Here is a 72,089-nt window from a genome sequence, read left to right as displayed (position 1 = left end):
CTGAAAAGTTGTTTTCTCGTTTTAGTATCATACCATATCCACTAAAGATTGTCCTAAGCATAAAATATGGAAGAAAAAAAACATTTACTCGTGTCGAAAAGACTTCACAACCTCAACCCTTACGAAAAGACCCTCGTGGAGGCACCCGAATGACTATGTGGAAAACCTTTGTTTCTTTCGATGTTTTTCGACGAATCTGTAAGGAAACGCTCAAGTTTAAGAGTCTTACACATATAAATGGTTAAAATACGAATTTTTTTCACATTCGCTTCCGGGCCATTTTTCACCCAAAATCCATAGGTGTTAACATAGGAACTTTTTGGCCCATTGGGACAGGGTCGTTAACTCGATCTGAAAAGTTGTTTTCTCGTTTTAGTATCATACCATATCCACTAAAGATTGTCCTAAGCTTAAAATATGGAAGAAAAAAAACATTTACTCGTGTCGAAAAGACTTCACAACCTCAACCCTTACGAAAAGACCCTCGTGGAGGCACCCGCATGACTATGTGGAAAACCTTTGTTTCTTTCGATGTTTTTCGACGAATCTGTAAGGAAACGCTCAAGTTTAAGAGTCTTACACATATAAATGGTTAAAATACGAATTTTTTTCACTTTCGCTTCCGGGCCATTTTTCACCCAAAATCCATAGGTGTTAACATAGGAACTTTTTGGCCCATTGGGACAGGGTCGTTAACTCGATCTGAAAAGTTGTTTTCTCGTTTTAGTATCATACCATATCCACTAAAGATTGTCCTAAGCATAAAATATGGAAGAAAAAAAACATTTACTCGTGTCGAAAAGACTTCACAACCTCAACCCTTACGAAAAGACCCTCGTGGAGGCACCCGAATGACTATGTGGAAAACCTTTGTTTCTTTCGATGTTTTTCGACGAATCTGTAAGGAAACGCTCAAGTTTAAGAGTCTTACACATATAAATGGTTAAAATACGAATTTTTTTCACATTCGCTTCCGGGCCATTTTTCACCCAAAATCCATAGGTGTTAACATAGGAACTTTTTGGCCCATTGGGACAGGGTCGTTAACTCGATCTGAAAAGTTGTTTTCTCGTTTTAGTATCATACCATATCCACTAAAGATTGTCCTAAGCATAAAATATGGAAGAAAAAAAACATTTACTCGTGTCGAAAAGACTTCACAACCTCAACCCTTACGAAAAGACCCTCGTGGAGGCACCCGAATGACTATGTGGAAAACCTTTGTTTCTTTCGATGTTTTTCGACGAATCTGTAAGGAAACGCTCAAGTTTAAGAGTCTTACACATATAAATGGTTAAAATACGAATTTTTTTCACATTCGCTTCCGGGCCATTTTTCACCCAAAATCCATAGGTGTTAACATAGGAACTTTTTGGCCCATTGGGACAGGCTCGTTAACTCGATCTGAAAAGTTGTTTTCTCGTTTTAGTATCATACCATATCCACTAAAGATTGTCCTAAGCATAAAATATGGAAGAAAAAAAACATTTACTCGTGTCGAAAAGACTTCACAACCTCAACCCTTACGAAAAGACCCTCGTGGAGGCACCCGAATGACTATGTGGAAAACCTTTGTTTCTTTCGATGTTTTTCGACGAATCTGTAAGGAAACGCTCAAGTTTAAGAGTCTTACACATATAAATGGTTAAAATACGAATTTTTTTCACATTCGCTTCCGGGCCATTTTTCACCCAAAATCCATAGGTGTTAACATAGGAACTTTTTGGCCCATTGGGACAGGCTCGTTAACTCGATCTGAAAAGTTGTTTTCTCGTTTTAGTATCATACCATATCCACTAAAGATTGTCCTAAGCATAAAATATGGAAGAAAAAAAACATTTACTCGTGTCGAAAAGACTTCACAACCTCAACCCTTACGAAAAGACCCTCGTGGAGGCACCCGCATGACTATGTGGAAAACCTTTGTTTCTTTCGATGTTTTTCGACGAATCTGTAAGGAAACGCTCAAGTTTAAGAGTCTTACACATATAAATGGTTAAAATACGAATTTTTTTCACATTCGCTTCCGGGCCATTTTTCACCCAAAATCCATAGGTGTTAACATAGGAACTTTTTGGCCCATTGGGACAGGCTCGTTAACTCGATCTGAAAAGTTGTTTTCTCGTTTTAGTATCATACCATATCCACTAAAGATTGTCCTAAGCATAAAATATGGAAGAAAAAAAACATTTACTCGTGTCGAAAAGACTTCACAACCTCAACCCTTACGAAAAGACCCTCGTGGAGGCACCCGAATGACTATGTGGAAAACCTTTGTTTCTTTCGATGTTTTTCGACGAATCTGTAAGGAAACGCTCAAGTTTAAGAGTCTTACACATATAAATGGTTAAAATACGAATTTTTTTCACATTCGCTTCCGGGCCATTTTTCACCCAAAATCCATAGGTGTTAACATAGGAACTTTTTGGCCCATTGGGACAGGCTCGTTAACTCGATCTGAAAAGTTGTTTTCTCGTTTTAGTATCATACCATATCCACTAAAGATTGTCCTAAGCATAAAATATGGAAGAAAAAAAACATTTACTCGTGTCGAAAAGACTTCACAACCTCAACCCTTACGAAAAGACCCTCGTGGAGGCACCCGCATGACTATGTGGAAAACCTTTGTTTCTTTCGATGTTTTTCGACGAATCTGTAAGGAAACGCTCAAGTTTAAGAGTCTTACACATATAAATGGTTAAAATACGAATTTTTTTCACTTTCGCTTCCGGGCCATTTTTCACCCAAAATCCATAGGTGTTAACATAGGAACTTTTTGGCCCATTGGGACAGGCTCGTTAACTCGATCTGAAAAGTTGTTTTCTCGTTTTAGTATCATACCATATCCACTAAAGATTGTCCTAAGCATAAAATATGGAAGAAAAAAAACATTTACTCGTGTCGAAAAGACTTCACAACCTCAACCCTTACGAAAAGACCCTCGTGGAGGCACCCGAATGACTATGTGGAAAACCTTTGTTTCTTTCGATGTTTTTCGACGAATCTGTAAGGAAACGCTCAAGTTTAAGAGTCTTACACATATAAATGGTTAAAATACGAATTTTTTTCACATTCGCTTCCGGGCCATTTTTCACCCAAAATCCATAGGTGTTAACATAGGAACTTTTTGGCCCATTGGGACAGGGTCGTTAACTCGATCTGAAAAGTTGTTTTCTCGTTTTAGTATCATACCATATCCACTAAAGATTGTCCTAAGCTTAAAATATGGAAGAAAAAAAACATTTACTCGTGTCGAAAAGACTTCACAACCTCAACCCTTACGAAAAGACCCTCGTGGAGGCACCCGCATGACTATGTGGAAAACCTTTGTTTCTTTCGATGTTTTTCGACGAATCTGTAAGGAAACGCTCAAGTTTAAGAGTCTTACACATATAAATGGTTAAAATACGAATTTTTTTCACTTTCGCTTCCGGGCCATTTTTCACCCAAAATCCATAGGTGTTAACATAGGAACTTTTTGGCCCATTGGGACAGGGTCCTTAACTCGATCTGAAAAGTTGTTTTCTCGTTTTAGTATCATACCATATCCACTAAAGATTGTCCTAAGCATAAAATATGGAAGAAAAAAAACATTTACTCGTGTCGAAAAGACTTCACAACCTCAACCCTTACGAAAAGACCCTCGTGGAGGCACCCGAATGACTATGTGGAAAACCTTTGTTTCTTTCGATGTTTTTCGACGAATCTGTAAGGAAACGCTCAAGTTTAAGAGTCTTACACATATAAATGGTTAAAATACGAATTTTTTTCACATTCGCTTCCGGGCCATTTTTCACCCAAAATCCATAGGTGTTAACATAGGAACTTTTTGGCCCATTGGGACAGGGTCGTTAACTCGATCTGAAAAGTTGTTTTCTCGTTTTAGTATCATACCATATCCACTAAAGATTGTCCTAAGCATAAAATATGGAAGAAAAAAAACATTTACTCGTGTCGAAAAGACTTCACAACCTCAACCCTTACGAAAAGACCCTCGTGGAGGCACCCGAATGACTATGTGGAAAACCTTTGTTTCTTTCGATGTTTTTCGACGAATCTGTAAGGAAACGCTCAAGTTTAAGAGTCTTACACATATAAATGGTTAAAATACGAATTTTTTTCACATTCGCTTCCGGGCCATTTTTCACCCAAAATCCATAGGTGTTAACATAGGAACTTTTTGGCCCATTGGGACAGGCTCGTTAACTCGATCTGAAAAGTTGTTTTCTCGTTTTAGTATCATACCATATCCACTAAAGATTGTCCTAAGCATAAAATATGGAAGAAAAAAAACATTTACTCGTGTCGAAAAGACTTCACAACCTCAACCCTTACGAAAAGACCCTCGTGGAGGCACCCGCATGACTATGTGGAAAACCTTTGTTTCTTTCGATGTTTTTCGACGAATCTGTAAGGAAACGCTCAAGTTTAAGAGTCTTACACATATAAATGGTTAAAATACGAATTTTTTTCACTTTCGCTTCCGGGCCATTTTTCACCCAAAATCCATAGGTGTTAACATAGGAACTTTTTGGCCCATTGGGACAGGGTCGTTAACTCGATCTGAAAAGTTGTTTTCTCGTTTTAGTATCATACCATATCCACTAAAGATTGTCCTAAGCTTAAAATATGGAAGAAAAAAAAACATTTACTCGTGTCGAAAAGACTTCACAACCTCAACCCTTACGAAAAGACCCTCGTGGAGGCACCCGAATGACTATGTGGAAAACCTTTGTTTCTTTCGATGTTTTTCGACGAATCTGTAAGGAAATGCTCAAGTTTAAGAGTCTTACACATATAAATGGTTAAAATACGAATTTTTTTCACATTCGCTTCCGGGCCATTTTTCACCCAAAATCCATAGGTGTTAACATAGGAACTTTTTGGCCCATTGGGACAGGGTCGTTAACTCGATCTGAAAAGTTGTTTTCTCGTTTTAGTATCATACCATATCCACTAAAGATTGTCCTAAGCATAAAATATGGAAGAAAAAAAACATTTACTCGTGTCGAAAAGACTTGACAACCTCAACCCTTACGAAAAGACCCTCGTGGAGGCACCCGCATGACTATGTGGAAAACCTTTGTTTCTTTCGATGTTTTTCGACGAATCTGTAAGGAAACGCTCAAGTTTAAGAGTCTTACAGATATAAATGGTTAAAATACGATTTTTTTTCACTTTCGCTTCCGGGCCATTTTTCACCCAAAATCCATAGGTGTTAACATAGGAACTTTTTGGCCCATTGGGACAGGGTCGTTAACTCGATCTGAAAAGTTGTTTTCTCGTTTTAGTATCATACCATATCCACTAAAGATTGTCCTAAGCATAAAATATGGAAGAAATAAAACATTTACTCGTGTCGAAAAGACTTCACAACCTCAACCCTTACGAAAAGACCCTCGTGGAGGCACCCGAATGACTATGTGGAAAACCTTTGTTTCTTTCGATGTTTTTCGACGAATCTGTAAGGAAACGCTCAAGTTTAAGAGTCTTACACATATAAATGGTTAAAATACGAATTTTTTTCACATTCGCTTCCGGGCCATTTTTCACCCAAAATCCATAGGTGTTAACATAGGAACTTTTTGGCCCATTGGGACAGGGTCGTTAACTCGATCTGAAAAGTTGTTTTCTCGTTTTAGTATCATACCATATCCACTAAAGATTGTCCTAAGCTTAAAATATGGAAGAAAAAAAACATTTACTCGTGTCGAAAAGACTTCACAACCTCAACCCTTACGAAAAGACCCTCGTGGAGGCACCCGAATGACTATGTGGAAAACCTTTGTTTCTTTCGATGTTTTTCGACGAATCTGTAAGGAAACGCTCAAGTTTAAGAGTCTTACACATATAAATGGTTAAAATACGAATTTTTTTCACTTTCGCTTCCGGGCCATTTTTCACCCAAAATCCATAGGTGTTAACATAGGAACTTTTTGGCCCATTGGGACAGGGTCGTTAACTCGATCTGAAAAGTTGTTTTCTCGTTTTAGTATCATACCATATCCACTAAAGATTGTCCTAAGCATAAAATATGGAAGAAAAAAAACATTTACTCGTGTCGAAAAGACTTCACAACCTCAACCCTTACGAAAAGACCCTCGTGGAGGCACCCGAATGACTATGTGGAAAACCTTTGTTTCTTTCGATGTTTTTCGACGAATCTGTAAGGAAACGCTCAAGTTTAAGAGTCTTACACATATAAATGGTTAAAATACGAATTTTTTTCACATTCGCTTCCGGGCCATTTTTCACCCAAAATCCATAGGTGTTAACATAGGAACTTTTTGGCCCATTGGGACAGGGTCGTTAACTCGATCTGAAAAGTTGTTTTCTCGTTTTAGTATCATACCATATCCACTAAAGATTGTCCTAAGCATAAAATATGGAAGAAATAAAACATTTACTCGTGTCGAAAAGACTTCACAACCTCAACCCTTACGAAAAGACCCTCGTGGAGGCACCCGAATGACTATGTGGAAAACCTTTGTTTCTTTCGATGTTTTTCGACGAATCTGTAAGGAAACGCTCAAGTTTAAGAGTCTTACACATATAAATGGTTAAAATACGAATTTTTTTCACATTCGCTTCCGGGCCATTTTTCACCCAAAATCCATAGGTGTTAACATAGGAACTTTTTGGCCCATTGGGACAGGGTCGTTAACTCGATCTGAAAAGTTGTTTTCTCGTTTTAGTATCATACCATATCCACTAAAGATTGTCCTAAGCTTAAAATATGGAAGAAAAAAAACATTTACTCGTGTCGAAAAGACTTCACAACCTCAACCCTTACGAAAAGACCCTCGTGGAGGCACCCGAATGACTATGTGGAAAACCTTTGTTTCTTTCGATGTTTTTCGATGAATCTGTAAGGAAACGCTCAAGTTTAAGAGTCTTACACATATAAATGGTTAAAATACGAATTTTTTTCACTTTCGCTTCCGGGCCATTTTTCACCCAAAATCCATAGGTGTTAACATAAGAACTTTTTGGCCCATTGGGACAGGGTCGTTAACTCGATCTGAAAAGTTGTTTTCTCGTTTTAGTATCATACCATATCCACTAAAGATTGTCCTAAGCATAAAATATGGAAGAAAAAAAACATTTACTCGTGTCGAAAAGACTTCACAACCTCAACCCTTACGAAAAGACCCTCGTGGAGGCACCCGCATGACTATGTGGAAAACCTTTGTTTCTTTCGATGTTTTTCGACGAATCTGTAAGGAAACGCTCAAGTTTAAGAGTCTTACACATATAAATGGTTAAAATACGAATTTTTTTCACTTTCGCTTCCGGGCCATTTTTCACCCAAAATCCATAGGTGTTAACATAGGAACTTTTTGGCCCATTGGGACAGGGTCGTTAACTCGATCTGAAAAGTTGTTTTCTCGTTTTAGTATCATACCATATCCACTAAAGATTGTCCTAAGCATAAAATATGGAAGAAAAAAAACATTTACTCGTGTCGAAAAGACTTCACAACCTCAACCCTTACGAAAAGACCCTCGTGGAGGCACCCGAATGACTATGTGGAAAACCTTTGTTTCTTTCGATGTTTTTCGACGAATCTGTAAGGAAACGCTCAAGTTTAAGAGTCTTACACATATAAATGGTTAAAATACGAATTTTTTTCACATTCGCTTCCGGGCCATTTTTCACCCAAAATCCATAGGTGTTAACATAGGAACTTTTTGGCCCATTGGGACAGGGTCGTTAACTCGATCTGAAAAGTTGTTTTCTCGTTTTAGTATCATACCATATCCACTAAAGATTGTCCTAAGCATAAAATATGGAAGAAAAAAAACATTTACTCGTGTCGAAAAGACTTCACAACCTCAACCCTTACGAAAAGACCCTCGTGGAGGCACCCGAATGACTATGTGGAAAACCTTTGTTTCTTTCGATGTTTTTCGACGAATCTGTAAGGAAACGCTCAAGTTTAAGAGTCTTACACATATAAATGGTTAAAATACGAATTTTTTTCACATTCGCTTCCGGGCCATTTTTCACCCAAAATCCATAGGTGTTAACATAGGAACTTTTTGGCCCATTGGGACAGGGTCGTTAACTCGATCTGAAAAGTTGTTTTCTCGTTTTAGTATCATACCATATCCACTAAAGATTGTCCTAAGCATAAAATATGGAAGAAAAAAAACATTTACTCGTGTCGAAAAGACTTCACAACCTCAACCCTTACGAAAAGACCCTCGTGGAGGCACCCGAATGACTATGTGGAAAACCTTTGTTTCTTTCGATGTTTTTCGACGAATCTGTAAGGAAACGCTCAAGTTTAAGAGTCTTACACATATAAATGGTTAAAATACGAATTTTTTTCACATTCGCTTCCGGGCCATTTTTCACCCAAAATCCATAGGTGTTAACATAGGAACTTTTTGGCCCATTGGGACAGGGTCGTTAACTCGATCTGAAAAGTTGTTTTCTCGTTTTAGTATCATACCATATCCACTAAAGATTGTCCTAAGCATAAAATATGGAAGAAAAAAAACATTTACTCGTGTCGAAAAGACTTCACAACCTCAACCCTTACGAAAAGACCCTCGTGGAGGCACCCGAATGACTATGTGGAAAACCTTTGTTTCTTTCGATGTTTTTCGACGAATCTGTAAGGAAACGCTCAAGTTTAAGAGTCTTACACATATAAATGGTTAAAATACGAATTTTTTTCACTTTCGCTTCCGGGCCATTTTTCACCCAAAATCCATAGGTGTTAACATAGGAACTTTTTGGCCCATTGGGACAGGGTCGTTAACTCGATCTGAAAAGTTGTTTTCTCGTTTTAGTATCATACCATATCCACTAAAGATTGTCCTAAGCATAAAATATGGAAGAAAAAAAACATTTACTCGTGTCGAAAAGACTTCACAACCTCAACCCTTACGAAAAGACCCTCGTGGAGGCACCCGAATGACTATGTGGAAAACCTTTGTTTCTTTCGATGTTTTTCGACGAATCTGTAAGGAAACGCTCAAGTTTAAGAGTCTTACACATATAAATGGTTAAAATACGAATTTTTTTCACTTTCGCTTCCGGGCCATTTTTCACCCAAAATCCATAGGTGTTAACATAGGAACTTTTTGGCCCATTGGGACAGGGTCGTTAACTCGATCTGAAAAGTTGTTTTCTCGTTTTAGTATCATACCATATCCACTAAAGATTGTCCTAAGCATAAAATATGGAAGAAAAAAAACATTTACTCGTGTCGAAAAGACTTCACAACCTCAACCCTTACGAAAAGACCCTCGTGGAGGCACCCGAATGACTATGTGGAAAACCTTTGTTTCTTTCGATGTTTTTCGACGAATCTGTAAGGAAACGCTCAAGTTTAAGAGTCTTACACATATAAATGGTTAAAATACGAATTTTTTTCACATTCGCTTCCGGGCCATTTTTCACCCAAAATCCATAGGTGTTAACATAGGAACTTTTTGGCCCATTGGGACAGGGTCGTTAACTCGATCTGAAAAGTTGTTTTCTCGTTTTAGTATCATACCATATCCACTAAAGATTGTCCTAAGCATAAAATATGGAAGAAAAAAAACATTTACTCGTGTCGAAAAGACTTCACAACCTCAACCCTTACGAAAAGACCCTCGTGGAGGCACCTGAATGACTATGTGGAAAACCTTTGTTTCTTTCGATGTTTTTCGACGAATCTGTAAGGAAACGCTCAAGTTTAAGAGTCTTACACATATAAATGGTTAAAATACGAATTTTTTTCACTTTCGCTTCCGGGCCATTTTTCACCCAAAATCCATAGGTGTTAACATAAGAACTTTTTGGCCCATTGGGACAGGGTTGTTAACTCGATCTGAAAAGTTGTTTTCTCGTTTTAGTATCATACCATATCCACTAAAGATTGTCCTAAGCATAAAATATGGAAGAAAAAAAACATTTACTCGTGTCGAAAAGACTTCACAACCTCAACCCTTACGAAAAGACCCTCGTGGAGGCACCCGAATGACTATGTGGAAAACCTTTGTTTCTTTCGATGTTTTTCGACGAATCTGTAAGGAAACGCTCAAGTTTAAGAGTCTTACACATATAAATGGTTAAAATACGAATTTTTTTCACATTCGCTTCCGGGCCATTTTTCACCCAAAATCCATAGGTGTTAACATAGGAACTTTTTGGCCCATTGGGACAGGGTCGTTAACTCGATCTGAAAAGTTGTTTTCTCGTTTTAGTATCATACCATATCCACTAAAGATTGTCCTAAGCATAAAATATGGAAGAAAAAAAACATTTACTCGTGTCGAAAAGACTTCACAACCTCAACCCTTACGAAAAGACCCTCGTGGAGGCACCCGCATGACTATGTGGAAAACCTTTGTTTCTTTCGATGTTTTTCGACGAATCTGTAAGGAAACGCTCAAGTTTAAGAGTCTTACACATATAAATGGTTAAAATACGAATTTTTTTCACATTCGCTTCCGGGCCATTTTTCACCCAAAATCCATAGGTGTTAACATAGGAACTTTTTGGCCCATTGGGACAGGGTCGTTAACTCGATCTGAAAAGTTGTTTTCTCGTTTTAGTATCATACCATATCCACTAAAGATTGTCCTAAGCATAAAATATGGAAGAAATAAAACATTTACTCGTGTCGAAAAGACTTCACAACCTCAACCCTTACGAAAAGACCCTCGTGGAGGCACCCGAATGACTATGTGGAAAACCTTTGTTTCTTTCGATGTTTTTCGACGAATCTGTAAGGAAACGCTCAAGTTTAAGAGTCTTACACATATAAATGGTTAAAATACGAATTTTTTTCACATTCGCTTCCGGGCCATTTTTCACCCAAAATCCATAGGTGTTAACATAGGAACTTTTTGGCCCATTGGGACAGGGTCGTTAACTCGATCTGAAAAGTTGTTTTCTCGTTTTAGTATCATACCATATCCACTAAAGATTGTCCTAAGCATAAAATATGGAAGAAAAAAAACATTTACTCGTGTCGAAAAGACTTCACAACCTCAACCCTTACGAAAAGACCCTCGTGGAGGCACCCGAATGACTATGTGGAAAACCTTTGTTTCTTTCGATGTTTTTCGACGAATCTGTAAGGAAACGCTCAAGTTTAAGAGTCTTACACATATAAATGGTTAAAATACGAATTTTTTTCACATTCGCTTCCGGGCCATTTTTCACCCAAAATCCATAGGTGTTAACATAGGAACTTTTTGGCCCATTGGGACAGGGTCGTTAACTCGATCTGAAAAGTTGTTTTCTCGTTTTAGTATCATACCATATCCACTAAAGATTGTCCTAAGCATAAAATATGGAAGAAAAAAAACATTTACTCGTGTCGAAAAGACTTCACAACCTCAACCCTTACGAAAAGACCCTCGTGGAGGCACCCGCATGACTATGTGGAAAACCTTTGTTTCTTTCGATGTTTTTCGACGAATCTGTAAGGAAACGCTCAAGTTTAAGAGTCTTACACATATAAATGGTTAAAATACGAATTTTTTTCACTTTCGCTTCCGGGCCATTTTTCACCCAAAATCCATAGGTGTTAACATAGGAACTTTTTGGCCCATTGGGACAGGGTCGTTAACTCGATCTGAAAAGTTGTTTTCTCGTTTTAGTATCATACCATATCCACTAAAGATTGTCCTAAGCATAAAATATGGAAGAAAAAAAACATTTACTCGTGTCGAAAAGACTTCACAACCTCAACCCTTACGAAAAGACCCTCGTGGAGGCACCCGAATGACTATGTGGAAAACCTTTGTTTCTTTCGATGTTTTTCGACGAATCTGTAAGGAAACGCTCAAGTTTAAGAGTCTTACACATATAAATGGTTAAAATACGAATTTTTTTCACATTCGCTTCCGGGCCATTTTTCACCCAAAATCCATAGGTGTTAACATAGGAACTTTTTGGCCCATTGGGACAGGGTCGTTAACTCGATCTGAAAAGTTGTTTTCTCGTTTTAGTATCATACCATATCCACTAAAGATTGTCCTAAGCATAAAATATGGAAGAAAAAAAACATTTACTCGTGTCGAAAAGACTTCACAACCTCAACCCTTACGAAAAGACCCTCGTGGAGGCACCCGAATGACTATGTGGAAAACCTTTGTTTCTTTCGATGTTTTTCGACGAATCTGTAAGGAAACGCTCAAGTTTAAGAGTCTTACACATATAAATGGTTAAAATACGAATTTTTTTCACATTCGCTTCCGGGCCATTTTTCACCCAAAATCCATAGGTGTTAACATAGGAACTTTTTGGCCCATTGGGACAGGGTCGTTAACTCGATCTGAAAAGTTGTTTTCTCGTTTTAGTATCATACCATATCCACTAAAGATTGTCCTAAGCATAAAATATGGAAGAAAAAAAACATTTACTCGTGTCGAAAAGACTTCACAACCTCAACCCTTACGAAAAGACCCTCGTGGAGGCACCCGCATGACTATGTGGAAAACCTTTGTTTCTTTCGATGTTTTTCGACGAATCTGTAAGGAAACGCTCAAGTTTAAGAGTCTTACACATATAAATGGTTAAAATACGAATTTTTTTCACTTTCGCTTCCGGGCCATTTTTCACCCAAAATCCATAGGTGTTAACATAGGAACTTTTTGGCCCATTGGGACAGGGTCGTTAACTCGATCTGAAAAGTTGTTTTCTCGTTTTAGTATCATACCATATCCACTAAAGATTGTCCTAAGCATAAAATATGGAAGAAATAAAACATTTACTCGTGTCGAAAAGACTTCACAACCTCAACCCTTACGAAAAGACCCTCGTGGAGGCACCTGAATGACTATGTGGAAAACCTTTGTTTCTTTCGATGTTTTTCGACGAATCTGTAAGGAAACGCTCAAGTTTAAGAGTCTTACACATATAAATGGTTAAAATACGAATTTTTTTCACTTTCGCTTCCGGGCCATTTTTCACCCAAAATCCATAGGTGTTAACATAGGAACTTTTTGGCCCATTGGGACAGGGTCGTTAACTCGATCTGAAAAGTTGTTTTCTCGTTTTAGTATCATACCATATCCACTAAAGATTGTCCTAAGCATAAAATATGGAAGAAAAAAAACATTTACTCGTGTCGAAAAGACTTCACAACCTCAACCCTTACGAAAAGACCCTCGTGGAGGCACCTGAATGACTATGTGGAAAACCTTTGTTTCTTTCGATGTTTTTCGACGAATCTGTAAGGAAACGCTCAAGTTTAAGAGTCTTACACATATAAATGGTTAAAATACGAATTTTTTTCACTTTCGCTTCCGGGCCATTTTTCACCCAAAATCCATAGGTGTTAACATAGGAACTTTTTGGCCCATTGGGACAGGGTCGTTAACTCGATCTGAAAAGTTGTTTTCTCGTTTTAGTATCATACCATATCCACTAAAGATTGTCCTAAGCATAAAATATGGAAGAAAAAAAACATTTACTCGTGTCGAAAAGACTTCACAACCTCAACCCTTACGAAAAGACCCTCGTGGAGGCACCCGCATGACTATGTGGAAAACCTTTGTTTCTTTCGATGTTTTTCGACGAATCTGTAAGGAAACGCTCAAGTTTAAGAGTCTTACACATATAAATGGTTAAAATACGAATTTTTTTCACTTTCGCTTCCGGGCCATTTTTCACCCAAAATCCATAGGTGTTAACATAGGAACTTTTTGGCCCATTGGGACAGGGTCGTTAACTCGATCTGAAAAGTTGTTTTCTCGTTTTAGTATCATACCATATCCACTAAAGATTGTCCTAAGCATAAAATATGGAAGAAAAAAAACATTTACTCGTGTCGAAAAGACTTCACAACCTCAACCCTTACGAAAAGACCCTCGTGGAGGCACCCGAATGACTATGTGGAAAACCTTTGTTTCTTTCGATGTTTTTCGACGAATCTGTAAGGAAACGCTCAAGTTTAAGAGTCTTACACATATAAATGGTTAAAATACGAATTTTTTTCACTTTCGCTTCCGGGCCATTTTTCACCCAAAATCCATAGGTGTTAACATAGGAACTTTTTGGCCCATTGGGACAGGGTCGTTAACTCGATCTGAAAAGTTGTTTTCTCGTTTTAGTATCATACCATATCCACTAAAGATTGTCCTAAGCATAAAATATGGAAGAAAAAAAACATTTACTCGTGTCGAAAAGACTTCACAACCTCAACCCTTACGAAAAGACCCTCGTGGAGGCACCCGAATGACTATGTGGAAAACCTTTGTTTCTTTCGATGTTTTTCGACGAATCTGTAAGGAAACGCTCAAGTTTAAGAGTCTTACACATATAAATGGTTAAAATACGAATTTTTTTCACATTCGCTTCCGGGCCATTTTTCACCCAAAATCCATAGGTGTTAACATAGGAACTTTTTGGCCCATTGGGACAGGGTCGTTAACTCGATCTGAAAAGTTGTTTTCTCGTTTTAGTATCATACCATATCCACTAAAGATTGTCCTAAGCATAAAATATGGAAGAAAAAAAACATTTACTCGTGTCGAAAAGACTTCACAACCTCAACCCTTACGAAAAGACCCTCGTGGAGGCACCCGAATGACTATGTGGAAAACCTTTGTTTCTTTCGATGTTTTTCGACGAATCTGTAAGGAAACGCTCAAGTTTAAGAGTCTTACACATATAAATGGTTAAAATACGAATTTTTTTCACATTCGCTTCCGGGCCATTTTTCACCCAAAATACATAGGTGTTAACATAGGAACTTTTTGGCCCATTGGGACAGGGTCGTTAACTCGATCTGAAAAGTTGTTTTCTCGTTTTAGTATCATACCATATCCACTAAAGATTGTCCTAAGCATAAAATATGGAAGAAAAAAAACATTTACTCGTGTCGAAAAGACTTCACAACCTCAACCCTTACGAAAAGACCCTCGTGGAGGCACCCGCATGACTATGTGGAAAACCTTTGTTTCTTTCGATGTTTTTCGACGAATCTGTAAGGAAACGCTCAAGTTTAAGAGTCTTACACATATAAATGGTTAAAATACGAATTTTTTTCACATTCGCTTCCGGGCCATTTTTCACCCAAAATCCATAGGTGTTAACATAGGAACTTTTTGGCCCATTGGGACAGGGTCGTTAACTCGATCTGAAAAGTTGTTTTCTCGTTTTAGTATCATACCATATCCACTAAAGATTGTCCTAAGCATAAAATATGGAAGAAATAAAACATTTACTCGTGTCGAAAAGACTTCACAACCTCAACCCTTACGAAAAGACCCTCGTGGAGGCACCTGAATGACTATGTGGAAAACCTTTGTTTCTTTCGATGTTTTTCGACGAATCTGTAAGGAAACGCTCAAGTTTAAGAGTCTTACACATATAAATGGTTAAAATACGAATTTTTTTCACTTTCGCTTCCGGGCCATTTTTCACCCAAAATCCATAGGTGTTAACATAAGAACTTTTTGGCCCATTGGGACAGGGTCGTTAACTCGATCTGAAAAGTTGTTTTCTCGTTTTAGTATCATACCATATCCACTAAAGATTGTCCTAAGCATAAAATATGGAAGAAAAAAAACATTTACTCGTGTCGAAAAGACTTCACAACCTCAACCCTTACGAAAAGACCCTCGTGGAGGCACCCGCATGACTATGTGGAAAACCTTTGTTTCTTTCGATGTTTTTCGACGAATCTGTAAGGAAACGCTCAAGTTTAAGAGTCTTACACATATAAATGGTTAAAATACGAATTTTTTTCACTTTCGCTTCCGGGCCATTTTTCACCCAAAATCCATAGGTGTTAACATAGGAACTTTTTGGCCCATTGGGACAGGGTCGTTAACTCGATCTGAAAAGTTGTTTTCTCGTTTTAGTATCATACCATATCCACTAAAGATTGTCCTAAGCATAAAATATGGAAGAAAAAAAACATTTACTCGTGTCGAAAAGACTTCACAACCTCAACCCTTACGAAAAGACCCTCGTGGAGGCACCCGCATGACTATGTGGAAAACCTTTGTTTCTTTCGATGTTTTTCGACGAATCTGTAAGGAAACGCTCAAGTTTAAGAGTCTTACACATATAAATGGTTAAAATACGAATTTTTTTCACATTCGCTTCCGGGCCATTTTTCACCCAAAATCCATAGGTGTTAACATAGGAACTTTTTGGCCCATTGGGACAGGGTCGTTAACTCGATCTGAAAAGTTGTTTTCTCGTTTTAGTATCATACCATATCCACTAAAGATTGTCCTAAGCATAAAATATGGAAGAAAAAAAACATTTACTCGTGTCGAAAAGACTTCACAACCTCAACCCTTACGAAAAGACCCTCGTGGAGGCACCCGAATGACTATGTGGAAAACCTTTGTTTCTTTCGATGTTTTTCGACGAATCTGTAAGGAAACGCTCAAGTTTAAGAGTCTTACACATATAAATGGTTAAAATACGAATTTTTTTCACATTCGCTTCCGGGCCATTTTTCACCCAAAATCCATAGGTGTTAACATAGGAACTTTTTGGCCCATTGGGACAGGGTCGTTAACTCGATCTGAAAAGTTGTTTTCTCGTTTTAGTATCATACCATATCCACTAAAGATTGTCCTAAGCATAAAATATGGAAGAAAAAAAACATTTACTCGTGTCGAAAAGACTTCACAACCTCAACCCTTACGAAAAGACCCTCGTGGAGGCACCCGCATGACTATGTGGAAAACCTTTGTTTCTTTCGATGTTTTTCGACGAATCTGTAAGGAAACGCTCAAGTTTAAGAGTCTTACACATATAAATGGTTAAAATACGAATTTTTTTCACATTCGCTTCCGGGCCATTTTTCACCCAAAATCCATAGGTGTTAACATAGGAACTTTTTGGCCCATTGGGACAGGGTCGTTAACTCGATCTGAAAAGTTGTTTTCTCGTTTTAGTATCATACCATATCCACTAAAGATTGTCCTAAGCATAAAATATGGAAGAAAAAAAACATTTACTCGTGTCGAAAAGACTTCACAACCTCAACCCTTACGAAAAGACCCTCGTGGAGGCACCCGAATGACTATGTGGAAAACCTTTGTTTCTTTCGATGTTTTTCGACGAATCTGTAAGGAAACGCTCAAGTTTAAGAGTCTTACACATATAAATGGTTAAAATACGAATTTTTTTCACATTCGCTTCCGGGCCATTTTTCACCCAAAATCCATAGGTGTTAACATAGGAACTTTTTGGCCCATTGGGACAGGGTCGTTAACTCGATCTGAAAAGTTGTTTTCTCGTTTTAGTATCATACCATATCCACTAAAGATTGTCCTAAGCATAAAATATGGAAGAAAAAAAACATTTACTCGTGTCGAAAAGACTTCACAACCTCAACCCTTACGAAAAGACCCTCGTGGAGGCACCCGAATGACTATGTGGAAAACCTTTGTTTCTTTCGATGTTTTTCGACGAATCTGTAAGGAAACGCTCAAGTTTAAGAGTCTTACACATATAAATGGTTAAAATACGAATTTTTTTCACATTCGCTTCCGGGCCATTTTTCACCCAAAATCCATAGGTGTTAACATAGGAACTTTTTGGCCCATTGGGACAGGGTCGTTAACTCGATCTGAAAAGTTGTTTTCTCGTTTTAGTATCATACCATATCCACTAAAGATTGTCCTAAGCATAAAATATGGAAGAAAAAAAACATTTACTCGTGTCGAAAAGACTTCACAACCTCAACCCTTACGAAAAGACCCTCGTGGAGGCACCCGAATGACTATGTGGAAAACCTTTGTTTCTTTCGATGTTTTTCGACGAATCTGTAAGGAAACGCTCAAGTTTAAGAGTCTTACACATATAAATGGTTAAAATACGAATTTTTTTCACATTCGCTTCCGGGCCATTTTTCACCCAAAATCCATAGGTGTTAACATAGGAACTTTTTGGCCCATTGGGACAGGGTCGTTAACTCGATCTGAAAAGTTGTTTTCTCGTTTTAGTATCATACCATATCCACTAAAGATTGTCCTAAGCATAAAATATGGAAGAAAAAAAACATTTACTCGTGTCGAAAAGACTTCACAACCTCAACCCTTACGAAAAGACCCTCGTGGAGGCACCCGAATGACTATGTGGAAAACCTTTGTTTCTTTCGATGTTTTTCGACGAATCTGTAAGGAAACGCTCAAGTTTAAGAGTCTTACACATATAAATGGTTAAAATACGAATTTTTTTCACATTCGCTTCCGGGCCATTTTTCACCCAAAATCCATAGGTGTTAACATAGGAACTTTTTGGCCCATTGGGACAGGGTCGTTAACTCGATCTGAAAAGTTGTTTTCTCGTTTTAGTATCATACCATATCCACTAAAGATTGTCCTAAGCATAAAATATGGAAGAAAAAAAACATTTACTCGTGTCGAAAAGACTTCACAACCTCAACCCTTACGAAAAGACCCTCGTGGAGGCACCCGAATGACTATGTGGAAAACCTTTGTTTCTTTCGATGTTTTTCGACGAATCTGTAAGGAAACGCTCAAGTTTAAGAGTCTTACACATATAAATGGTTAAAATACGAATTTTTTTCACATTCGCTTCCGGGCCATTTTTCACCCAAAATCCATAGGTGTTAACATAGGAACTTTTTGGCCCATTGGGACAGGGTCGTTAACTCGATCTGAAAAGTTGTTTTCTCGTTTTAGTATCATACCATATCCACTAAAGATTGTCCTAAGCATAAAATATGGAAGAAAAAAAACATTTACTCGTGTCGAAAAGACTTCACAACCTCAACCCTTACGAAAAGACCCTCGTGGAGGCACCCGAATGACTATGTGGAAAACCTTTGTTTCTTTCGATGTTTTTCGACGAATCTGTAAGGAAACGCTCAAGTTTAAGAGTCTTACACATATAAATGGTTAAAATACGAATTTTTTTCACATTCGCTTCCGGGCCATTTTTCACCCAAAATCCATAGGTGTTAACATAGGAACTTTTTGGCCCATTGGGACAGGGTCGTTAACTCGATCTGAAAAGTTGTTTTCTCGTTTTAGTATCATACCATATCCACTAAAGATTGTCCTAAGCATAAAATATGGAAGAAAAAAAACATTTACTCGTGTCGAAAAGACTTCACAACCTCAACCCTTACGAAAAGACCCTCGTGGAGGCACCCGAATGACTATGTGGAAAACCTTTGTTTCTTTCGATGTTTTTCGACGAATCTGTAAGGAAACGCTCAAGTTTAAGAGTCTTACACATATAAATGGTTAAAATACGAATTTTTTTCACATTCGCTTCCGGGCCATTTTTCACCCAAAATCCATAGGTGTTAACATAGGAACTTTTTGGCCCATTGGGACAGGGTCGTTAACTCGATCTGAAAAGTTGTTTTCTCGTTTTAGTATCATACCATATCCACTAAAGATTGTCCTAAGCATAAAATATGGAAGAAAAAAAACATTTACTCGTGTCGAAAAGACTTCACAACCTCAACCCTTACGAAAAGACCCTCGTGGAGGCACCCGCATGACTATGTGGAAAACCTTTGTTTCTTTCGATGTTTTTCGACGAATCTGTAAGGAAACGCTCAAGTTTAAGAGTCTTACACATATAAATGGTTAAAATACGAATTTTTTTCACTTTCGCTTCCGGGCCATTTTTCACCCAAAATCCATAGGTGTTAACATAGGAACTTTTTGGCCCATTGGGACAGGGTCGTTAACTCGATCTGAAAAGTTGTTTTCTCGTTTTAGTATCATACCATATCCACTAAAGATTGTCCTAAGCATAAAATATGGAAGAAAAAAAACATTTACTCGTGTCGAAAAGACTTCACAACCTCAACCCTTACGAAAAGACCCTCGTGGAGGCACCCGAATGACTATGTGGAAAACCTTTGTTTCTTTCGATGTTTTTCGACGAATCTGTAAGGAAACGCTCAAGTTTAAGAGTCTTACACATATAAATGGTTAAAATACGAATTTTTTTCACATTCGCTTCCGGGCCATTTTTCACCCAAAATCCATAGGTGTTAACATAGGAACTTTTTGGCCCATTGGGACAGGGTCGTTAACTCGATCTGAAAAGTTGTTTTCTCGTTTTAGTATCATACCATATCCACTAAAGATTGTCCTAAGCTTAAAATATGGAAGAAAAAAAACATTTACTCGTGTCGAAAAGACTTCACAACCTCAACCCTTACGAAAAGACCCTCGTGGAGGCACCCGAATGACTATGTGGAAAACCTTTGTTTCTTTCGATGTTTTTCGACGAATCTGTAAGGAAACGCTCAAGTTTAAGAGTCTTACACATATAAATGGTTAAAATACGAATTTTTTTCACTTTCGCTTCCGGGCCATTTTTCACCCAAAATCCATAGGTGTTAACATAGGAACTTTTTGGCCCATTGGGACAGGGTCGTTAACTCGATCTGAAAAGTTGTTTTCTCGTTTTAGTATCATACCATATCCACTAAAGATTGTCCTAAGCTTAAAATATGGAAGAAAAAAAACATTTACTCGTGTCGAAAAGACTTCACAACCTCAACCCTTACGAAAAGACCCTCGTGGAGGCACCCGAATGACTATGTGGAAAACCTTTGTTTCTTTCGATGTTTTTCGACGAATCTGTAAGGAAACGCTCAAGTTTAAGAGTCTTACACATATAAATGGTTAAAATACGAATTTTTTTCACATTCGCTTCCGGGCCATTTTTCACCCAAAATCCATAGGTGTTAACATAGGAACTTTTTGGCCCATTGGGACAGGGTCGTTAACTCGATCTGAAAAGTTGTTTTCTCGTTTTAGTATCATACCATATCCACTAAAGATTGTCCTAAGCATAAAATATGGAAGAAAAAAAACATTTACTCGTGTCGAAAAGACTTCACAACCTCAACCCTTACGAAAAGACCCTCGTGGAGGCACCCGAATGACTATGTGGAAAACCTTTGTTTCTTTCGATGTTTTTCGACGAATCTGTAAGGAAACGCTCAAGTTTAAGAGTCTTACACATATAAATGGTTAAAATACGAATTTTTTTCACATTCGCTTCCGGGCCATTTTTCACCCAAAATCCATAGGTGTTAACATAGGAACTTTTTGGCCCATTGGGACAGGCTCGTTAACTCGATCTGAAAAGTTGTTTTCTCGTTTTAGTATCATACCATATCCACTAAAGATTGTCCTAAGCTTAAAATATGGAAGAAAAAAAACATTTACTCGTGTCGAAAAGACTTCACAACCTCAACCCTTACGAAAAGACCCTCGTGGAGGCACCCGAATGACTATGTGGAAAACCTTTGTTTCTTTCGATGTTTTTCGACGAATCTGTAAGGAAACGCTCAAGTTTAAGAGTCTTACACATATAAATGGTTAAAATACGAATTTTTTTCACATTCGCTTCCGGGCCATTTTTCACCCAAAATCCATAGGTGTTAACATAGGAACTTTTTGGCCCATTGGGACAGGGTCGTTAACTCGATCTGAAAAGTTGTTTTCTCGTTTTAGTATCATACCATATCCACTAAAGATTGTCCTAAGCTTAAAATATGGAAGAAAAAAAACATTTACTCGTGTCGAAAAGACTTCACAACCTCAACCCTTACGAAAAGACCCTCGTGGAGGCACCCGAATGACTATGTGGAAAACCTTTGTTTCTTTCGATGTTTTTCGACGAATCTGTAAGGAAACGCTCAAGTTTAAGAGTCTTACACATATAAATGGTTAAAATACGAATTTTTTTCACATTCGCTTCCGGGCCATTTTTCACCCAAAATCCATAGGTGTTAACATAGGAACTTTTTGGCCCATTGGGACAGGCTCGTTAACTCGATCTGAAAAGTTGTTTTCTCGTTTTAGTATCATACCATATCCACTAAAGATTGTCCTAAGCTTAAAATATGGAAGAAAAAAAAACATTTACTCGTGTCGAAAAGACTTCACAACCTCAACCCTTACGAAAAGACCCTCGTGGAGGCACCCGAATGACTATGTGGAAAACCTTTGTTTCTTTCGATGTTTTTCGACGAATCTGTAAGGAAACGCTCAAGTTTAAGAGTCTTACACATATAAATGGTTAAAATACGAATTTTTTTCACTTTCGCTTCCGGGCCATTTTTCACCCAAAATCCATAGGTGTTAACATAGGAACTTTTTGGCCCATTGGGACAGGGTCGTTAACTCGATCTGAAAAGTTGTTTTCTCGTTTTAGTATCATACCATATCCACTAAAGATTGTCCTAAGCTTAAAATATGGAAGAAAAAAAACATTTACTCGTGTCGAAAAGACTTCACAACCTCAACCCTTACGAAAAGACCCTCGTGGAGGCACCCGAATGACTATGTGGAAAACCTTTGTTTCTTTCGATGTTTTTCGACGAATCTGTAAGGAAACGCTCAAGTTTAAGAGTCTTACACATATAAATGGTTAAAATACGAATTTTTTTCACATTCGCTTCCGGGCCATTTTTCACCCAAAATCCATAGGTGTTAACATAGGAACTTTTTGGCCCATTGGGACAGGGTCGTTAACTCGATCTGAAAAGTTGTTTTCTCGTTTTAGTATCATACCATATCCACTAAAGATTGTCCTAAGCTTAAAATATGGAAGAAAAAAAACATTTACTCGTGTCGAAAAGACTTCACAACCTCAACCCTTACGAAAAGACCCTCGTGGAGGCACCCGAATGACTATGTGGAAAACCTTTGTTTCTTTCGATGTTTTTCGACGAATCTGTAAGGAAACGCTCAAGTTTAAGAGTCTTACACATATAAATGGTTAAAATACGAATTTTTTTCACTTTCGCTTCCGGGCCATTTTTCACCCAAAATCCATAGGTGTTAACATAGGAACTTTTTGGCCCATTGGGACAGGCTCGTTAACTCGATCTGAAAAGTTGTTTTCTCGTTTTAGTATCATACCATATCCACTAAAGATTGTCCTAAGCTTAAAATATGGAAGAAAAAAAAACATTTACTCGTGTCGAAAAGACTTCACAACCTCAACCCTTACGAAAAGACCCTCGTGGAGGCACCCGAATGACTATGTGGAAAACCTTTGTTTCTTTCGATGTTTTTCGACGAATCTGTAAGGAAACGCTCAAGTTTAAGAGTCTTACACATATAAATGGTTAAAATACGAATTTTTTTCACATTCGCTTCCGGGCCATTTTTCACCCAAAATCCATAGGTGTTAACATAGGAACTTTTTGGCCCATTGGGACAGGGTCGTTAACTCGATCTGAAAAGTTGTTTTCTCGTTTTAGTATCATACCATATCCACTAAAGATTGTCCTAAGCTTAAAATATGGAAGAAAAAAAACATTTACTCGTGTCGAAAAGACTTCACAACCTCAACCCTTACGAAAAGACCCTCGTGGAGGCACCCGAATGACTATGTGGAAAACCTTTGTTTCTTTCGATGTTTTTCGACGAATCTGTAAGGAAACGCTCAAGTTTAAGAGTCTTACACATATAAATGGTTAAAATACGAATTTTTTTCACTTTCGCTTCCGGGCCATTTTTCACCCAAAATCCATAGGTGTTAACATAGGAACTTTTTGGCCCATTGGGACAGGCTCGTTAACTCGATCTGAAAAGTTGTTTTCTCGTTTTAGTATCATACCATATCCACTAAAGATTGTCCTAAGCTTAAAATATGGAAGAAAAAAAAACATTTACTCGTGTCGAAAAGACTTCACAACCTCAACCCTTACGAAAAGACCCTCGTGGAGGCACCCGAATGACTATGTGGAAAACCTTTGTTTCTTTCGATGTTTTTCGACGAATCTGTAAGGAAATGCTCAAGTTTAAGAGTCTTACACATATAAATGGTTAAAATACGAATTTTTTTCACATTCGCTTCCGGGCCATTTTTCACCCAAAATCCATAGGTGTTAACATAGGAACTTTTTGGCCCATTGGGACAGGGTCGTTAACTCGATCTGAAAAGTTGTTTTCTCGTTTTAGTATCATACCATATCCACTAAAGATTGTCCTAAGCTTAAAATATGGAAGAAAAAAAACATTTACTCGTGTCGAAAAGACTTCACAACCTCAACCCTTACGAAAAGACCCTCGTGGAGGCACCCGAATGACTATGTGGAAAACCTTTGTTTCTTTCGATGTTTTTCGACGAATCTGTAAGGAAACGCTCAAGTTTAAGAGTCTTACACATATCAATGGTTAAAATACGAATTTTTTTCACATTCGCTTCCGGGCCATTTTTCACCCAAAATCCATAGGTGTTAACATAGGAACTTTTTGGCCCATTGGGACAGGGTCGTTAACTCGATCTGAAAAGTTGTTTTCTCGTTTTAGTATCATACCATATCCACTAAAGATTGTCCTAAGCATAAAATATGGAAGAAAAAAAACATTTACTCGTGTCGAAAAGACTTCACAACCTCAACCCTTACGAAAAGACCCTCGTGGAGGCACCCGAATGACTATGTGGAAAACCTTTGTTTCTTTCGATGTTTTTCGACGAATCTGTAAGGAAACGCTCAAGTTTAAGAGTCTTACACATATAAATGGTTAAAATACGAATTTTTTTCACTTTCGCTTCCGGGCCATTTTTCACCCAAAATCCATAGGTGTTAACATAGGAACTTTTTGGCCCATTGGGACAGGGTCGTTAACTCGATCTGAAAAGTTGTTTTCTCGTTTTAGTATCATACCATATCCACTAAAGATTGTCCTAAGCATAAAATATGGAAGAAAAAAAACATTTACTCGTGTCGAAAAGACTTCACAACCTCAACCCTTACGAAAAGACCCTCGTGGAGGCACCCGCATGACTATGTGGAAAACCTTTGTTTCTTTCGATGTTTTTCGACGAATCTGTAAGGAAACGCTCAAGTTTAAGAGTCTTACACATATAAATGGTTAAAATACGAATTTTTTTCACTTTCGCTTCCGGGCCATTTTTCACCCAAAATCCATAGGTGTTAACATAGGAACTTTTTGGCCCATTGGGACAGGGTCGTTAACTCGATCTGAAAAGTTGTTTTCTCGTTTTAGTATCATACCATATCCACTAAAGATTGTCCTAAGCTTAAAATATGGAAGAAAAAAAAACATTTACTCGTGTCGAAAAGACTTCACAACCTCAACCCTTACGAAAAGACCCTCGTGGAGGCACCCGAATGACTATGTGGAAAACCTTTGTTTCTTTCGATGTTTTTCGACGAATCTGTAAGGAAATGCTCAAGTTTAAGAGTCTTACACATATAAATGGTTAAAATACGAATTTTTTTCACATTCGCTTCCGGGCCATTTTTCACCCAAAATCCATAGGTGTTAACATAGGAACTTTTTGGCCCATTGGGACAGGGTCGTTAACTCGATCTGAAAAGTTGTTTTCTCGTTTTAGTATCATACCATATCCACTAAAGATTGTCCTAAGCTTAAAATATGGAAGAAAAAAAACATTTACTCGTGTCGAAAAGACTTCACAACCTCAACCCTTACGAAAAGACCCTCGTGGAGGCACCCGAATGACTATGTGGAAAACCTTTGTTTCTTTCGATGTTTTTCGACGAATCTGTAAGGAAACGCTCAAGTTTAAGAGTCTTACACATATAAATGGTTAAAATACGAATTTTTTTCACTTTCGCTTCCGGGCCATTTTTCACCCAAAATCCATAGGTGTTAACATAGGAACTTTTTGGCCCATTGGGACAGGGTCGTTAACTCGATCTGAAAAGTTGTTTTCTCGTTTTAGTATCATACCATATCCACTAAAGATTGTCCTAAGCATAAAATATGGCAGAAAAAAAACATTTACTCGTGTCGAAAAGACTTCACAACCTCAACCCTTACGAAAAGACCCTCGTGGAGGCACCCGCATGACTATGTGGAAAACCTTTGTTTCTTTCGATGTTTTTCGACGAATCTGTAAGGAAACGCTCAAGTTTAAGAGTCTTACACATATAAATGGTTAAAATACGAATTTTTTTCACTTTCTCTTCCGGGCCATTTTTCACCCGAAATCCATAGGTGTTAACATAGGAACTTTTTGGCCCATTGGGACAGGGTCGTTAACTCGATCTGAAAAGTTGTTTTCTCGTTTTAGTATCATACCATATCCACTAAAGATTGTCCTAAGCATAAAATATGGAAGAAAAAAAACATTTACTCGTGTCGAAAAGACTTCACAACCTCAACCCTTACGAAAAGACCCTCGTGGAGGCACCCGAATGACTATGTGGAAAACCTTTGTTTCTTTCGATGTTTTTCGACGAATCTGTAAGGAAACGCTCAAGTTTAAGAGTCTTACACATATAAATGGTTAAAATACGAATTTTTTTCACATTCGCTTCCGGGCCATTTTTCACCCAAAATCCATAGGTGTTAACATAGGAACTTTTTGGCCCATTGGGACAGGGTCGTTAACTCGATCTGAAAAGTTGTTTTCTCGTTTTAGTATCATACCATATCCACTAAAGATTGTCCTAAGCATAAAATATGGAAGAAAAAAAACATTTACTCGTGTCGAAAAGACTTCACAACCTCAACCCTTACGAAAAGACCCTCGTGGAGGCACCCGAATGACTATGTGGAAAACCTTTGTTTCTTTCGATGTTTTTCGACGAATCTGTAAGGAAACGCTCAAGTTTAAGAGTCTTACACATATAAATGGTTAAAATACGAATTTTTTTCACTTTCGCTTCCGGGCCATTTTTCACCCAAAATCCATAGGTGTTAACATAGGAACTTTTTGGCCCATTGGGACAGGGTCGTTAACTCGATCTGAAAAGTTGTTTTCTCGTTTTAGTATCATACCATATCCACTAAAGATTGTCCTAAGCATAAAATATGGAAGAAAAAAAACATTTACTCGTGTCGAAAAGACTTCACAACCTCAACCCTTACGAAAAGACCCTCGTGGAGGCACCCGCATGACTATGTGGAAAACCTTTGTTTCTTTCGATGTTTTTCGACGAATCTGTAAGGAAACGCTCAAGTTTAAGAGTCTTACACATATAAATGGTTAAAATACGAATTTTTTTCACTTTCGCTTCCGGGCCATTTTTCACCCAAAATCCATAGGTGTTAACATAGGAACTTTTTGGCCCATTGGGACAGGGTCGTTAACTCGATCTGAAAAGTTGTTTTCTCGTTTTAGTATCATACCATATCCACTAAAGATTGTCCTAAGCTTAAAATATGGAAGAAAAAAAAACATTTACTCGTGTCGAAAAGACTTCACAACCTCAACCCTTACGAAAAGACCCTCGTGGAGGCACCCGAATGACTATGTGGAAAACCTTTGTTTCTTTCGATGTTTTTCGACGAATCTGTAAGGAAATGCTCAAGTTTAAGAGTCTTACACATATAAATGGTTAAAATACGAATTTTTTTCACATTCGCTTCCGGGCCATTTTTCACCCAAAATCCATAGGTGTTAACATAGGAACTTTTTGGCCCATTGGGACAGGGTCGTTAACTCGATCTGAAAAGTTGTTTTCTCGTTTTAGTATCATACCATATCCACTAAAGATTGTCCTAAGCTTAAAATATGGAAGAAAAAAAACATTTACTCGTGTCGAAAAGACTTCACAACCTCAACCCTTACGAAAAGACCCTCGTGGAGGCACCCGAATGACTATGTGGAAAACCTTTGTTTCTTTCGATGTTTTTCGACGAATCTGTAAGGAAACGCTCAAGTTTAAGAGTCTTACACATATAAATGGTTAAAATACGAATTTTTTTCACTTTCGCTTCCGGGCCATTTTTCACCCAAAATCCATAGGTGTTAACATAGGAACTTTTTGGCCCATTGGGACAGGGTCGTTAACTCGATCTGAAAAGTTGTTTTCTCGTTTTAGTATCATACCATATCCACTAAAGATTGTCCTAAGCATAAAATATGGCAGAAAAAAAACATTTACTCGTGTCGAAAAGACTTCACAACCTCAACCCTTACGAAAAGACCCTCGTGGAGGCACCCGCATGACTATGTGGAAAACCTTTGTTTCTTTCGATGTTTTTCGACGAATCTGTAAGGAAACGCTCAAGTTTAAGAGTCTTACACATATAAATGGTTAAAATACGAATTTTTTTCACTTTCTCTTCCGGGCCATTTTTCACCCAAAATCCATAGGTGTTAACATAGGAACTTTTTGGCCCATTGGGACAGGGTCGTTAACTCGATCTGAAAAGTTGTTTTCTCGTTTTAGTATCATACCATATCCACTAAAGATTGTCCTAAGCATAAAATATGGAAGAAAAAAAACATTTACTCGTGTCGAAAAGACTTCACAACCTCAACCCTTACGAAAAGACCCTCGTGGAGGCACCCGAATGACTATGTGGAAAACCTTTGTTTCTTTCGATGTTTTTCGACGAATCTGTAAGGAAACGCTCAAGTTTAAGAGTCTTACACATATAAATGGTTAAAATACGAATTTTTTTCACATTCGCTTCCGGGCCATTTTTCACCCAAAATCCATAGGTGTTAACATAGGAACTTTTTGGCCCATTGGGACAGGGTCGTTAACTCGATCTGAAAAGTTGTTTTCTCGTTTTAGTATCATACCATATCCACTAAAGATTGTCCTAAGCTTAAAATATGGAAGAAAAAAAACATTTACTCGTGTCGAAAAGACTTCACAACCTCAACCCTTACGAAAAGACCCTCGTGGAGGCACCCGAATGACTATGTGGAAAACCTTTGTTTCTTTCGATGTTTTTCGACGAATCTGTAAGGAAACGCTCAAGTTTAAGAGTCTTACACATATAAATGGTTAAAATACGAATTTTTTTCACATTCGCTTCCGGGCCATTTTTCACCCAAAATCCATAGGTGTTAACATAGGAACTTTTTGGCCCATTGGGACAGGGTCGTTAACTCGATCTGAAAAGTTGTTTTCTCGTTTTAGTATCATACCATATCCACTAAAGATTGTCCTAAGCATAAAATATGGAAGAAAAAAAACATTTACTCGTGTCGAAAAGACTTGACAACCTCAACCCTTACGAAAAGACCCTCGTGGAGGCACCCGCATGACTATGTGGAAAACCTTTGTTTCTTTCGATGTTTTTCGACGAATCTGTAAGGAAACGCTCAAGTTTAAGAGTCTTACAGATATAAATGGTTAAAATACGAATTTTTTTCACTTTCGCTTCCGGGCCATTTTTCACCCAAAATCCATAGGTGTTAACATAGGAACTTTTTGGCCCATTGGGACAGGGTCGTTAACTCGATCTGAAAAGTTGTTTTCTCGTTTTAGTATCATACCATATCCACTAAAGATTGTCCTAAGCATAAAATATGGCAGAAAAAAAACATTTACTCGTGTCGAAAAGACTTCACAACCTCAACCCTTACGAAAAGACCCTCGTGGAGGCACCCGCATGACTATGTGGAAAACCTTTGTTTCTTTCGATGTTTTTCGACGAATCTGTAAGGAAACGCTCAAGTTTAAGAGTCTTACACATATAAATGGTTAAAATACGAATTTTTTTCACTTTCGCTTCCGGGCCATTTTTCACCCAAAATCCATAGGTGTTAACATAGGAACTTTTTGGCCCATTGGGACAGGGTCGTTAACTCGATCTGAAAAGTTGTTTTCTCGTTTTAGTATCATACCATATCCACTAAAGATTGTCCTAAGCATAAAATATGGAAGAAAAAAAACATTTACTCGTGTCGAAAAGACTTCACAACCTCAACCCTTACGAAAAGACCCTCGTGGAGGCACCCGAATGACTATGTGGAAAACCTTTGTTTCTTTCGATGTTTTTCGACGAATCTGTAAGGAAACGCTCAAGTTTAAGAGTCTTACACATATAAATGGTTAAAATACGAATTTTTTTCACATTCGCTTCCGGGCCATTTTTCACCCAAAATCCATAGGTGTTAACATAGGAACTTTTTGGCCCATTGGGACAGGGTCGTTAACTCGATCTGAAAAGTTGTTTTCTCGTTTTAGTATCATACCATATCCACTAAAGATTGTCCTAAGCATAAAATATGGCAGAAAAAAAAACATTTACTCGTGTCGAAAAGACTTCACAACCTCAACCCTTACGAAAAGACCCTCGTGGAGGCACCCGCATGACTATGTGGAAAACCTTTGTTTCTTTCGATGTTTTTCGACGAATCTGTAAGGAAACGCTCAAGTTTAAGAGTCTTACACATATAAATGGTTAAAATACGAATTTTTTTCACTTTCGCTTCCGGGCCATTTTTCACCCAAAATCCATAGGTGTTAACATAGGAACTTTTTGGCCCATTGGGACAGGGTCGTTAACTCGATCTGAAAAGTTGTTTTCTCGTTTTAGTATCATACCATATCCACTAAAGATTGTCCTAAGCATAAAATATGGAAGAAAAAAAACATTTACTCGTGTCGAAAAGACTTCACAACCTCAACCCTTACGAAAAGACCCTCGTGGAGGCACCCGAATGACTATGTGGAAAACCTTTGTTTCTTTCGATGTTTTTCGACGAATCTGTAAGGAAACGCTCAAGTTTAAGAGTCTTACACATATAAATGGTTAAAATACGAATTTTTTTCACATTCGCTTCCGGGCCATTTTTCACCCAAAATCCATAGGTGTTAACATAGGAACTTTTTGGCCCATTGGGACAGGGTCGTTAACTCGATCTGAAAAGTTGTTTTCTCGTTTTAGTATCATACCATATCCACTAAAGATTGTCCTAAGCATAAAATATGGAAGAAAAAAAACATTTACTCGTGTCGAAAAGACTTCACAACCTCAACCCTTACGAAAAGACCCTCGTGGAGGCACCCGAATGACTATGTGGAAAACCTTTGTTTCTTTCGATGTTTTACGACGAATCTGTAAGGAAACGCTCAAGTTTAAGAGTCTTACACATATAAATGGTTAAAATACGAATTTTTTTCACATTCGCTTCCGGGCCATTTTTCACCCAAAATCCATAGGTGTTAACATAGGAACTTTTTGGCCCATTGGGACAGGGTCGTTAACTCGATCTGAAAAGTTGTTTTCTCGTTTTAGTATCATACCATATCCACTAAAGATTGTCCTAAGCATAAAATATGGCAGAAAAAAAAACATTTACTCGTGTCGAAAAGACTTCACAACCTCAACCCTTACGAAAAGACCCTCGTGGAGGCACCTGCATGACTATGTGGAAAACCTTTGTTTCTTTCGATGTTTTTCGACGAATCTGTAAGGAAACGCTCAAGTTTAAGAGTCTTACACATATAAATGGTTAAAATACGAATTTTTTTCACATTCGCTTCCGGGCCATTTTTCACCCAAAATCCATAGGTGTTAACATAGGAACTTTTTGGCCCATTGGGACAGGGTCGTTAACTCGATCTGAAAAGTTGTTTTCTCGTTTTAGTATCATACCATATCCACTAAAGATTGTCCTAAGCATAAAATATGGCAGAAAAAAAAACATTTACTCGTGTCGAAAAGACTTCACAACCTCAACCCTTACGAAAAGACCCTCGTGGAGGCACCCGCATGACTATGTGGAAAACCTTTGTTTCTTTCGATGTTTTTCGACGAATCTGTAAGGAAACGCTCAAGTTTAAGAGTCTTACACATATAAATGGTTAAAATACGAATTTTTTTCACTTTCGCTTCCGGGCCATTTTTCACCCAAAATCCATAGGTGTTAACATAGGAACTTTTTGGCCCATTGGGACAGGGTCGTTAACTCGATCTGAAAAGTTGTTTTCTCGTTTTAGTATCATACCATATCCACTAAAGATTGTCCTAAGCATAAAATATGGAAGAAAAAAAACATTTACTCGTGTCGAAAAGACTTCACAACCTCAACCCTTACGAAAAGACCCTCGTGGAGGCACCCGAATGACTATGTGGAAAACCTTTGTTTCTTTCGATGTTTTTCGACGAATCTGTAAGGAAACGCTCAAGTTTAAGAGTCTTACACATATAAATGGTTAAAATACGAATTTTTTTCACATTCGCTTCCGGGCCATTTTTCACCCAAAATCCATAGGTGTTAACATAGGAACTTTTTGGCCCATTGGGACAGGGTCGTTAACTCGATCTGAAAAGTTGTTTTCTCGTTTTAGTATCATACCATATCCACTAAAGATTGTCCTAAGCATAAAATATGGCAGAAAAAAAAACATTTACTCGTGTCGAAAAGACTTCACAACCTCAACCCTTACGAAAAGACCCTCGTGGAGGCACCCGCATGACTATGTGGAAAACCTTTGTTTCTTTCGATGTTTTTCGACGAATCTGTAAGGAAACGCTCAAGTTTAAGAGTCTTACACATATAAATGGTTAAAATACGAATTTTTTTCACTTTCGCTTCCGGGCCATTTTTCACCCAAAATCCATAGGTGTTAACATAGGAACTTTTTGGCCCATTGGGACAGGGTCGTTAACTCGATCTGAAAAGTTGTTTTCTCGTTTTAGTATCATACCATATCCACTAAAGATTGTCCTAAGCATAAAATATGGAAGAAAAAAAACATTTACTCGTGTCGAAAAGACTTCACAACCTCAACCCTTACGAAAAGACCCTCGTGGAGGCACCCGAATGACTATGTGGAAAACCTTTGTTTCTTTCGATGTTTTTCGACGAATCTGTAAGGAAACGCTCAAGTTTAAGAGTCTTACACATATAAATGGTTAAAATACGAATTTTTTTCACATTCGCTTCCGGGCCATTTTTCACCCAAAATCCATAGGTGTTAACATAGGAACTTTTTGGCCCATTGGGACAGGGTCGTTAACTCGATCTGAAAAGTTGTTTTCTCGTTTTAGTATCATACCATATCCACTAAAGATTGTCCTAAGCATAAAATATGGAAGAAAAAAAACATTTACTCGTGTCGAAAAGACTTCACAACCTCAACCCTTACGAAAAGACCCTCGTGGAGGCACCCGAATGACTATGTGGAAAACCTTTGTTTCTTTCGATGTTTTACGACGAATCTGTAAGGAAACGCTCAAGTTTAAGAGTCTTACACATATAAATGGTTAAAATACGAATTTTTTTCACTTTCGCTTCCGGGCCATTTTTCACCCAAAATCCATAGGTGTTAACATAGGAACTTTTTGGCCCATTGGGACAGGGTCGTTAACTCGATCTGAAAAGTTGTTTTCTCGTTTTAGTATCATACCATATCCACTAAAGATTGTCCTAAGCATAAAATATGGCAGAAAAAAAACATTTACTCGTGTCGAAAAGACTTCACAACCTCAACCCTTACGAAAAGACCCTCGTGGAGGCACCCGCATGACTATGTGGAAAACCTTTGTTTCTTTCGATGTTTTTCGACGAATCTGTAAGGAAACGCTCAAGTTTAAGAGTCTTACACATATAAATGGTTAAAATACGAATTTTTTTCACTTTCGCTTCCGGGCCATTTTTCACCCAAAATCCATAGGTGTTAACATAGGAACTTTTTGGCCCATTGGGACAGGGTCGTTAACTCGATCTGAAAAGTTGTTTTCTCGTTTTAGTATCATACCATATCCACTAAAGATTGTCCTAAGCATAAAATATGGAAGAAAAAAAACATTTACTCGTGTCGAAAAGACTTCACAACCTCAACCCTTACGAAAAGACCCTCGTGGAGGCACCCGAATGACTATGTGGAAAACCTTTGTTTCTTTCGATGTTTTTCGACGAATCTGTAAGGAAACGCTCAAGTTTAAGAGTCTTACACATATAAATGGTTAAAATACGAATTTTTTTCACATTCGCTTCCGGGCCATTTTTCACCCAAAATCCATAGGTGTTAACATAGGAACTTTTTGGCCCATTGGGACAGGGTCGTTAACTCGATCTGAAAAGTTGTTTTCTCGTTTTAGTATCATACCATATCCACTAAAGATTGTCCTAAGCATAAAATATGGCAGAAAAAAAAACATTTACTCGTGTCGAAAAGACTTCACAACCTCAACCCTTACGAAAAGACCCTCGTGGAGGCACCCGCATGACTATGTGGAAAACCTTTGTTTCTTTCGATGTTTTTCGACGAATCTGTAAGGAAACGCTCAAGTTTAAGAGTCTTACACATATAAATGGTTAAAATACGAATTTTTTTCACTTTCGCTTCCGGGCCATTTTTCACCCAAAATCCATAGGTGTTAACATAGGAACTTTTTGGCCCATTGGGACAGGGTCGTTAACTCGATCTGAAAAGTTGTTTTCTCGTTTTAGTATCATACCATATCCACTAAAGATTGTCCTAAGCATAAAATATGGAAGAAAAAAAACATTTACTCGTGTCGAAAAGACTTCACAACCTCAACCCTTACGAAAAGACCCTCGTGGAGGCACCCGAATGACTATGTGGAAAACCTTTGTTTCTTTCGATGTTTTTCGACGAATCTGTAAGGAAACGCTCAAGTTTAAGAGTCTTACACATATAAATGGTTAAAATACGAATTTTTTTCACATTCGCTTCCGGGCCATTTTTCACCCAAAATCCATAGGTGTTAACATAGGAACTTTTTGGCCCATTGGGACAGGGTCGTTAACTCGATCTGAAAAGTTGTTTTCTCGTTTTAGTATCATACCATATCCACTAAAGATTGTCCTAAGCATAAAATATGGAAGAAAAAAAACATTTACTCGTGTCGAAAAGACTTCACAACCTCAACCCTTACGAAAAGACCCTCGTGGAGGCACCCGAATGACTATGTGGAAAACCTTTGTTTCTTTCGATGTTTTACGACGAATCTGTAAGGAAACGCTCAAGTTTAAGAGTCTTACACATATAAATGGTTAAAATACGAATTTTTTTCACATTCGCTTCCGGGCCATTTTTCACCCAAAATCCATAGGTGTTAACATAGGAACTTTTTGGCCCATTGGGACAGGGTCGTTAACTCGATCTGAAAAGTTGTTTTCTCGTTTTAGTATCATACCATATCCACTAAAGATTGTCCTAAGCATAAAATATGGCAGAAAAAAAAACATTTACTCGTGTCGAAAAGACTTCACAACCTCAACCCTTACGAAAAGACCCTCGTGGAGGCACCCGCATGACTATGTGGAAAACCTTTGTTTCTTTCGATGTTTTTCGACGAATCTGTAAGGAAACGCTCAAGTTTAAGAGTCTTACACATATAAATGGTTAAAATACGAATTTTTTTCACATTCGCTTCCGGGCCATTTTTCACCCAAAATCCATAGGTGTTAACATAGGAACTTTTTGGCCCATTGGGACAGGGTCGTTAACTCGATCTGAAAAGTTGTTTTCTCGTTTTAGTATCATACCATATCCACTAAAGATTGTCCTAAGCATAAAATATGGCAGAAAAAAAAACATTTACTCGTGTCGAAAAGACTTCACAACCTCAACCCTTACGAAAAGACCCTCGTGGAGGCACCCGCATGACTATGTGGAAAACCTTTGTTTCTTTCGATGTTTTTCGACGAATCTGTAAGGAAACGCTCAAGTTTAAGAGTCTTACACATATAAATGGTTAAAATACGAATTTTTTTCACTTTCGCTTCCGGGCCATTTTTCACCCAAAATCCATAGGTGTTAACATAGGAACTTTTTGGCCCATTGGGACAGGGTCGTTAACTCGATCTGAAAAGTTGTTTTCTCGTTTTAGTATCATACCATATCCACTAAAGATTGTCCTAAGCATAAAATATGGAAGAAAAAAAACATTTACTCGTGTCGAAAAGACTTCACAACCTCAACCCTTACGAAAAGACCCTCGTGGAGGCACCCGAATGACTATGTGGAAAACCTTTGTTTCTTTCGATGTTTTACGACGAATCTGTAAGGAAACGCTCAAGTTTAAGAGTCTTACACATATAAATGGTTAAAATACGAATTTTTTTCACATTCGCTTCCGGGCCATTTTTCACCCAAAATCCATAGGTGTTAACATAGGAACTTTTTGGCCCATTGGGACAGGGTCGTTAACTCGATCTGAAAAGTTGTTTTCTCGTTTTAGTATCATACCATATCCACTAAAGATTGTCCTAAGCATAAAATATGGCAGAAAAAAAAACATTTACTCGTGTCGAAAAGACTTCACAACCTCAACCCTTACGAAAAGACCCTCGTGGAGGCACCCGCATGACTATGTGGAAAACCTTTGTTTCTTTCGATGTTTTTCGACGAATCTGTAAGGAAACGCTCAAGTTTAAGAGTCTTACACATATAAATGGTTAAAATACGAATTTTTTTCACATTCGCTTCCGGGCCATTTTTCACCCAAAATCCATAGGTGTTAACATAGGAACTTTTTGGCCCATTGGGACAGGGTCGTTAACTCGATCTGAAAAGTTGTTTTCTCGTTTTAGTATCATACCATATCCACTAAAGATTGTCCTAAGCATAAAATATGGAAGAAAAAAAACATTTACTCGTGTCGAAAAGACTTCACAACCTCAACCCTTACGAAAAGACCCTCGTGGAGGCACCCGCATGACTATGTGGAAAACCTTTGTTTCTTTCGATGTTTTACGACGAATCTGTAAGGAAACGCTCAAGTTTAAGAGTCTTACACATATAAATGGTTAAAATACGAATTTTTTTCACATTCGCTTCCGGGCCATTTTTCACCCAAAATCCATAGGTGTTAACATAGGAACTTTTTGGCCCATTGGGACAGGGTCGTTAACTCGATCTGAAAAGTTGTTTTCTCGTTTTAGTATCATACCATATCCACTAAAGATTGTCCTAAGCATAAAATATGGCAGAAAAAAAAACATTTACTCGTGTCGAAAAGACTTCACAACCTCAACCCTTACGAAAAGACCCTCGTGGAGGCACCCGCATGACTATGTGGAAAACCTTTGTTTCTTTCGATGTTTTTCGACGAATCTGTAAGGAAACGCTCAAGTTTAAGAGTCTTACACATATAAATGGTTAAAATACGAATTTTTTTCACTTTCGCTTCCGGGCCATTTTTCACCCAAAATCCATAGGTGTTAACATAGGAACTTTTTGGCCCATTGGGACAGGGTCGTTAACTCGATCTGAAAAGTTGTTTTCTCGTTTTAGTATCATACCATATCCACTAAAGATTGTCCTAAGCATAAAATATGGCAGAAAAAAAAACATTTACTCGTGTCGAAAAGACTTCACAACCTCAACCCTTACGAAAAGACCCTCGTGGAGGCACCCGCATGACTATGTGGAAAACCTTTGTTTCTTTCGATGTTTTTCGACGAATCTGTAAGGAAACGCTCAAGTTTAAGAGTCTTACACATATAAATGGTTAAAATACGAATTTTTTTCACTTTCGCTTCCGGGCCATTTTTCACCCAAAATCCATAGGTGTTAACATAGGAACTTTTTGGCCCATTGGGACAGGGTCGTTAACTCGATCTGAAAAGTTGTTTTCTCGTTTTAGTATCATACCATATCCACTAAAGATTGTCCTAAGCATAAAATATGGAAGAAAAAAAACATTTACTCGTGTCGAAAAGACTTCACAACCTCAACCCTTACGAAAAGACCCTCGTGGAGGCACCCGAATGACTATGTGGAAAACCTTTGTTTCTTTCGATGTTTTACGACGAATCTGTAAGGAAACGCTCAAGTTTAAGAGTCTTACACATATAAATGGTTAAAATACGAATTTTTTTCACATTCGCTTCCGGGCCATTTTTCACCCAAAATCCATAGGTGTTAACATAGGAACTTTTTGGCCCATTGGGACAGGGTCGTTAACTCGATCTGAAAAGTTGTTTTCTCGTTTTAGTATCATACCATATCCACTAAAGATTGTCCTAAGCATAAAATATGGCAGAAAAAAAAACATTTACTCGTGTCGAAAAGACTTCACAACCTCAACCCTTACGAAAAGACCCTCGTGGAGGCACCCGCATGACTATGTGGAAAACCTTTGTTTCTTTCGATGTTTTTCGACGAATCTGTAAGGAAACGCTCAAGTTTAAGAGTCTTACACATATAAATGGTTAAAATACGAATTTTTTTCACATTCGCTTCCGGGCCATTTTTCACCCAAAATCCATAGGTGTTAACATAGGAACTTTTTGGCCCATTGGGACAGGGTCGTTAACTCGATCTGAAAAGTTGTTTTCTCGTTTTAGTATCATACCATATCCACTAAAGATTGTCCTAAGCATAAAATATGGCAGAAAAAAAAACATTTACTCGTGTCGAAAAGACTTCACAACCTCAACCCTTACGAAAAGACCCTCGTGGAGGCACCCGCATGACTATGTGGAAAACCTTTGTTTCTTTCGATGTTTTTCGACGAATCTGTAAGGAAACGCTCAAGTTTAAGAGTCTTACACATATAAATGGTTAAAATACGAATTTTTTTCACTTTCGCTTCCGGGCCATTTTTCACCCAAAATCCATAGGTGTTAACATAGGAACTTTTTGGCCCATTGGGACAGGGTCGTTAACTCGATCTGAAAAGTTGTTTTCTCGTTTTAGTATCATACCATATCCACTAAAGATTGTCCTAAGCATAAAATATGGAAGAAAAAAAACATTTACTCGTGTCGAAAAGACTTCACAACCTCAACCCTTACGAAAAGACCCTCGTGGAGGCACCCGAATGACTATGTGGAAAACCTTTGTTTCTTTCGATGTTTTTCGACGAATCTGTAAGGAAACGCTCAAGTTTAAGAGTCTTACACATATAAATGGTTAAAATACGAATTTTTTTCACATTCGCTTCCGGGCCATTTTTCACCCAAAATCCATAGGTGTTAACATAGGAACTTTTTGGCCCATTGGGACAGGGTCGTTAACTCGATCTGAAAAGTTGTTTTCTCGTTTTAGTATCATACCATATCCACTAAAGATTGTCCTAAGCATAAAATATGGCAGAAAAAAAAAACATTTACTCGTGTCGAAAAGACTTCACAACCTCAACCCTTACGAAAAGACCCTCGTGGAGGCACCCGCATGACTATGTGGAAAACCTTTGTTTCTTTCGATGTTTTTCGACGAATCTGTAAGGAAACGCTCAAGTTTAAGAGTCTTACACATATAAATGGTTAAAATACGAATTTTTTTCACATTCGCTTCCGGGCCATTTTTCACCCAAAATCCATAGGTGTTAACATAGGAACTTTTTGGCCCATTGGGACAGGGTCGTTAACTCGATCTGAAAAGTTGTTTTCTCGTTTTAGTATCATACCATATCCACTAAAGATTGTCCTAAGCATAAAATATGGCAGAAAAAAAAACATTTACTCGTGTCGAAAAGACTTCACAACCTCAACCCTTACGAAAAGACCCTCGTGGAGGCACCCGCATGACTATGTGGAAAACCTTTGTTTCTTTCGATGTTTTTCGACGAATCTGTAAGGAAACGCTCAAGTTTAAGAGTCTTACACATATAAATGGTTAAAATACGAATTTTTTTCACTTTCGCTTCCGGGCCATTTTTCACCCAAAATCCATAGGTGTTAACATAGGAACTTTTTGGCCCATTGGGACAGGGTCGTTAACTCGATCTGAAAAGTTGTTTTCTCGTTTTAGTATCATACCATATCCACTAAAGATTGTCCTAAGCATAAAATATGGAAGAAAAAAAACATTTACTCGTGTCGAAAAGACTTCACAACCTCAACCCTTACGAAAAGACCCTCGTGGAGGCACCCGAATGACTATGTGGAAAACCTTTGTTTCTTTCGATGTTTTTCGACGAATCTGTAAGGAAACGCTCAAGTTTAAGAGTCTTACACATATAAATGGTTAAAATACGAATTTTTTTCACATTCGCTTCCGGGCCATTTTTCACCCAAAATCCATAGGTGTTAACATAGGAACTTTTTGGCCCATTGGGACAGGGTCGTTAACTCGATCTGAAAAGTTGTTTTCTCGTTTTAGTATCATACCATATCCACTAAAGATTGTCCTAAGCTTAAAATATGGAAGAAAAAAAACATTTACTCGTGTCGAAAAGACTTCACAACCTCAACCCTTACGAAAAGACCCTCGTGGAGGCACCCGAATGACTATGTGGAAAACCTTTGTTTCTTTCGATGTTTTTCGACGAATCTGTAAGGAAACGCTCAAGTTTAAGAGTCTTACACATATAAATGGTTAAAATACGAATTTTTTTCACATTCGCTTCCGGGCCATTTTTCACCAAAAATCCATAGGTGTTAACATAGGAACTTTTTGGCCCATTGGGACAGGGTCGTTAACTCGATCTGAAAAGTTGTTTTCTCGTTTTAGTATCATACCATATCCACTAAAGATTGTCCTAAGCATAAAATATGGAAGAAAAAAAACATTTACTCGTGTCGAAAAGACTTCACAACCTCAACCCTTACGAAAAGACCCTCGTGGAGGCACCCGAATGACTATGTGGAAAACCTTTGTTTCTTTCGATGTTTTTCGACGAATCTGTAAGGAAACGCTCAAGTTTAAGAGTCTTACAGATATAAATGGTTAAAATACGAATTTTTTTCACTTTCGCTTCCGGGCCATTTTTCACCCAAAATCCATAGGTGTTAACATAGGAACTTTTTGGCCCATTGGGACAGGGTCGTTAACTCGATCTGAAAAGTTGTTTTCTCGTTTTAGTATCATACCATATCCACTAAAGATTGTCCTAAGCATAAAATATGGAAGAAAAAAAACATTTACTCGTGTCGAAAAGACTTCACAACCTCAACCCTTACGAAAAGACCCTCGTGGAGGCACCCGAATGACTATGTGGAAAACCTTTGTTTCTTTCGATGTTTTTCGACGAATCTGTAAGGAAACGCTCAAGTTTAAGAGTCTTACACATATAAATGGTTAAAATACGAATTTTTTTCACATTCGCTTCCGGGCCATTTTTCACCCAAAATCCATAGGTGTTAACATAGGAACTTTTTGGCCCATTGGGACAGGGTCGTTAACTCGATCTGAAAAGTTGTTTTCTCGTTTTAGTATCATACCATATCCACTAAAGATTGTCCTAAGCTTAAAATATGGAAGAAAAAAAACATTTACTCGTGTCGAAAAGACTTCACAACCTCAACCCTTACGAAAAGACCCTCGTGGAGGCACCCGAATGACTATGTGGAAAACCTTTGTTTCTTTCGATGTTTTTCGACGAATCTGTAAGGAAACGCTCAAGTTTAAGAGTCTTACACATATAAATGGTTAAAATACGAATTTTTTTCACTTTCGCTTCCGGGCCATTTTTCACCCAAAATCCATAGGTGTTAACATAGGAACTTTTTGGCCCATTGGGACAGGGTCGTTAACTCGATCTGAAAAGTTGTTTTCTCGTTTTAGTATCATACCATATCCACTAAAGATTGTCCTAAGCTTAAAATATGGAAGAAAAAAAAACATTTACTCGTGTCGAAAAGACTTCACAACCTCAACCCTTACGAAAAGACCCTCGTGGAGGCACCCGAATGACTATGTGGAAAACCTTTGTTTCTTTCGATGTTTTTCGACGAATCTGTAAGGAAATGCTCAAGTTTAAGAGTCTTACACATAAATGGTTAAAATACGAATTTTTTTCACATTCGCTTCCGGGCCATTTTTCACCCAAAATCCATAGGTGTTAACATAGGAACTTTTTGGCCCATTGGGACAGGGTCGTTAACTCGATCTGAAAAGTTGTTTTCTCGTTTTAGTATCATACCATATCCACTAAAGATTGTCCTAAGCATAAAATATGGAAGAAAAAAAACATTTACTCGTGTCGAAAAGACTTCACAACCTCAACCCTTACGAAAAGACCCTCGTGGAGGCACCCGAATGACTATGTGGAAAACCTTTGTTTCTTTCGATGTTTTTCGACGAATCTGTAAGGAAACGCTCAAGTTTAAGAGTCTTACACATATAAATGGTTAAAATACGAATTTTTTTCACATTCGCTTCCGGGCCATTTTTCACCCAAAATCCATAGGTGTTAACATAGGAACTTTTTGGCCCATTGGGACAGGGTCGTTAACTCGATCTGAAAAGTTGTTTTCTCGTTTTAGTATCATACCATATCCACTAAAGATTGTCCTAAGCATAAAATATGGAAGAAAAAAAACATTTACTCGTGTCGAAAAGACTTCACAACCTCAACCCTTACGAAAAGACCCTCGTGGAGGCTCCCGAATGACTATGTGGAAAACCTTTGTTTCTTTCGATGTTTTTCGACGAATCTGTAAGGAAACGCTCAAGTTTAAGAGTCTTACACATATAAATGGTTAAAATACGAATTTTTTTCACATTCGCTTCCGGGCCATTTTTCACCCAAAATCCATAGGTGTTAACATAGGAACTTTTTGGCCCATTGGGACAGGGTCGTTAACTCGATCTGAAAAGTTGTTTTCTCGTTTTAGTATCATACCATATCCACTAAAGATTGTCCTAAGCATAAAATATGGAAGAAAAAAAACATTTACTCGTGTCGAAAAGACTTCACAACCTCAACCCTTACGAAAAGACCCTCGTGGAGGCACCCGAATGACTATGTGGAAAACCTTTGTTTCTTTCGATGTTTTTCGACGAATCTGTAAGGAAACACTCAAGTTTAAGAGTCTTACACATATAAATGGTTAAAATACGAATTTTTTTCACATTCGCTTCCGGGCCATTTTTCACCCAAAATCCATAGGTGTTAACATAGGAACTTTTTGGCCCATTGGGACAGGGTCGTTAACTCGATCTGAAAAGTTGTTTTCTCGTTTTAGTATCATACCATATCCACTAAAGATTGTCCTAAGCTTAAAATATGGAAGAAAAAAAAACATTTACTCGTGTCGAAAAGACTTCACAACCTCAACCCTTACGAAAAGACCCTCGTGGAGGCACCCGAATGACTATGTGGAAAACCTTTGTTTCTTTCGATGTTTTTCGACGAATCTGTAAGGAAATGCTCAAGTTTAAGAGTCTTACACATATAAATGGTTAAAATACGAATTTTTTTCACATTCGCTTCCGGGCCATTTTTCACCCAAAATCCATAGGTGTTAACATAGGAACTTTTTGGCCCATTGGGACAGGGTCGTTAACTCGATCTGAAAAGTTGTTTTCTCGTTTTAGTATCATACCATATCCACTAAAGATTGTCCTAAGCTTAAAATATGGAAGAAAAAAAACATTTACTCGTGTCGAAAAGACTTCACAACCTCAACCCTTACGAAAAGACCCTCGTGGAGGCACCCGAATGACTATGTGGAAAACCTTTGTTTCTTTCGATGTTTTTCGATGAATCTGTAAGGAAACGCTCAAGTTTAAGAGTCTTACACATATAAATGGTTAAAATACGAATTTTTTTCACTTTCGCTTCCGGGCCATTTTTCACCCAAAATCCATAGGTGTTAACATAAGAACTTTTTGGCCCATTGGGACAGGGTCGTTAACTCGATCTGAAAAGTTGTTTTCTCGTTTTAGTATCATACCATATCCACTAAAGATTGTCCTAAGCATAAAATATGGAAGAAAAAAAACATTTACTCGTGTCGAAAAGACTTCACAACCTCAACCCTTACGAAAAGACCCTCGTGGAGGCACCCGCATGACTATGTGGAAAACCTTTGTTTCTTTCGATGTTTTTCGACGAATCTGTAAGGAAACGCTCAAGTTTAAGAGTCTTACACATATAAATGGTTAAAATACGAATTTTTTTCACATTCGCTTCCGGGCCATTTTTCACCCAAAATCCATAGGTGTTAACATAGGAACTTTTTGGCCCATTGGGACAGGGTCGTTAACTCGATCTGAAAAGTTGTTTTCTCGTTTTAGTATCATACCATATCCACTAAAGATTGTCCTAAGCTTAAAATATGGAAGAAAAAAAACATTTACAAGTGTCGAAAAGACTTCACAACCTCAACCCTTACGAAAAGACCCTCGTGGAGGCACCCGCATGACTATGTGGAAAACCTTTGTTTCTTTCGATGTTTTTCGACGAATCTGTAAGGAAACGCTCAAGTTTAAGAGTCTTACACATATAAATGGTTAAAATACGAATTTTTTTCACTTTCGCTTCCGGGCCATTTTTCACCCAAAATCCATAGGTGTTAACATAGGAACTTTTTGGCCCATTGGGACAGGGTCGTTAACTCGATCTGAAAAGTTGTTTTCTCGTTTTAGTATCATACCATATCCACTAAAGATTGTCCTAAGCTTAAAATATGGAAGAAAAAAAAACATTTACTCGTGTCGAAAAGACTTCACAACCTCAACCCTTACGAAAAGACCCTCGTGGAGGCACCCGAATGACTATGTGGAAAACCTTTGTTTCTTTCGATGTTTTTCGACGAATCTGTAAGGAAATGCTCAAGTTTAAGAGTCTTACACATATAAATGGTTAAAATACGAATTTTTTTCACATTCGCTTCCGGGCCATTTTTCACCCAAAATCCATAGGTGTTAACATAGGAACTTTTTGGCCCATTGGGACAGGGTCGTTAACTCGATCTGAAAAGTTGTTTTCTCGTTTTAGTATCATACCATATCCACTAAAGATTGTCCTAAGCTTAAAATATGGAAGAAAAAAAACATTTACTCGTGTCGAAAAGACTTCACAACCTCAACCCTTACGAAAAGACCCTCGTGGAGGCACCCGAATGACTATGTGGAAAACCTTTGTTTCTTTCGATGTTTTTCGATGAATCTGTAAGGAAACGCTCAAGTTTAAGAGTCTTACACATATAAATGGTTAAAATACGAATTTTTTTCACTTTCGCTTCCGGGCCATTTTTCACCCAAAATCCATAGGTGTTAACATAAGAACTTTTTGGCCCATTGGGACAGGGTCGTTAACTCGATCTGAAAAGTTGTTTTCTCGTTTTAGTATCATACCATATCCACTAAAGATTGTCCTAAGCATAAAATATGGAAGAAAAAAAACATTTACTCGTGTCGAAAAGACTTCACAACCTCAACCCTTACGAAAAGACCCTCGTGGAGGCACCCGCATGACTATGTGGAAAACCTTTGTTTCTTTCGATGTTTTTCGACGAATCTGTAAGGAAACGCTCAAGTTTAAGAGTCTTACACATATAAATGGTTAAAATACGAATTTTTTTCACTTTCGCTTCCGGGCCATTTTTCACCCAAAATCCATAGGTGTTAACATAGGAACTTTTTGGCCCATTGGGACAGGGTCGTTAACTCGATCTGAAAAGTTGTTTTCTCGTTTTAGTATCATACCATATCCACTAAAGATTGTCCTAAGCATAAAATATGGAAGAAAAAAAACATTTACTCGTGTCGAAAAGACTTCACAACCTCAACCCTTACGAAAAGACCCTCGTGGAGGCACCCGAATGACTATGTGGAAAACCTTTGTTTCTTTCGATGTTTTTCGACGAATCTGTAAGGAAACGCTCAAGTTTAAGAGTCTTACACATATAAATGGTTAAAATACGAATTTTTTTCACTTTCGCTTCCGGGCCATTTTTCACCCAAAATCCATAGGTGTTAACATAGGAACTTTTTGGCCCATTGGGACAGGGTCGTTAACTCGATCTGAAAAGTTGTTTTCTCGTTTTAGTATCATACCATATCCACTAAAGATTGTCCTAAGCTTAAAATATGGAAGAAAAAAAAAACATTTACTCGTGTCGAAAAGACTTCACAACCTCAACCCTTACGAAAAGACCCTCGTGGAGGCACCCGAATGACTATGTGGAAAACCTTTGTTTCTTTCGATGTTTTTCGACGAATCTGTAAGGAAACGCTCAAGTTTAAGAGTCTTACACATATAAATGGTTAAAATACGAATTTTTTTCACATTCGCTTCCGGGCCATTTTTCACCCAAAATCCATAGGTGTTAACATAGGAACTTTTTGGGCCATTGGGACAGGGTCGTTAACTCGATCTGAAAAGTTGTTTTCTCGTTTTAGTATCATACCATATCCACTAAAGATTGTCCTAAGCTTAAAATATGGAAGAAAAAAAACATTTACTCGTGTCGAAAAGACTTCACAACCTCAACCCTTACGAAAAGACCCTCGTGGAGGCACCCGCATGACTATGTGGAAAACCTTTGTTTCTTTCGATGTTTTTCGACGAATCTGTAAGGAAACGCTCAAGTTTAAGAGTCTTACACATATAAATGGTTAAAATACGAATTTTTTTCACTTTCGCTTCAGGGCCATTTTTCACCCAAAATCCATAGGTGTTAACATAGGAACTTTTTGGCCCATTGGGACAGGGTCGTTAACTCGATCTGAAAAGTTGTTTTCTCGTTTTAGTATCATACCATATCCACTAAAGATTGTCCTAAGCTTAAAATATGGAAGAAAAAAAACATTTACTCGTGTCGAAAAGACTTCACAACCTCAACCCTTACGAAAAGACCCTCGTGGAGGCACCCGAATGACTATGTGGAAAACCTTTGTTTCTTTCGATGTTTTTCGACGAATCTGTAAGGAAACGCTCAAGTTTAAGAGTCTTACACATATAAATGGTTAAAATACGAATTTTTTTCACATTCGCTTCCGGGCCATTTTTCACCCAAAATCCATAGGTGTTAACATAGGAACTTTTTGGCCCATTGGGACAGGGTCGTTAACTCGATCTGAAAAGTTGTTTTCTCGTTTTAGTATCATACCATATCCACTAAAGATTGTCCTAAGCATAAAATATGGAAGAAAAAAAACATTTACTCGTGTCGAAAAGACTTCACAACCTCAACCCTTACGAAAAGACCCTCGTGGAGGCACCCGAATGACTATGTGGAAAACCTTTGTTTCTTTCGATGTTTTTCGACGAATCTGTAAGGAAACACTCAAGTTTAAGAGTCTTACACATATAAATGGTTAAAATACGAATTTTTTTCACATTCGCTTCCGGGCCATTTTTCACCCAAAATCCATAGGTGTTAACATAGGAACTTTTTGGCCCATTGGGACAGGGTCGTTAACTCGATCTGAAAAGTTGTTTTCTCGTTTTAGTATCATACCATATCCACTAAAGATTGTCCTAAGCTTAAAATATGGAAGAAAAAAAAACATTTACTCGTGTCGAAAAGACTTCACAACCTCAACCCTTACGAAAAGACCCTCGTGGAGGCACCCGAATGACTATGTGGAAAACCTTTGTTTCTTTCGATGTTTTTCGACGAATCTGTAAGGAAACGCTCAAGTTTAAGAGTCTTACACATATAAATGGTTAAAATACGAATTTTTTTCACATTCGCTTCCGGGCCATTTTTCACCCAAAATCCATAGGTGTTAACATAGGAACTTTTTGGCCCATTGGGACAGGGTCGTTAACTCGATCTGAAAAGTTGTTTTCTCGTTTTAGTATCATACCATATCCACTAAAGATTGTCCTAAGCTTAAAATATGGAAGAAAAAAAAACATTTACTCGTGTCGAAAAGACTTCACAACCTCAACCCTTACGAAAAGACCCTCGTGGAGGCACCCGAATGACTATGTGGAAAACCTTTGTTTCTTTCGATGTTTTTCGACGAATCTGTAAGGAAACGCTCAAGTTTAAGAGTCTTACACATATAAATGGTTAAAATACGAATTTTTTTCACATTCGCTTCCGGGCCATTTTTCACCCAAAATCCATAGGTGTTAACATAGGAACTTTTTGGCCCATTGGGACAGGGTCGTTAACTCGATCTGAAAAGTTGTTTTCTCGTTTTAGTATCATACCATATCCACTAAAGATTGTCCTAAGCATAAAATATGGAAGAAAAAAAACATTTACTCGTGTCGAAAAGACTTCACAACCTCAACCCTTACGAAAAGACCCTCGTGGAGGCACCCGAATGACTATGTGGAAAACCTTTGTTTCTTTCGATGTTTTTCGACGAATCTGTAAGGAAACACTCAAGTTTAAGAGTCTTACACATATAAATGGTTAAAATACGAATTTTTTTCACATTCGCTTCCGGGCCATTTTTCACCCAAAATCCATAGGTGTTAACATAGGAACTTTTTGGCCCATTGGGACAGGGTCGTTAACTCGATCTGAAAAGTTGTTTTCTCGTTTTAGTATCATACCATATCCACTAAAGATTGTCCTAAGCTTAAAATATGGAAGAAAAAAAAACATTTACTCGTGTCGAAAAGACTTCACAACCTCAACCCTTACGAAAAGACCCTCGTGGAGGCACCCGAATGACTATGTGGAAAACCTTTGTTTCTTTCGATGTTTTTCGACGAATCTGTAAGGAAATGCTCAAGTTTAAGAGTCTTACACATATAAATGGTTAAAATACGAATTTTTTTCACATTCGCTTCCGGGCCATTTTTCACCCAAAATCCATAGGTGTTAACATAGGAACTTTTTGGCCCATTGGGACAGGGTCGTTAACTCGATCTGAAAAGTTGTTTTCTCGTTTTAGTATCATACCATATCCACTAAAGATTGTCCTAAGCTTAAAATATGGAAGAAAAAAAACATTTACTCGTGTCGAAAAGACTTCACAACCTCAACCCTTACGAAAAGACCCTCGTGGAGGCACCCGAATGACTATGTGGAAAACCTTTGTTTCTTTCGATGTTTTTCGATGAATCTGTAAGGAAACGCTCAAGTTTAAGAGTCTTACACATATAAATGGTTAAAATACGAATTTTTTTCACTTTCGCTTCCGGGCCATTTTTCACCCAAAATCCATAGGTGTTAACATAAGAACTTTTTGGCCCATTGGGACAGGGTCGTTAACTCGATCTGAAAAGTTGTTTTCTCGTTTTAGTATCATACCATATCCACTAAAGATTGTCCTAAGCATAAAATATGGAAGAAAAAAAACATTTACTCGTGTCGAAAAGACTTCACAACCTCAACCCTTACGAAAAGACCCTCGTGGAGGCACCCGCATGACTATGTGGAAAACCTTTGTTTCTTTCGATGTTTTTCGACGAATCTGTAAGGAAACGCTCAAGTTTAAGAGTCTTACACATATAAATGGTTAAAATACGAATTTTTTTCACTTTCGCTTCCGGGCCATTTTTCACCCAAAATCCATAGGTGTTAACATAGGAACTTTTTGGCCCATTGGGACAGGGTCGTTAACTCGATCTGAAAAGTTGTTTTCTCGTTTTAGTATCATACCATATCCACTAAAGATTGTCCTAAGCATAAAATATGGAAGAAAAAAAACATTTACTCGTGTCGAAAAGACTTCACAACCTCAACCCTTACGAAAAGACCCTCGTGGAGGCACCCGAATGACTATGTGGAAAACCTTTGTTTCTTTCGATGTTTTTCGACGAATCTGTAAGGAAACGCTCAAGTTTAAGAGTCTTACACATATAAATGGTTAAAATACGAATTTTTTTCACATTCGCTTCCGGGCCATTTTTCACCCAAAATCCATAGGTGTTAACATAGGAACTTTTTGGCCCATTGGGACAGGGTCGTTAACTCGATCTGAAAAGTTGTTTTCTCATTTTAGTATCATACCATATCCACTAAAGATTGTCCTAAGCATAAAATATGGAAGAAAAAAAACATTTACTCGTGTCGAAAAGACTTCACAACCTCAACCCTTACGAAAAGACCCTCGTGGAGGCACCCGAATGACTATGTGGAAAACCTTTGTTTCTTTCGATGTTTTTCGACGAATCTGTAAGGAAACGCTCAAGTTTAAGAGTCTTACACATATAAATGGTTAAAATACGAATTTTTTTCACATTCGCTTCCGGGCCATTTTTCACCCAAAATCCATAGGTGTTAACATAGGAACTTTTTGGCCCATTGGGACAGGGTCGTTAACTCGATCTGAAAAGTTGTTTTCTCGTTTTAGTATCATACCATATCCACTAAAGATTGTCCTAAGCATAAAATATGGAAGAAAAAAAACATTTACTCGTGTCGAAAAGACTTCACAACCTCAACCCTTACGAAAAGACCCTCGTGGAGGCACCCGAATGACTATGTGGAAAACCTTTGTTTCTTTCGATGTTTTTCGACGAATCTGTAAGGAAACGCTCAAGTTTAAGAGTCTTACACATATAAATGGTTAAAATACGAATTTTTTTCACTTTCGCTTCCGGGCCATTTTTCACCCAAAATCCATAGGTGTTAACATAGGAACTTTTTGGCCCATTGGGACAGGGTCGTTAACTCGATCTGAAAAGTTGTTTTCTCGTTTTAGTATCATACCATATCCACTAAAGATTGTCCTAAGCTTAAAATATGGAAGAAAAAAAACATTTACTCGTGTCGAAAAGACTTCACAACCTCAACCCTTACGAAAAGACCCTCGTGGAGGCACCCGAATGACTATGTGGAAAACCTTTGTTTCTTTCGATGTTTTTCGACGAATCTGTAAGGAAACGCTCAAGTTTAAGAGTCTTACACATATAAATGGTTAAAATACGAATTTTTTTCACATTCGCTTCCGGGCCATTTTTCACCCAAAATCCATAGGTGTTAACATAGGAACTTTTTGGCCCATTGGGACAGGGTCGTTAACTCGATCTGAAAAGTTGTTTTCTCGTTTTAGTATCATACCATATCCACTAAAGATTGTCCTAAGCTTAAAATATGGAAGAAAAAAAACATTTACTCGTGTCGAAAAGACTTCACAACCTCAACCCTTACGAAAAGACCCTCGTGGAGGCACCCGAATGACTATGTGGAAACCTTTGTTTCTTTCGATGTTTTTCGACGAATCTGTAAGGAAACGCTCAAGTTTAAGAGTCTTACACATATAAATGGTTAAAATACGAATTTTTTTCACTTTCGCTTCCGGGCCATTTTTCACCCAAAATCCATAGGTGTTAACATAGGAACTTTTTGGCCCATTGGGACAGGGTCGTTAACTCGATCTGAAAAGTTGTTTTCTCGTTTTAGTATCATACCATATCCACTAAAGATTGTCCTAAGCATAAAATATGGAAGAAAAAAAACATTTACTCGTGTCGAAAAGACTTCACAACCTCAACCCTTACGAAAAGACCCTCGTGGAGGCACCCGCATGACTATGTGGAAAACCTTTGTTTCTTTCGATGTTTTTCGACGAATCTGTAAGGAAACGCTCAAGTTTAAGAGTCTTACACATATAAATGGTTAAAATACGAATTTTTTTCACTTTCGCTTCCGGGCCATTTTTCACCCAAAATCCATAGGTGTTAACATAGGAACTTTTTGGCCCATTGGGACAGGGTCGTTAACTCGATCTGAAAAGTTGTTTTCTCGTTTTAGTATCATACCATATCCACTAAAGATTGTCCTAAGCATAAAATATGTAAGAAAAAAAACATTTACTCGTGTCGAAAAGACTTCACAACCTCAACCCTTACGAAAAGACCCTCGTGGAGGCACCCGAATGACTATGTGGAAAACCTTTGTTTCTTTCGATGTTTTTCTACGAATCTGTAAGGAAACGCTCAAGTTTAAGAGTCTTACACATATAAATGGTTAAAATACGAATTTTTTTCACTTTCGCTTCCGGGCCATTTTTCACCCAAAATCCATAGGTGTTAACATAGGAACTTTTTGGCCCATTGGGACAGGGTCGTTAACTCGATCTGAAAAGTTGTTTTCTCGTTTTAGTATCATACCATATCCACTAAAGATTGTCCTAAGCTTAAAATATGGAAGAAAAAAAAACATTTACTCGTGTCGAAAAGACTTCACAACCTCAACCCTTACGAAAAGACCCTCGTGGAGGCACCCGAATGACTATGTGGAAAACCTTTGTTTCTTTCGATGTTTTTCGACGAATCTGTAAGGAAACGCTCAAGTTTAAGAGTCTTACACATATAAATGGTTAAAATACGAATTTTTTTCACTTTCGCTTCCGGGCCATTTTTCACCCAAAATCCATAGGTGTTAACATAGGAACTTTTTGGCCCATTGGGACAGGGTCGTTAACTCGATCTGAAAAGTTGTTTTCTCATTTTAGTATCATACCATATCCACTAAAGATTGTCCTAAGCATAAAATATGGAAGAAAAAAAACATTTACTCGTGTCGAAAAGACTTCACAACCTCAACCCTTACGAAAAGACCCTCGTGGAGGCACCCGAATGACTATGTGGAAAACCTTTGTTTCTTTCGATGTTTTTCGACGAATCTGTAAGGAAACACCCAAGTTTAAGAGTCTTACACATATAAATGGTTAAAATACGAATTTTTTTCACTTTCGCTTCCGGGCCATTTTTCACCCAAAATCCATAGGTGTTAACATAGGAACTTTTTGGCCCATTGGGACAGGGTCGTTAACTCGATCTGAAAAGTTGTTTTCTCGTTTTAGTATCATACCATATCCACTAAAGATTGTCCTAAGCTTAAAATATGGAAGAAAAAAAACATTTACTCGTGTCGAAAAGACTTCACAACCTCAACCCTTACGAAAAGACCCTCGTGGAGGCACCCGAATGACTATGTGGAAAACCTTTGTTTCTTTCGATGTTTTTCGACGAATCTGTAAGGAAACGCTCAAGTTTAAGAGTCTTACACATATAAATGGTTAAAATACGAATTTTTTTCACTTTCGCTTCCGGGCCATTTTTCACCCAAAATCCATAGGTGTTAACATAGGAACTTTTTGGCCCATTGGGACAGGGTCGTTAACTCGATCTGAAAAGTTGTTTTCTCGTTTTAGTATCATACCATATCCACTAAAGATTGTCCTAAGCTTAAAATATGGAAGAAAAAAAAACATTTACTCGTGTCGAAAAGACTTCACAACCTCAACCCTTACGAAAAGACCCTCGTGGAGGCACCCGAATGACTATGTGGAAAACCTTTGTTTCTTTCGATGTTTTTCGACGAATCTGTAAGGAAACGCTCAAGTTTAAGAGTCTTACACATATAAATGGTTAAAATACGAATTTTTTTCACATTCGCTTCCGGGCCATTTTTCACCCAAAATCCATAGGTGTTAACATAGGAACTTTTTGGCCCATTGGGACAGGGTCGTTAACTCGATCTGAAAAGTTGTTTTCTCGTTTTAGTATCATACCATATCCACTAAAGATTGTCCTAAGCTTAAAATATGGAAGAAAAAAAACATTTACTCGTGTCGAAAAGACTTCACAACCTCAACCCTTACGAAAAGACCTCGTGGAGGCACCCGAATGACTATGTGGAAACCTTTGTTTCTTTCGATGTTTTTCGACGAATCTGTAAGGAAACGCTCAAGTTTAAGAGTCTTACACATATAAATGGTTAAAATACGAATTTTTTTCACTTTCGCTTCCGGGCCATTTTTCACCCAAAATCCATAGGTGTTAACATAGGAACTTTTTGGCCCATTGGGACAGGGTCGTTAACTCGATCTGAAAAGTTGTTTTCTCGTTTTAGTATCATACCATATCCACTAAAGATTGTCCTAAGCATAAAATATGGAAGAAAAAAAACATTTACTCGTGTCGAAAAGACTTCACAACCTCAACCCTTACGAAAAGACCCTCGTGGAGGCACCCGCATGACTATGTGGAAAACCTTTGTTTCTTTCGATGTTTTTCGACGAATCTGTAAGGAAACGCTCAAGTTTAAGAGTCTTACACATATAAATGGTTAAAATACGAATTTTTTTCACTTTCGCTTCCGGGCCATTTTTCACCCAAAATCCATAGGTGTTAACATAGGAACTTTTTGGCCCATTGGGACAGGGTCGTTAACTCGATCTGAAAAGTTGTTTTCTCGTTTTAGTATCATACCATATCCACTAAAGATTGTCCTAAGCATAAAATATGGAAGAAAAAAAACATTTACTCGTGTCGAAAAGACTTCACAACCTCAACCCTTACGAAAAGACCCTCGTGGAGGCACCCGCATGACTATGTGGAAAACCTTTGTTTCTTTCGATGTTTTTCGACGAATCTGTAAGGAAACGCTCAAGTTTAAGAGTCTTACACATATAAATGGTTAAAATACGAATTTTTTTCACTTTCGCTTCAGGGCCATTTTTCACCCAAAATCCATAGGTGTTAACATAGGAACTTTTTGGCCCATTGGGACAGGGTCGTTAACTCGATCTGAAAAGTTGTTTTCTCGTTTTAGTATCATACCATATCCACTAAAGATTGTCCTAAGCTTAAAATATGGAAGAAAAAAAACATTTACTCGTGTCGAAAAGACTTCACAACCTCAACCCTTACGAAAAGACCCTCGTGGAGGCACCCGAATGACTATGTGGAAAACCTTTGTTTCTTTCGATGTTTTTCGACGAATCTGTAAGGAAACGCTCAAGTTTAAGAGTCTTACACATATAAATGGTTAAAATACGAATTTTTTTCACTTTCGCTTCCGGGCCATTTTTCACCCAAAATCCATAGGTGTTAACATAGGAACTTTTTGGCCCATTGGGACAGGGTCGTTAACTCGATCTGAAAAGTTGTTTTCTCGTTTTAGTATCATACCATATCCACTAAAGATTGTCCTAAGCTTAAAATATGGAAGAAAAAAAACATTTACTCGTGTCGAAAAGACTTCACAACCTCAACCCTTACGAAAAGACCTCGTGGAGGCACCCGAATGACTATGTGGAAACCTTTGTTTCTTTCGATGTTTTTCGACGAATCTGTAAGGAAACGCTCAAGTTTAAGAGTCTTACACATATAAATGGTTAAAATACGAATTTTTTTCACTTTCGCTTCCGGGCCATTTTTCACCCAAAATCCATAGGTGTTAACATAGGAACTTTTTGGCCCATTGGGACAGGGTCGTTAACTCGATCTGAAAAGTTGTTTTCTCGTTTTAGTATCATACCATATCCACTAAAGATTGTCCTAAGCATAAAATATGGAAGAAAAAAAACATTTACTCGTGTCGAAAAGACTTCACAACCTCAACCCTTACGAAAAGACCCTCGTGGAGGCACCCGCATGACTATGTGGAAAACCTTTGTTTCTTTCGATGTTTTTCGACGAATCTGTAAGGAAACGCTCAAGTTTAAGAGTCTTACACATATAAATGGTTAAAATACGAATTTTTTTCACTTTCGCTTCCGGGCCATTTTTCACCCAAAATCCATAGGTGTTAACATAGGAACTTTTTGGCCCATTGGGACAGGGTCGTTAACTCGATCTGAAAAGTTGTTTTCTCGTTTTAGTATCATACCATATCCACTAAAGATTGTCCTAAGCATAAAATATGGAAGAAAAAAAACATTTACTCGTGTCGAAAAGACTTCACAACCTCAACCCTTACGAAAAGACCCTCGTGGAGGCACCCGCATGACTATGTGGAAAACCTTTGTTTCTTTCGATGTTTTTCGACGAATCTGTAAGGAAACGCTCAAGTTTAAGAGTCTTACACATATAAATGGTTAAAATACGAATTTTTTTCACTTTCGCTTCAGGGCCATTTTTCACCCAAAATCCATAGGTGTTAACATAGGAACTTTTTGGCCCATTGGGACAGGGTCGTTAACTCGATCTGAAAAGTTGTTTTCTCGTTTTAGTATCATACCATATCCACTAAAGATTGTCCTAAGCTTAAAATATGGAAGAAAAAAAACATTTACTCGTGTCGAAAAGACTTCACAACCTCAACCCTTACGAAAAGACCCTCGTGGAGGCACCCGAATGACTATGTGGAAAACCTTTGTTTCTTTCGATGTTTTTCGACGAATCTGTAAGGAAACGCTCAAGTTTAAGAGTCTTACACATATAAATGGTTAAAATACGAATTTTTTTCACTTTCGCTTCAGGGCCATTTTTCACCCAAAATCCATAGGTGTTAACATAGGAACTTTTTGGCCCATTGGGACGGGGTCGTTAACTCGATCTGAAAAGTTGTTTTCTCGTTTTAGTATCATACCATATCCACTAAAGATTGTCCTAAGCTTAAAATATGGAAGAAAAAAAAACATTTACTCGTGTCGAAAAGACTTCACAACCTCAACCCTTACGAAAAGACCCTCGTGGAGGCACCCGAATGACTATGTGGAAAACCTTTGTTTCTTTCGATGTTTTTCGACGAATCTGTAAGGAAACGCTCAAGTTTAAGAGTCTTACACATATAAATGGTTAAAATACGAATTTTTTTCACTTTCGCTTCCGGGCCATTTTTCACCCAAAATCCATAGGTGTTAACATAGGAACTTTTTGGCCCATTGGGACAGGGTCGTTAACTCGATCTGAAAAGTTGTTTTCTCGTTTTAGTATCATACCATATCCACTAAAGATTGTCCTAAGCATAAAATATGGAAGAAAAAAAACATTTACTCGTGTCGAAAAGACTTCACAACCTCAACCCTTACGAAAAGACCCTCGTGGAGGCACCCGCATGACTATGTGGAAAACCTTTGTTTCTTTCGATGTTTTTCGACGAATCTGTAAGGAAACGCTCAAGTTTAAGAGTCTTACACATATAAATGGTTAAAATACGAATTTTTTTCACTTTCGCTTCAGGGCCATTTTTCACCCAAAATCCATAGGTGTTAACATAGGAACTTTTTGGCCCATTGGGACAGGGTCGTTAACTCGATCTGAAAAGTTGTTTTCTCGTTTTAGTATCATACCATATCCACTAAAGATTGTCCTAAGCTTAAAATATGGAAGAAAAAAAACATTTACTCGTGTCGAAAAGACTTCACAACCTCAACCCTTACGAAAAGACCCTCGTGGAGGCACCCGAATGACTATGTGGAAAACCTTTGTTTCTTTCGATGTTTTTCGACGAATCTGTAAGGAAACGCTCAAGTTTAAGAGTCTTACACATATAAATGGTTAAAATACGAATTTTTTTCACTTTCGCTTCAGGGCCATTTTTCACCCAAAATCCATAGGTGTTAACATAGGAACTTTTTGGCCCATTGGGACGGGGTCGTTAACTCGATCTGAAAAGTTGTTTTCTCGTTTTAGTATCATACCATATCCACTAAAGATTGTCCTAAGCTTAAAATATGGAAGAAAAAAAACATTTACTCGTGTCGAAAAGACTTCACAACCTCAACCCTTACGAAAAGACCCTCGTGGAGGCACCCGAATGACTATGTGGAAAACCTTTGTTTCTTTCGATGTTTTTCGACGAATCTGTAAGGAAACGCTCAAGTTTAAGAGTCTTACACATATAAATGGTTAAAATACGAATTTTTTTCACTTTCGCTTCCGGGCCATTTTTCACCCAAAATCCATAGGTGTTAACATAGGAACTTTTTGGCCCATTGGGACAGGGTCGTTAACTCGATCTGAAAAGTTGTTTTCTCGTTTTAGTATCATACCATATCCACTAAAGATTGTCCTAAGCATAAAATATGTAAGAAAAAAAACATTTACTCGTGTCGAAAAGACTTCACAACCTCAACCCTTACGAAAAGACCCTCGTGGAGGCACCCGAATGACTATGTGGAAAACCTTTGTTTCTTTCGATGTTTTTCTACGAATCTGTAAGGAAACGCTCAAGTTTAAGAGTCTTACACATATAAATGGTTAAAATACGAATTTTTTTCACTTTCGCTTCCGGGCCATTTTTCACCCAAAATCCATAGGTGTTAACATAGGAACTTTTTGGCCCATTGGGACAGGGTCGTTAACTCGATCTGAAAAGTTGTTTTCTCGTTTTAGTATCATACCATATCCACTAAAGATTGTCCTAAGCTTAAAATATGGAAGAAAAAAAAACATTTACTCGTGTCGAAAAGACTTCACAACCTCAACCCTTACGAAAAGACCCTCGTGGAGGCACCCGAATGACTATGTGGAAAACCTTTGTTTCTTTCGATGTTTTTCGACGAATCTGTAAGGAAACGCTCAAGTTTAAGAGTCTTACACATATAAATGGTTAAAATACGAATTTTTTTCACTTTCGCTTCCGGGCCATTTTTCACCCAAAATCCATAGTTGTTAACATAGGAACTTTTTGGCCCATTGGGACAGGGTCGTTAACTCGATCTGAAAAGTTGTTTTCTCGTTTTAGTATCATACCATATCCACTAAAGATTGTCCTAAGCATAAAATATGGAAGAAAAAAAACATTTACTCGTGTCGAAAAGACTTCACAACCTCAACCCTTACGAAAAGACCCTCGTGGAGGCACCCGAATGACTATGTGGAAAACCTTTGTTTCTTTCGATGTTTTTCGACGAATCTGTAAGGAAACACCCAAGTTTAAGAGTCTTACACATATAAATGGTTAAAATACGAATTTTTTTCACTTTCGCTTCCGGGCCATTTTTCACCCAAAATCCATAGGTGTTAACATAGGAACTTTTTGGCCCATTGGGACAGGGTCGTTAACTCGATCTGAAAAGTTTTTTTCTCGTTTTAGTATCATACCATATCCACTAAAGATTGTCCTAAGCTGAAAATATGGAAGAAAAAAAACATTTACTCGTGTCGAAAAGACTTCACAACCTCAACCCTTACGAAAAGACCCTCGTGGAGGCACCCGAATGACTATGTGGAAAACCTTTGTTTCTTTCGATGTTTTTCAACGAATCTGTAAGGAAACGCTCAAGTTTAAGAGTCTTACACATATAAATGGTTAAAATACGAATTTTTTTCACATTCGCCTCCGGGCCATTTTTCACCCAAAATCCATAGGTGTTAACATAGGAACTTTTTGGCCCATTGGGACAGGGTCGTTAACTCGATCTGAAAAGTTGTTTTCTCGTTTTAGTATCATACCATATCCACTAAAGATTGTCCTAAGCTTAAAATATGGAAGAAAAAAAACATTTACTCGTGTCGAAAAGACTTCACAACCTCAACCCTTACGAAAAGACCCTCGTGGAGGCACCCGAATGACTATGTGGAAAACCTTTGTTTCTTTCGATGTTTTTCGACGAATCTGTAAGGAAACGCTCAAGTTTAAGAGTCTTACACATATAAATGGTTAAAATACGAATTTTTTTCACTTTCGCTTCCGGGCCATTTTTCACCCAAAATCCATAGGTGTTAACATAGGAACTTTTTGGCCCATTGGGACAGGGTCGTTAACTCGATCTGAAAAGTTGTTTTCTCATTTTAGTATCATACCATATCCACTAAAGATTGTCCTAAGCTTAAAATATGGAAGAAAAAAAAACATTTACTCGTGTCGAAAAGACTTCACAACCTCAACCCTTACGAAAAGACCCTCGTGGAGGCACCTGAATGACTATGTGGAAAACCTTTGTTTCTTTCGATGTTTTTCGACGAATCTGTAAGGAAACGCTCAAGTTTAAGAGTCTTACACATATAAATGGTTAAAATACGAATTTTTTTCACTTTCGCTTCCGGGCCATTTTTCACCCAAAATCCATAGGTGTTAACATAGGAACTTTTTGGCCCATTGGGACAGGGTCGTTAACTCGATCTGAAAAGTTGTTTTCTCGTTTTAGTATCATACCATATCCACTAAAGATTGTCCTAAGCATAAAATATGGAAGAAAAAAAACATTTACTCGTGTCGAAAAGACTTCACAACCTCAACCCTTACGAAAAGACCCTCGTGGAGGCACCCGAATGACTATGTGGAAAACCTTTGTTTCTTTCGATGTTTTTCGACGAATCTGTAAGGAAACGCTCAAGTTTAAGAGTCTTACACATATAAATGGTTAAAATACGAATTTTTTTCACTTTCGCTTCCGGGCCATTTTTCACCCAAAATCCATAGGTGTTAACATAGGAACTTTTTGGCCCATTGGGACAGGGTCGTTAACTCGATCTGAAAAGTTGTTTTCTCGTTTTAGTATCATACCATATCCACTAAAGATTGTCCTAAGCATAAAATATGGAAGAAAAAAAACATTTACTCGTGTCGAAAAGACTTCACAACCTCAACCCTTACGAAAAGACCCTCGTGGAGGCACCCGAATGACTATGTGGAAAACCTTTGTTTCTTTCGATGTTTTTCGACGAATCTGTAAGGAAACGCTCAAGTTTAAGAGTCTTACACATATAAATGGTTAAAATACGAATTTTTTTCACTTTCGCTTCCGGGCCATTTTTCACCCAAAATCCATAGGTGTTAACATAGGAACTTTTTGGCCCATTGGGACAGGGTCGTTAACTCGATCTGAAAAGTTGTTTTCTCGTTTTAGTATCATACCATATCCACTAAAGATTGTCCTAAGCTTAAAATATGGAAGAAAAAAAACATTTACTCGTGTCGAAAAGACTTCACAACCTCAACCCTTACGAAAAGACCCTCGTGGAGGCACCCGAATGACTATGTGGAAAACCTTTGTTTCTTTCGATGTTTTTCGACGAATCTGTAAGGAAACGCTCAAGTTTAAGAGTCTTACACATATAAATGGTTAAAATACGAATTTTTTTCACTTTCGCTTCAGGGCCATTTTTCACCCAAAATCCATAGGTGTTAACATAGGAACTTTTTGGCCCATTGGGACAGGGTCGTTAACTCGATCTGAAAAGTTGTTTTCTCGTTTTAGTATCATACCATATCCACTAAAGATTGTCCTAAGCTTAAAATATGGAAGAAAAAAAACATTTACTCGTGTCGAAAAGACTTCACAACCTCAACCCTTACGAAAAGACCCTCGTGGAGGCACCCGAATGACTATGTGGAAAACCTTTGTTTCTTTCGATGTTTTTCGACGAATCTGTAAGGAAACGCTCAAGTTTAAGAGTCTTACACATATAAATGGTTAAAATACGAATTTTTTTCACTTTCGCTTCCGGGCCATTTTTCACCCAAAATCCATAGGTGTTAACATAGGAACTTTTTGGCCCATTGGGACAGGGTCGTTAACTCGATCTGAAAAGTTGTTTTCTCGTTTTAGTATCATACCATATCCACTAAAGATTGTCCTAAGCATAAAATATGTAAGAAAAAAAACATTTACTCGTGTCGAAAAGACTTCACAACCTCAACCCTTACGAAAAGACCCTCGTGGAGGCACCCGAATGACTATGTGGAAAACCTTTGTTTCTTTCGATGTTTTTCTACGAATCTGTAAGGAAACGCTCAAGTTTAAGAGTCTTACACATATAAATGGTTAAAATACGAATTTTTTTCACTTTCGCTTCCGGGCCATTTTTCACCCAAAATCCATAGGTGTTAACATAGGAACTTTTTGGCCCATTGGGACAGGGTCGTTAACTCGATCTGAAAAGTTGTTTTCTCGTTTTAGTATCATACCATATCCACTAAAGATTGTCCTAAGCTTAAAATATGGAAGAAAAAAAAACATTTACTCGTGTCGAAAAGACTTCACAACCTCAACCCTTACGAAAAGACCCTCGTGGAGGCACCCGAATGACTATGTGGAAAACCTTTGTTTCTTTCGATGTTTTTCGACGAATCTGTAAGGAAACGCTCAAGTTTAAGAGTCTTACACATATAAATGGTTAAAATACGAATTTTTTTCACTTTCGCTTCCGGGCCATTTTTCACCCAAAATCCATAGGTGTTAACATAGGAACTTTTTGGCCCATTGGGACAGGGTCGTTAACTCGATCTGAAAAGTTGTTTTCTCATTTTAGTATCATACCATATCCACTAAAGATTGTCCTAAGCATAAAATATGGAAGAAAAAAAACATTTACTCGTGTCGAAAAGACTTCACAACCTCAACCCTTACGAAAAGACCCTCGTGGAGGCACCCGAATGACTATGTGGAAAACCTTTGTTTCTTTCGATGTTTTTCGACGAATCTGTAAGGAAACACCCAAGTTTAAGAGTCTTACACATATAAATGGTTAAAATACGAATTTTTTTCACTTTCGCTTCCGGGCCATTTTTCACCCAAAATCCATAGGTGTTAACATAGGAACTTTTTGGCCCATTGGGACAGGGTCGTTAACTCGATCTGAAAAGTTTTTTTCTCGTTTTAGTATCATACCATATCCACTAAAGATTGTCCTAAGCTGAAAATATGGAAGAAAAAAAACATTTACTCGTGTCGAAAAGACTTCACAACCTCAACCCTTACGAAAAGACCCTCGTGGAGGCACCCGAATGACTATGTGGAAAACCTTTGTTTCTTTCGATGTTTTTCAACGAATCTGTAAGGAAACGCTCAAGTTTAAGAGTCTTACACATATAAATGGTTAAAATACGAATTTTTTTCACATTCGCCTCCGGGCCATTTTTCACCCAAAATCCATAGGTGTTAACATAGGAACTTTTTGGCCCATTGGGACAGGGTCGTTAACTCGATCTGAAAAGTTGTTTTCTCGTTTTAGTATCATACCATATCCACTAAAGATTGTCCTAAGCTTAAAATATGGAAGAAAAAAAACATTTACTCGTGTCGAAAAGACTTCACAACCTCAACCCTTACGAAAAGACCCTCGTGGAGGCACCCGAATGACTATGTGGAAAACCTTTGTTTCTTTCGATGTTTTTCGACGAATCTGTAAGGAAACGCTCAAGTTTAAGAGTCTTACACATATAAATGGTTAAAATACGAATTTTTTTCACTTTCGCTTCAGGGCCATTTTTCACCCAAAATCCATAGGTGTTAACATAGGAACTTTTTGGCCCATTGGGACAGGGTCGTTAACTCGATCTGAAAAGTTGTTTTCTCGTTTTAGTATCATACCATATCCACTAAAGATTGTCCTAAGCTTAAAATATGGAAGAAAAAAAACATTTACTCGTGTCGAAAAGACTTCACAACCTCAACCCTTACGAAAAGACCCTCGTGGAGGCACCCGAATGACTATGTGGAAAACCTTTGTTTCTTTCGATGTTTTTCGACGAATCTGTAAGGAAACGCTCAAGTTTAAGAGTCTTACACATATAAATGGTTAAAATACGAATTTTTTTCACTTTCGCTTCCGGGCCATTTTTCACCCAAAATCCATAGGTGTTAACATAGGAACTTTTTGGCCCATTGGGACAGGGTCGTTAACTCGATCTGAAAAGTTGTTTTCTCGTTTTAGTATCATACCATATCCACTAAAGATTGTCCTAAGCATAAAATATGTAAGAAAAAAAACATTTACTCGTGTCGAAAAGACTTCACAACCTCAACCCTTACGAAAAGACCCTCGTGGAGGCACCCGAATGACTATGTGGAAAACCTTTGTTTCTTTCGATGTTTTTCTACGAATCTGTAAGGAAACGCTCAAGTTTAAGAGTCTTACACATATAAATGGTTAAAATACGAATTTTTTTCACTTTCGCTTCCGGGCCATTTTTCACCCAAAATCCATAGGTGTTAACATAGGAACTTTTTGGCCCATTGGGACAGGGTCGTTAACTCGATCTGAAAAGTTGTTTTCTCGTTTTAGTATCATACCATATCCACTAAAGATTGTCCTAAGCTTAAAATATGGAAGAAAAAAAAACATTTACTCGTGTCGAAAAGACTTCACAACCTCAACCCTTACGAAAAGACCCTCGTGGAGGCACCCGAATGACTATGTGGAAAACCTTTGTTTCTTTCGATGTTTTTCGACGAATCTGTAAGGAAACGCTCAAGTTTAAGAGTCTTACACATATAAATGGTTAAAATACGAATTTTTTTCACTTTCGCTTCCGGGCCATTTTTCACCCAAAATCCATAGGTGTTAACATAGGAACTTTTTGGCCCATTGGGACAGGGTCGTTAACTCGATCTGAAAAGTTGTTTTCTCATTTTAGTATCATACCATATCCACTAAAGATTGTCCTAAGCATAAAATATGGAAGAAAAAAAACATTTACTCGTGTCGAAAAGACTTCACAACCTCAACCCTTACGAAAAGACCCTCGTGGAGGCACCCGAATGACTATGTGGAAAACCTTTGTTTCTTTCGATGTTTTTCGACGAATCTGTAAGGAAACACCCAAGTTTAAGAGTCTTACACATATAAATGGTTAAAATACGAATTTTTTTCACTTTCGCTTCCGGGCCATTTTTCACCCAAAATCCATAGGTGTTAACATAGGAACTTTTTGGCCCATTGGGACAGGGTCGTTAACTCGATCTGAAAAGTTTTTTTCTCGTTTTAGTATCATACCATATCCACTAAAGATTGTCCTAAGCTGAAAATATGGAAGAAAAAAAACATTTACTCGTGTCGAAAAGACTTCACAACCTCAACCCTTACGAAAAGACCCTCGTGGAGGCACCCGAATGACTATGTGGAAAACCTTTGTTTCTTTCGATGTTTTTCAACGAATCTGTAAGGAAACGCTCAAGTTTAAGAGTCTTACACATATAAATGGTTAAAATACGAATTTTTTTCACATTCGCCTCCGGGCCATTTTTCACCCAAAATCCATAGGTGTTAACATAGGAACTTTTTGGCCCATTGGGACAGGGTCGTTAACTCGATCTGAAAAGTTGTTTTCTCGTTTTAGTATCATACCATATCCACTAAAGATTGTCCTAAGCTTAAAATATGGAAGAAAAAAAACATTTACTCGTGTCGAAAAGACTTCACAACCTCAACCCTTACGAAAAGACCCTCGTGGAGGCACCCGAATGACTATGTGGAAAACCTTTGTTTCTTTCGATGTTTTTCGACGAATCTGTAAGGAAACGCTCAAGTTTAAGAGTCTTACACATATAAATGGTTAAAATACGAATTTTTTTCACTTTCGCTTCCGGGCCATTTTTCACCCAAAATCCATAGGTGTTAACATAGGAACTTTTTGGCCCATTGGGACAGGGTCGTTAACTCGATCTGAAAAGTTGTTTTCTCATTTTAGTATCATACCATATCCACTAAAGATTGTCCTAAGCTTAAAATATGGAAGAAAAAAAAACATTTACTCGTGTCGAAAAGACTTCATAACCTCAACCCTTACGAAAAGACCCTCGTGGAGGCACCTGAATGACTATGTGGAAAACCTTTGTTTCTTTCGATGTTTTTCGACGAATCTGTAAGGAAACGCTCAAGTTTAAGAGTCTTACACATATAAATGGTTAAAATACGAATTTTTTTCACTTTCGCTTCCGGGCCATTTTTCACCCAAAATCCATAGGTGTTAACATAGGAACTTTTTGGCCCATTGGGACAGGGTCGTTAACTCGATCTGAAAAGTTGTTTTCTCGTTTTAGTATCATACCATATCCACTAAAGATTGTCCTAAGCATAAAATATGGAAGAAAAAAAACATTTACTCGTGTCGAAAAGACTTCACAACCTCAACCCTTACGAAAAGACCCTCGTGGAGGCACCCGAATGACTATGTGGAAAACCTTTGTTTCTTTCGATGTTTTTCGACGAATCTGTAAGGAAACGCTCAAGTTTAAGAGTCTTACACATATAAATGGTTAAAATACGAATTTTTTTCACATTCGCTTCCGGGCCATTTTTCACCCAAAATCCATAGGTGTTAACATAGGAACTTTTTGGCCCATTGGGACAGGGTCGTTAACTCGATCTGAAAAGTTGTTTTCTCATTTTAGTATCATACCATATCCACTAAAGATTGTCCTAAGCATAAAATATGGAAGAAAAAAAACATTTACTCGTGTCGAAAAGACTTCACAACCTCAACCCTTACGAAAAGACCCTCGTGGAGGCACCCGAATGACTATGTGGAAAACCTTTGTTTCTTTCGATGTTTTTCGACGAATCTGTAAGGAAACGCTCAAGTTTAAGAGTCTTACACATATAAATGGTTAAAATACGAATTTTTTTCACATTCGCTTCCGGGCCATTTTTCACCCAAAATCCATAGGTGTTAACATAGGAACTTTTTGGCCCATTGGGACAGGGTCGTTAACTCGATCTGAAAAGTTGTTTTCTCGTTTTAGTATCATACCATATCCACTAAAGATTGTCCTAAGCTTAAAATATGGAAGAAAAAAAAACATTTACTCGTGTCGAAAAGACTTCACAACCTCAACCCTTACGAAAAGACCCTCGTGGAGGCACCCGAATGACTATGTGGAAAACCTTTGTTTCTTTCGATGTTTTTCGACGAATCTGTAAGGAAACACTCAAGTTTAAGAGTCTTACACATATAAATGGTTAAAATACGAATTTTTTTCACATTCGCTTCCGGGCCATTTTTCACCCAAAATCCATAGGTGTTAACATAGGAACTTTTTGGCCCATTGGGACAGGGTCGTTAACTCGATCTGAAAAGTTGTTTTCTCGTTTTAGTATCATACCATATCCACTAAAGATTGTCCTAAGCATAAAATATGGAAGAAAAAAAACATTTACTCGTGTCGAAAAGACTTCACAACCTCAACCCTTACGAAAAGACCCTCGTGGAGGCACCCGAATGACTATGTGGAAAACCTTTGTTTCTTTCGATGTTTTTCGACGAATCTGTAAGGAAACGCTCAAGTTTAAGAGTCTTACACATATAAATGGTTAAAATACGAATTTTTTTCACTTTCGCTTCCGGGCCATTTTTCACCCAAAATCCATAGGTGTTAACATAGGAACTTTTTGGCCCATTGGGACAGGGTCGTTAACTCGATCTGAAAAGTTGTTTTCTCGTTTTAGTATCATACCATATCCACTAAAGATTGTCCTAAGCTTAAAATATGGAAGAAAAAAAAAACATTTACTCGTGTCGAAAAGACTTCACAACCTCAACCCTTACGAAAAGACCCTCGTGGAGGCACCCGAATGACTATGTGGAAAACCTTTGTTTCTTTCGATGTTTTTCGACGAATCTGTAAGGAAACGCTCAAGTTTAAGAGTCTTACACATATAAATGGTTAAAATACGAATTTTTTTCACATTCGCTTCCGGGCCATTTTTCACCCAAAATCCATAGGTGTTAACATAGGAACTTTTTGGCCCATTGGGACAGGGTCGTTAACTCGATCTGAAAAGTTGTTTTCTCGTTTTAGTATCATACCATATCCACTAAAGATTGTCCTAAGCTTAAAATATGGAAGAAAAAAAACATTTACTCGTGTCGAAAAGACTTCACAACCTCAACCCTTACGAAAAGACCCTCGTGGAGGCACCCGAATGACTATGTGGAAAACCTTTGTTTCTTTCGATGTTTTTCGACGAATCTGTAAGGAAACGCTCAAGTTTAAGAGTCTTACACATATAAATGGTTAAAATACGAATTTTTTTCACTTTCGCTTCCGGGCCATTTTTCACCCAAAATCCATAGGTGTTAACATAGGAACTTTTTGGCCCATTGGGACAGGGTCGTTAACTCGATCTGAAAAGTTGTTTTCTCGTTTTAGTATCATACCATATCCACTAAAGATTGTCCTAAGCTTAAAATATGGAAGAAAAAAAAACATTTACTCGTGTCGAAAAGACTTCACAACCTCAACCCTTACGAAAAGACCCTCGTGGAGGCACCCGAATGACTATGTGGAAAACCTTTGTTTCTTTCGATGTTTTTCGACGAATCTGTAAGGAAACGCTCAAGTTTAAGAGTCTTACACATATAAATGGTTAAAATACGAATTTTTTTCACATTCGCTTCCGGGCCATTTTTCACCCAAAATCCATAGGTGTTAACATAGGAACTTTTTGGCCCATTGGGACAGGGTCGTTAACTCGATCTGAAAAGTTGTTTTCTCGTTTTAGTATCATACCATATCCACTAAAGATTGTCCTAAGCTTAAAATATGGAAGAAAAAAAACATTTACTCGTGTCGAAAAGACTTCACAACCTCAACCCTTACGAAAAGACCCTCGTGGAGGCACCCGAATGACTATGTGGAAACCTTTGTTTCTTTCGATGTTTTTCGACGAATCTGTAAGGAAACGCTCAAGTTTAAGAGTCTTACACATATAAATGGTTAAAATACGAATTTTTTTCACTTTCGCTTCCGGGCCATTTTTCACCCAAAATCCATAGGTGTTAACATAGGAACTTTTTGGCCCATTGGGACAGGGTCGTTAACTCGATCTGAAAAGTTGTTTTCTCGTTTTAGTATCATACCATATCCACTAAAGATTGTCCTAAGCATAAAATATGGAAGAAAAAAAACATTTACTCGTGTCGAAAAGACTTCACAACCTCAACCCTTACGAAAAGACCCTCGTGGAGGCACCCGCATGACTATGTGGAAAACCTTTGTTTCTTTCGATGTTTTTCGACGAATCTGTAAGGAAACGCTCAAGTTTAAGAGTCTTACACATATAAATGGTTAAAATACGAATTTTTTTCACTTTCGCTTCCGGGCCATTTTTCACCCAAAATCCATAGGTGTTAACATAGGAACTTTTTGGCCCATTGGGACAGGGTCGTTAACTCGATCTGAAAAGTTGTTTTCTCGTTTTAGTATCATACCATATCCACTAAAGATTGTCCTAAGCATAAAATATGGAAGAAAAAAAACATTTACTCGTGTCGAAAAGACTTCACAACCTCAACCCTTACGAAAAGACCCTCGTGGAGGCACCCGCATGACTATGTGGAAAACCTTTGTTTCTTTCGATGTTTTTCGACGAATCTGTAAGGAAACGCTCAAGTTTAAGAGTCTTACACATATAAATGGTTAAAATACGAATTTTTTTCACTTTCGCTTCAGGGCCATTTTTCACCCAAAATCCATAGGTGTTAACATTGGAACTTTTTGGCCCATTGGGACAGGGTCGTTAACTCGATCTGAAAAGTTGTTTTCTCGTTTTAGTATCATACCATATCCACTAAAGATTGTCCTAAGCTTAAAATATGGAAGAAAAAAAACATTTACTCGTGTCGAAAAGACTTCACAACCTCAACCCTTACGAAAAGACCCTCGTGGAGGCACCCGAATGACTATGTGGAAAACCTTTGTTTCTTTCGATGTTTTTCGACGAATCTGTAAGGAAACGCTCAAGTTTAAGAGTCTTACACATATAAATGGTTAAAATACGAATTTTTTTCACTTTCGCTTCCGGGCCATTTTTCACCCAAAATCCATAGGTGTTAACATAGGAACTTTTTGGCCCATTGGGACAGGGTCGTTAACTCGATCTGAAAAGTTGTTTTCTCGTTTTAGTATCATACCATATCCACTAAAGATTGTCCTAAGCATAAAATATGTAAGAAAAAAAACATTTACTCGTGTCGAAAAGACTTCACAACCTCAACCCTTACGAAAAGACCCTCGTGGAGGCACCCGAATGACTATGTGGAAAACCTTTGTTTCTTTCGATGTTTTTCGACGAATCTGTAAGGAAACACCCAAGTTTAAGAGTCTTACACATATAAATGGTTAAAATACGAATTTTTTTCACTTTCGCTTCCGGGCCATTTTTCACCCAAAATCCATAGGTGTTAACATAGGAACTTTTTGGCCCATTGGGACAGGGTCGTTAACTCGATCTGAAAAGTTTTTTTCTCGTTTTAGTATCATACCATATCCACTAAAGATTGTCCTAAGCTGAAAATATGGAAGAAAAAAAACATTTACTCGTGTCGAAAAGACTTCACAACCTCAACCCTTACGAAAAGACCCTCGTGGAGGCACCCGAATGACTATGTGGAAAACCTTTGTTTCTTTCGATGTTTTTCAACGAATCTGTAAGGAAACGCTCAAGTTTAAGAGTCTTACACATATAAATGGTTAAAATACGAATTTTTTTCACATTCGCCTCCGGGCCATTTTTCACCCAAAATCCATAGGTGTTAACATAGGAACTTTTTGGCCCATTGGGACAGGGTCGTTAACTCGATCTGAAAAGTTGTTTTCTCGTTTTAGTATCATACCATATCCACTAAAGATTGTCCTAAGCTTAAAATATGGAAGAAAAAAAACATTTACTCGTGTCGAAAAGACTTCACAACCTCAACCCTTACGAAAAGACCCTCGTGGAGGCACCCGAATGACTATGTGGAAAACCTTTGTTTCTTTCGATGTTTTTCGACGAATCTGTAAGGAAACGCTCAAGTTTAAGAGTCTTACACATATAAATGGTTAAAATACGAATTTTTTTCACTTTCGCTTCCGGGCCATTTTTCACCCAAAATCCATAGGTGTTAACATAGGAACTTTTTGGCCCATTGGGACAGGGTCGTTAACTCGATCTGAAAAGTTGTTTTCTCATTTTAGTATCATACCATATCCACTAAAGATTGTCCTAAGCTTAAAATATGGAAGAAAAAAAAACATTTACTCGTGTCGAAAAGACTTCACAACCTCAACCCTTACGAAAAGACCCTCGTGGAGGCACCCGAATGACTATGTGGAAAACCTTTGTTTCTTTCGATGTTTTTCGACGAATCTGTAAGGAAACGCTCAAGTTTAAGAGTCTTACACATATAAATGGTTAAAATACGAATTTTTTTCACTTTCGCTTCCGGGCCATTTTTCACCCAAAATCCATAGGTGTTAACATAGGAACTTTTTGGCCCATTGGAACAGGGTCGTTAACTCGATCTGAAAAGTTGTTTTCTCATTTTAGTATCATACCATATCCACTAAAGATTGTCCTAAGCATAAAATATGGAAGAAAAAAAACATTTACTCGTGTCGAAAAGACTTCACAACCTCAACCCTTACGAAAAGACCCTCGTGGAGGCACCCGAATGACTATGTGGAAAACCTTTGTTTCTTTCGATGTTTTTCGACGAATCTGTAAGGAAACACCCAAGTTTAAGAGTCTTACACATATAAATGGTTAAAATACGAATTTTTTTCACTTTCGCTTCCGGGCCATTTTTCACCCAAAATCCATAGGTGTTAACATAGGAACTTTTTGGCCCATTGGGACAGGGTCGTTAACTCGATCTGAAAAGTTGTTTTCTCGTTTTAGTATCATACCATATCCACTAAAGATTGTCCTAAGCTGAAAATATGGAAGAAAAAAAACATTTACTCGTGTCGAAAAGACTTCACAACCTCAACCCTTACGAAAAGACCCTCGTGGAGGCACCCGAATGACTATGTGGAAAACCTTTGTTTCTTTCGATGTTTTTCAACGAATCTGTAAGGAAACGCTCAAGTTTAAGAGTCTTACACATATAAATGGTTAAAATACGAATTTTTTTCACATTCGCCTCCGGGCCATTTTTCACCCAAAATCCATAGGTGTTAACATAGGAACTTTTTGGCCCATTGGGACAGGGTCGTTAACTCGATCTGAAAAGTTGTTTTCTCGTTTTAGTATCATACCATATCCACTAAAGATTGTCCTAAGCTTAAAATATGGAAGAAAAAAAACATTTACTCGTGTCGAAAAGACTTCACAACCTCAACCCTTACGAAAAGACCCTCGTGGAGGCACCCGAATGACTATGTGGAAAACCTTTGTTTCTTTCGATGTTTTTCGACGAATCTGTAAGGAAACGCTCAAGTTTAAGAGTCTTACACATATAAATGGTTAAAATACGAATTTTTTTCATTTTCGCTTCCGGGCCATTTTTCACCCAAAATCCATAGGTGTTAACATAGGAACTTTTTGGCCCATTGGGACAGGGTCGTTAACTCGATCTGAAAAGTTGTTTTCTCGTTTTAGTATCATACCATATCCACTAAAGATTGTCCTAAGCATAAAATATGGAAGAAAAAAAACATTTACTCGTGTCGAAAAGACTTCACAACCTCAACCCTTACGAAAAGACCCTCGTGGAGGCACCCGAATGACTATGTGGAAAACCTTTGTTTCTTTCGATGTTTTTCTACGAATCTGTAAGGAAACGCTCAAGTTTAAGAGTCTTACACATATAAATGGTTAAAATACGAATTTTTTTCACTTTCGCTTCCGGGCCATTTTTCACCCAAAATCCATAGGTGTTAACATAGGAACTTTTTGGCCCATTGGGACAGGGTCGTTAACTCGATCTGAAAAGTTGTTTTCTCGTTTTAGTATCATACCATATCCACTAAAGATTGTCCTAAGCTTAAAATATGGAAGAAAAAAAAACATTTACTCGTGTCGAAAAGACTTCAAAACCTCAACCCTTACGAAAAGACCCTCGTGGAGGCACCCGAATGACTATGTGGAAAACCTTTGTTTCTTTCGATGTTTTTCGACGAATCTGTAAGGAAACGCTCAAGTTTAAGAGTCTTACACATATAAATGGTTAAAATACGAATTTTTTTCACATTCGCTTCCGGGCCATTTTTCACCCAAAATCCATAGGTGTTAACATAGGAACTTTTTGGCCCATTGGGACAGGGTCGTTAACTCGATCTGAAAAGTTGTTTTCTCGTTTTAGTATCATACCATATCCACTAAAGATTGTCCTAAGCTTAAAATATGGAAGAAAAAAAACATTTACTCGTGTCGAAAAGACTTCACAACCTCAACCCTTACGAAAAGACCCTCGTGGAGGCACCCGAATGACTATGTGGAAAACCTTTGTTTCTTTCGATGTTTTTCGACGAATCTGTAAGGAAACGCTCAAGTTTAAGAGTCTTACACATATAAATGGTTAAAATACGAATTTTTTTCACTTTCGCTTCCGGGCCATTTTTCACCCAAAATCCATAGGTGTTAACATATGAACTTTTTGGCCCATTGGGACAGGGTCGTTAACTCGATCTGAAAAGTTGTTTTCTCGTTTTAGTATCATACCATATCCACTAAAGATTGTCCTAAGCTTAAAATATGGAAGAAAAAAAACATTTACTCGTGTCGAAA

This window comes from Cucurbita pepo, chromosome 7 (genome assembly GCF_057944985.1).
Source record: "Cucurbita pepo subsp. pepo isolate OVF chromosome 7, ASM5794498v1, whole genome shotgun sequence".
In the NCBI taxonomy this organism is placed as follows: Eukaryota; Viridiplantae; Streptophyta; class Magnoliopsida; order Cucurbitales; family Cucurbitaceae; genus Cucurbita; species Cucurbita pepo.
The sequence above is the reverse complement of the archived record's forward strand: the minus strand, read 5'-3'. Positions refer to the sequence as shown.